At 35.6% G+C, this 72,089-nt stretch overlaps 1 protein-coding gene and 1 long non-coding RNA gene across 2 annotated transcripts; both read right to left on the bottom strand.

Annotated features, from left to right (window-relative positions):
* Nucleotides 1-21,806: 21,806 nt before the first annotated feature.
* On the bottom strand, nucleotides 21,807-35,508 carry LOC135072898 (uncharacterized). Its single transcript, XM_063966924.1, has 4 exons — nucleotides 35,438-35,508; nucleotides 30,905-31,052; nucleotides 26,481-26,611; nucleotides 21,807-24,215 (listed from the first exon to the last, which is right to left on the bottom strand). The coding sequence occupies exons 1-4, from the start codon at nucleotides 35,446-35,448 to the stop codon at nucleotides 24,044-24,046; spliced, it is 462 nt and encodes a 153-aa protein (XP_063822994.1). The 5' UTR covers nucleotides 35,449-35,508; the 3' UTR covers nucleotides 21,807-24,043.
* Nucleotides 35,509-63,728: 28,220 nt separating this feature from the next.
* LOC135072437 (uncharacterized) lies at nucleotides 63,729-67,157 on the bottom strand. The gene is made up of 2 exons (XR_010257442.1): nucleotides 66,699-67,157; nucleotides 63,729-64,054 (listed from the first exon to the last, which is right to left on the bottom strand). It is a non-coding gene; the product is annotated as an uncharacterized LOC135072437 (long non-coding RNA).
* Between the last annotated feature and the right edge of the window lie 4,932 nt (nucleotides 67,158-72,089).

Here is a 72,089-nt window from a genome sequence, read left to right as displayed (position 1 = left end):
AGTCCCAAAAATCAAATCAATCAAGTTAATTTTATAGTAGCTGTATGTACATAAGTACATATATTAAATGTGCCTCAGATATTAAATTATCACATCGCTTCGTCGTTTCAGCCAAATGACGTCCACTGCTGGATTCCTTCCCCGAGGTTTTCCATAGTGAACGGTCCTGCGCTGCCCGCATCCAGGTTCTTCCCGCGACCTTTACCAGATTGTCGGTCCATCTAGTAGGAGGCCTGCCTACGCTACGTCTTCCAGCCAGTGGTCACATCGCTTGTTCCTAGGATAATAAGTAATAGACCAGGATTGAGATACGTCACTCTTAGTACCTCCGAATTAATAACGTAGATGTATTTTAATACAATAATAATTTGTTAAAATACGTCTCTACTACCTATAGTCGACATTGCTTTGCCAGTAATATTCTTTTTAAAGGGGCACTTTTTTCAACAGCGTACTTATCTGCCCTTAGAAACGTTTGCAAAGGAAACTTAACGATCTATAAATGTTAACCTATATTTATTATTTCAATCGGAAACCTTGAGAAATTTCCGATAATTTAAAATAATGTCGGCATTGGTGGCGGAATCTACCTAAGAGCTGAGTGGAATTCTTCCCGGAGAATTTCATTAAATTCCGCGCTCTTATTATGGGTGCCAGCCTCGGTCGGGTCGCACTTTATTAAGAAATCATATGAATGTCGATGGAAACGGCTAGACGTGACGATACGCCTTATTGATTGTCTCCAACAAGCCAGAATAATAAATAAGCAATATAGAAAATTACTCATCTTGGAATAAGTTGATTGGGAGATAAAGGCTCTGGTTATCATCATCGGATACGAGTTTAGAGCTGGGTAGATAGGTACTTTATTATTTGGCGTTTTCGTACAAACCATTGTCGGTCATGACAACGGTCAACGGTCGTGGTCATGACAAGGCAATCTGTCAGAGGTACAGTTTGCGTTCTTTGCTCGTGCGGTCAGACCGCATCAATAAAAACGTATAGAGACCAACAATGTTGTTCATACATGATGCGGGCTGCGTTCACTTTGACCGCAGAACGCATATAGGTGGCAAATTGTCTCTACGTCGTCTACATAGAAATATCTACAGCGGGCGCAAGAGTGGTGTGGTGAAATCTTTGGCTCTTCTTAACATCGGTATTCTCTATGCAGTTGAAGAGACTTTTCACCTGAGCTGTTATTTCTTATCTATTTGTAATGGGCGTGGCAAAATCGGAGCGTGAGGGAAATTTTCCGTTGCCGTTATAAAAGTAACATAAAAATATACTACTTTTCCAAGTTTCTAAAGTTATTGTCAGCCAACAATAAAATTATTACTTAGCTAGTGCGTTTCCATTAATCATTTCGTTGTGATAACAAAAAGTTAGTTTGCTATCAACAAAGGTATTTATTGATAAATGACAGTAGACACATTATACATATTTACCCAATAATTCTAAAGATGATCTAGATAAAAAGTTGTCTACATTGTCCCCATTTTCTTTTAGAACCATTTTAAACAGAACTACGTCACGTGTATAGTTATTTTAGTTTAATATTATTACCTACAGTCTTATCGTAAAAAGTTAACGTAATCGAAAAACGACGTAGGTATTCCAACAAATTATCAATTTTGTAGGACTCGTCTGGTATTAATTTAATGAATTTAATTGCCCGATTCAAACCATACACCAGTTAGCTTCAATATGAAGGTTGTCTAAGTTTTAAATTTTAAAACAACAGACAGAAATTAAGTACAAACAAAGTTATTTTAGTACGAGCAAGTAACAACTTCTTAGAAATTTTAAATTAACCAGCATAATAATTGTAGTGGCTGTTGAAATATAAATAAGTACCGAATGAAAAGTCTCGATGACTTATAGCTATTCAAGGGTAGAACTAGAACTACTAGTAGTGTACTGAGAATACCCGTGGTCAACGCGTAGAGGTATACCTCTGGGCAGCACCTATAGGTGCTATCCGCACCAAGCCACCATAATAATGCATTCACTATTGTACTCAAATCTGCTATACTTGGAACTTGCACGCACAAGTGCCCTAAAAAGGGCCTATAATCTATGTACACCTGTGCATCTGCACCCTTAAGGAGAAATTGTAATTAATCTATACTTGTAATAAATCTGTAGAGAGGTCAATTCTGTACATGAAATATATTTTCAAAATAACTATTAGGGGGTGATTAGTGATCGATACTGATGCCAAAAATGCAATCAGTAAAATTTTTGTCTGTCTGTCTGTCTGTCTGTCTGTATGTTCCTTATAGAAACAAAAACTACTCGACGGATCTTAACGAAACTTGGTACAATTATTCTTCATACTCCTGGGCAGGTTATAGTATAGAACGGGAATTAGCGGGAAAATCCTTTCGTATGAAAAATCTAAACCGCTTAAGTTAGACGCTTGAAATTTGGCATGCAGGTACCTTAGTAAAATTAAAGCTTAGTTACAACAGGATATTGCAAAATTCCCACGGGAACGGGAGTTAGCGGAAAAAAACATTTGTATAAAAAAATCTAAACCGCGTAAGATAGATGAAGGGGGTAAAAAGGGATCCACGCGTACGAAGTCGCGGGCGGCCGCTAGTAAGGTATAAAAATTCTAATATAGATATGTATTTTTGTCAAGAAAAATATGTACTAAAAATATAGCTTTAATTCGTAAGATAACGTTATCCCAAAATGTATTAAGAGTCAGTTAACTTTGTTGAATCCATTCGATAAGATAAGGCATTTCGGTATAAATTGTATTTGAAAGTCACAAGTTCGGGCCATTCCATTGAATAAACTCGAGCAGACCGCATGCTGACTAACGAAAACACACTGTTGGTTTATGTTACAAATTACGATTTACTTAGGGAAAGGCCGGCGTCGGCTAATTAACTTTTGAAATCAAAGTTACTGTTGTCAAGTTTGCGGTAAATCGCCCCGGGAACGAACGAGTTATGACGAATGATAAAGGGCCTGTACCAATTTTGACTTGCCAAAAACCTTATGTATTATTATTTTGACTTCATTATAACCAGCTTTTGCTTTCCTTGGAATGAGGTCGCGTTTTTTGTAAGCTGTAGAATTAAGGCGGCTTACATGTTTTGGGTCTGTTTCGGATTTAAATCAATGGGATATATCGCTTTGGCTAAACAAAAGCACAGTAAAAGCTTCTATTTTGTGCAGTGTAAAATAATCAAATGAAATTAAATCTAAATAAAATATTTCGGTTGACAAAACGAAAACTCAGATTTCGATTTGAATGAAACACTTACTTCTGTCAAAATTAAATAACAATAATTCATCTTATAGATTAAGTTGAGAAAAATGTTTAATTTTAAAGCAACTTAATAAAACCTCATCTCATTAATCATAATGGAAATCAAGAGTTACCCCTTAAAAATCTACGCGCCAGCCACAAGAACATACTTCCTAGGTAACGTGTGTGCATTGCGTTAAAACAATTTATTACGCATAAATACCATTTCATTTGATATCAGCCTACGCAAGCCTGTGAGTGCATAAACACGTGTTGAGAATCTGCGTCTGAAGGCATTATAGAGCCGATTAGTTTTTAAGCACCGCTTATCATTATCGCGGTTTGGTACAAATTGGAGTAGCAATATTACGAATTGTTATTATACTTAATGTTAAGTACTACACATGTTTCTTAAAGGCTCCTTGCAATCAGCAGTCTTGTAATAGCTTAGTTCAGGTTCAGGGCAAGATATGTTTCCTTGAACATAATGAAAAAATATTTAAGTGTGAGTGCAGGGCGTACTCCGCCGTGTAAAAGTGGCTTCTATAGCGGCATTATTTTATACTCATTTGATAAAAACTCCATTTTATTCTATTCTATAGCATGTATTTATGCATTAAATAAATTGTTGAAAATGCCCTCACTATCTAAAGTCGGGAAAAACTTGAATTGACACTGAGAAGATTTATTCTTCTCAGTCTAATATAAAAATAATATAGGTATTTGTGTGTGAAATTCTCACAAAATTTGAGAGCCAAAACTTTAACACATTTTGTTAATGCATTTTTCCCACAAATGGCAATGCCAGATTTTGTATGGAAAGTGGCGTCTTTTTTTTTCGCGCGGCCATCGACCAAACTTTGTTTTTTGATTACAAAATAGTGTAATAAACCAAACTTACTATGGCATGTATACCTCCAACTCAGTCTGAACTGAGTTACGAGCATTAGAAGTTTGATGATTTTCATACAAGATTTGCTTTTTGTGCCCAAGTTTTGTAGGAAATTGCAGCAAAATATTGCTCTATTTTTTTATTTCGCTAATTCTGCTCCATACTGATGTCTGGAGCCTTTAATGGATGGTATTGTTTGTTTACACATACAATCTCACTATTTTGTTGCAATTTCTTACAAAACTTTGCGCGCAAAAATCAAATCTAGTATGAAAATCATCAAACTTCTAATGCTCGTAACTCAGTTCAGACTGAGTTTAGAGGTATACATGTCATAGTAAGTTTGGTTTATTACACTATTTTGTAATCAAAAAACAAAGTTTGGTCGATGGCCGCGCGAAAAAAAAAAGACGCCAATTTCCGGCATTGTCTTTTAAACATTGAAACAGACTTTAAGGTTTTCTCGGTTGTAGACAGAGAACGCCTATTTTCAACAGTGAAAACCTCACTATATTTAGTTTTCCATTTAACCAAACAGTACATTAGTTACTAGTTTGCTTTAGCCTTTAGCTGCCCAGATTTAATTCCCCTACACTGCCCGTGTGTGCAAGGCGACTGACCCTTGCGACAATAGAAATAATTTGAGTAAGCTCAGCTATAGTTTGTAGCATTTTTACACCATGACAATAAATAAAGCCAACTCCAGTTGAGCTCTTTCCGTTATCACATTGAAAAACAAAAGCCTCTGTGGTCCTGAGGCTCAATACTTCAAGGTAAGGTCCGAATACCTCTAGGAGTGGTAAAAATATTTATTCTTCAAGGTCCGTTTATTACCATTAATCCTTAATGTGACATAGTGTACAGTAAGTTGTCACTTCTTGTCTCTCGAATAGGCCTACTGCATCCATCTTCTTATGTTTGAGCCAGTGTACACAACAGGTGCGCCGGTCCTTCCAGCGCTTATAGCGCTTTATACACACAAGTGTTCAGCCGCTGAATATTTTATGCTAGATTCGAAGCAACAAGCAAGCTCGTTTTAGTTTTACAGTCCGTAAAAAATGTAATCTCAGCAATGGTTTTTTGCCAAAGTGCTCTCTAAATTCTATTTCAGTGATCTGCACGTTTTGTTTTATGAAGTACCGAGTTTATTTTACGATTATGCAGTTAGATTTTTATAGCAGCTTATTTAAATAAGCATTCTGAATAAACATTCTCGAGCGTCAGTTTTGATATCATTAAAAAAAATATGACGTGAACGTAGAGAAAAATAGAAAAAAGAGTGAAGTAAATTCTTCTGCAAAACTTCCACAGGTCATTTACTACATAATATCTCTTACAAACTTCATTAACTGTATTTAGGTAGTATCTGCCTATACCTTTACAAAGATGAACATTGAACTCAATATGTACGTAAAAGCAGCAGTGAAGTGCTCATCCATACTTCCATATCCATTCCAATATTGTAAGTACGAAAGTAACTGTTCTAAAATTGTATGCCAAGAAGGCTGAAAGTGCACGCCGTCCTAAGAAAGCTTCCTTAAATACGAAGCTTAATCAAATCGTAGTTTCAGGTCAACAGCGGCTGACCTCAAAAAAGCTCGCCCAAACACGCGCTTCAAGCGCTTTTAAGCTGCAGCCGGCGCCGCAACGTCGAGCGAGATATCTTGTCTCCAGCCCAGATCTACCCCCGCTGTATGCACAAAATCCATTCCGTTGTTTGTTGAGTTATTCGAGCTTAATGCGTATTGCACTTGGAATGGAAAGAGACGTTATTGGGTTACGATCGAACCTATTTTTTGTGGGACGAGGATTAAATGGCTGCCTTTGAATACTGTTTCACTGTGTTGGACATACGAAATGTAGAGGTAGAATTCATTGTATGCTTTGAATGGTGTTCACTCTTCATCCTACTTTCTTATCCTCTTTATCCTACTTAGTTAGTTAATGAAACATTTTGATAACTCGTTAAGTGGTAAATGATTCTTAAAAAATCCACTATCATAATATAAGTAAATATAACAATCATAATATTCTTCGAATTTGCCCAGGATTCACGTTTAGTTTAGCTGTATCTTTTCCAAGGAATGGAAATTCCTCCTCTCTATTCAACAACAACTAAGTATAACTGAATAGGCATTTATTTCCAACTAGAGCAGTTAATAACACCATTATTATGTAGAAAAGAGTGCTAGATAAAAGTATTAAAATTCTTGTGAGAAATAAAAAATATTCGTAGGTATCTAAATGTAAGTTTTAGAGTCCACTACACCAGGTTACATTATTCAATGCTAATTTTAACTTTTCTTGAAGGGACATAACAGTCAAAGTGTTTGTTGGTACAGTAGAATCTCGATTATCCGGACTTCGATTATCCGGTTATCCGATTATCCGGACTAATTCTTCACAGTTTCTAATTACCTATTTAGGGTATGGTGGTCGTACCCATAAAAACGGAAGGCACCGCCACCGTAACGCAGTATGGACTTCGTCTTAGAAAAGAAATAGATACATCCAATGGTCTAAAATTTAGTTTCTAGACTCTAAATGATCTATTGAAAACCCTGTCTATTGTAAAAAGTTAATTATTGTTTGATTTTACTTTGAAATCGATTATCCGGATTTTCGATTATCCGGAACACCCCTGGTTTTAATTGATCCGGATAATCTGGATTCTACTGTACTTACATTGTTCACAGTCCTTCTCGAACCCCCGAGCGTTGGCTTTGTGGTACGTGAACTTTCCGTCACGTGTGGCGGTGTTTTGTCCCGCAACTTTTTAACCAGAGGCTGAATAAAAAAACATTTTATAAGAATGTTTTCTTTCAATTTCCTTTGAGCATTGTATTATGAAAAGAAAGTTTTACGGTTTCTGACTTCTCGCCCTCGTACTTTTAATTTCATTGTAAAAGTAGTTACTTACCTATACATTTGTTAGACCACGAGAAAATGATGATATAAAGAACAATGCCAATGACGTCAGTGTACGTGAAACGTGTTTGTTTTTTTATTACATTTTCGATCATTGGCCAGTAAAAGTCTTGATCACTAATAAAATTAATTAGCATTGAGAACGAAAAATGAATTGCTTAACTTTTTTTAAATTACTTAAGTTTAGTTAAGAGAGCATAATAATTTTACAAAATTTGTCCACGCAATCACGCAATGGTCTATCACCAACCGGAAAAAAAGAGAGGAAGAACGGATATTACTCAAAATATTTTTTGTCGTTTTTAAAAACACATCCAAAGGAATTTCTTTTGTCTAAAAATAAATTTGTTTTAATTTTGTCTACCTATTTACTTTTTATTAACAAAAAATACCACGAATTTGCGCATAAAAATACAACTTTTTAGAATTTTATTAAAATGTTCGGGATAACTCTCAGTCATTGAACTCGTACTCTATTATCTGTGGTCAGATAATTTGGTTTCTGGGAAATAACCACCCGCCACTTTTATTCCAGTTACAGGCTTAAATTGAAACTTAAGGCTGGTTTACACGTGTTTAAGTGTTAAGTAGGTCATTAAATTTTAACTTAATTTTAAGTGATCAAATTGCTTTATACTTTTAGTAGGTAATTTAGCTCTTCAAGCTACCAGCGCGCGTCCTTTCAAAATAAACTAAGAAATAGTAGGTAACACTAAAGTGTGTTACTGTTACGACAAACTTCAGCGAGACTTCAGTGAGTTTCAAAAATATGAAACCTGACAGTTTATTTACGTCACTGTCATCCCTCCGACCAGTGCTCCACTACCGCAGGAATTTATTCAGCGATGCACTAGTTTGCAATGTCAATAACAAAAAGAAAATGAATACTAAAAAAACTGTAGTCCTTTTATGTGTTATTGTATTTTCGGAACTATAAATTTCTTCAAAACACGTTAAGAAAAATTTTATTATTCACGGTCAATCCGATCCAATCACGTTTATAAATCAGAGAGTGCCGACCAAACAAAATGTATGCATATTCTATTAGGACTGATCCCTTAATATTCATTATTTAGGAAGGAACGAAAGTTGAAGGATATTTTCAGCTTTGATTTTATACGGCTTTAAGAAATCATTTTCTTGGTTCAATCACTAACATAAAATAAATATAAGTTGGAACAAACAAAACAAATCTAATTTTCTGGTTTATTTTGACGTAAATCGTAGGTACAGTTTCACGTATATTATGTGATTGGGTCCCCGATTTCAATTTCAGGCGTATAATGAGAAAGAGGAAATTAGATTTGTTCGAAAAGGTAAGAGACATTTTAATACAAGTGTGCTAAATCGGTTAGATATTATTTAGCAAAGACAGGTTGACACAGACAGCCTAGGTTGTGCCAAACTAAGATATTGGTCGCTAAGCAGTTGGTAGGTTCGTTCGTTCGTTTCAGCCGAAAGACGTCCACTGCTGGACAAAGGCCTCCCCCAAGGATTTCCACAAAGACCAGACCTGTGCCGCTCGCATCCAGGCACCTCCCGCGACCTGCACCAGATCGTCGATCTACCTAGTTGTTATTAGTAGTTGGTAGGTAAGTAGAGTGAATAGTGTGTATTACCAACTCATGTACTTGATTACAGCTACAAAATGAGGCGTGCCGTGGATTCTACGAAGGTTATAATCGACAAACTAACACTTATATCGTGTCATTCTTTATAGCCAGTGCCAACAGAAACTGTAATTTTTTCATAAATATAGCCGCTATAATATTTTAATTTTAATAAATTGACAGTTTTTATTGACGCGGATTATACGTGTATTTCTTAATAAGTACGTTTTGATGTTATTTTTAGTAACCGGCACACGCCCGCTCCGTGACACAATTTTAATTCCAAAACAGTTTGTATAGTACTTTAAGAAGTCTGCGACTTTGTTTTAATCAGAATCAGTCGCCTACTAAATATTCAAGGCGCTTACAACACCATCCTTTATCTGTAACATGGTGGTTCTTTTTCGGCTGTATTTTAGATCTGCTTCGACTTCACTTCAGTAAACCGGGTAAGTACCCAATTTGGGCTGGCAATGCGCCTGTTCTTTGTTCTAGTAACGTAATATAACTTTTAGTATGTACCCCGTATTTTATTTCTATTTGTATGCTGCTGATATTGGCGCTCGTAGCATCTCAGACTATTGGTAGGCATTCGGCTTATGTTCTCGAATAAATATTTACTTTTTTCTCGTGTTGTTGTTTTCAACTCTAAAGCGGGTCTCACACTGAACAAAATATTCTGAAAATTGATTGTTGATCTGTTGATTATTAGGCTCAGGTCGGAATTGTAAGTCAAGCTGAAAGTAAGGATGTAAAGAAGAGCCGAATTAGTTTAAGCTCTGTTTGTAACTTAATTAGGCCTTTAAATGCCACTGAGCCCGGTTTTAGCAGTGAATAAACACAAACACTGTAATTATAGTCGACTTCACCACTTATTAAGTGTTGGAATATTTGGTTAGCATAGCCATTTTCAAACATTCCAGGTGAGCGCCACGCGGTATTAATAAATACTCCCTTTATTTCCTTCAAAGTCCACTGAAAGTAATTCCTGGCATACATTTTGAAGAATTTTAATTTCCTTTGGTAGAGGCGCTTTGCTTTCATTTCGTTACCTTAACTGTGAAGGAATTCTTAGGACGGTGGAGCGCTTGTAATCTGCTGAAATCTCCTTATGAGAATTCAGCGGGGTTACTCCGAAAAACGTTATCCGTAGATTCGAATGTCGGCATCCCTCTCACACAAAGCGAGATGCCAGCATAAGCGACGGTGACAGGTAGACGCGAAAGTACGTAAACAACGTTTCGGAGTAGTCCTGCTGTTCACATGCCATGTTCGGTCAAGATCAAAGCGATATTAACTTAAATTTTCAATTAACGAATCCTTGAAGAGCCCTCGCTGGAGCGCTACATCTATCCGTTCCGCATTCCCTTTGATATGACATTTGAGGGATATTTGCAAACTCTAGTGCTCCCATTTGTCAGGATGACGTCAAGATCTAATTAATTTTTCAATACGGGGCCGTAATGCAGCCTTACAAATACGAGGACGCTTTTGCTTGCCATTATGTATTGGAATACCAACTGTGGTTTTTGGAAGGGAAACATGCGCGCGTTTAAGACTTTCTGTGAGAAACTGAAATTAACGCGGGTGAAGTCACTGGCAAAAGCGAGTCTTGTATAACATTTTCTTTTAAAAACTCCATTACCAATTAAAGAAGGTTTTACATAATTTTTATTACAATGTCTTAGATAAAAAAAACTCTGACTTAAGTGCTTAATTAGGTTCAAACATTGAATAAAAATAACAATGTCATGTTTTACAAGTTTGCTCAGAAGATAATGAAGATATCTGAGTGTTCTTAATTAAAATACGTTTGAAAGTTAAAATATGAATACTGAAAATGCTATGAACTAGATATTTAATTTAATCTGGGAACGAAATTTAGTTCTTAATTTAAATTTATGATACGAATATCTTCGTTTTCTTGGAGTATGATTTTCTGCTTCTATCTTTTTAATAAAATCATAATCTACCCATAGTAACACTCATAAACTTAGTGAGCATTTTGGCAAGTTTCCATAATTATGTAATAATACATTGATAATCATTTTTGTTGTAAAAGTAAATAGCACCCTAATACAAGTACAAGATGTCATAGTGCTTACTTAACACGCTGTCGTCTGTTCAATTTTAGGTGACATCATTGTACCTTGGTACCTATCATCGAACATGCACGTATCATCGGATGTGGTTAACATTCATGAAGTCTAGGGTAGTTACATACATAGGTATGTAACTACAAATTGAGGTATTGTATACCATAAAAAGCCTAAATCGGATCTTTGCCATGTGCTAACCGAGATAAAATATTTGGTGGAAATATACCGATAATAGGAAACGAAAAAATACTTAATTACCTAGTTCTAAGGTGAGAAATTGTAAAAAGTATATTCTTACCTACGTATATGCGTAAGTCTGACGTACTGTCGTTGTGTAGTCTCGAGGTTTTACATAATTTTATTTATTTATTTCAAAAGCTTCACCAACAGTTAATTACTTTACTACTTACATTACTTACGATAATTATATTAAGAAGTTTTTTTTAGTTGTATATGAGAAATAATGAACATACATCCTAATGTTTGTTGAGAAAACACAAGTTCGGGCTACCAGACCCGCCCACACTTCAGTGTCTAATTTTCTAACTAAAATTATCCTCAAAATGAAAGATCATAACCTCACGTATCTTAAGTCGACGAGTTATATGATTCCTACGCGTAATATATTGTAATTTCATGTAGGCTGATATTAATATTTAATGAGTTTAGTCCCCGATATTGGGGTTGGGTAGAATTGACTCGGCCTCATAGTTTGTGATAACTGTGATGATTTCATTATCATTCATATTTATATTATATTTCTACAAAGAAATTTATAATCAGCAAAAAGTAATACCTTAATAATTATATGTATTATCAATATTTCTTCGATATATTTGCATGCTATTGTTGATGGCTGGATAGGTGATCATATTTTGTTACTTTCGACCTTCTGTACACCCTATTCAAAGACAAATAAATATTTCTATTTCTAAGAATTGATCGCCTGCAGCCTTATAGTGTTAAATAAAAAAAACAGTTTTATATCTTGTAAAAGAGTTTTTCTTTATTTCTAATAACTTAAGAAAAATCGTAAGTCGGGAAAATTAGCGTTATGAGTTTAGTTTGGGGTGCAACTTTAAAAACTTTTTTTTATTAAGTATGTTCTTTTTTGCTAAATATTTTTAATTACATTGAACTGTAATTATTATTATTAGCAAATATTTGAATACTAACTTTTGCCCGCGGCTTCACCCGCGTGAAATTTAGTTTGTCACAGATCGTCATAAATTATAGCCTATATGTTAATCTGGGTTATAAACAATAATACTGTAAAGTTTCAACAAAATCCGTTCAGTAGTTTTGCGTGAAAGAGTAACAAACATCCAGACATCCAGACATCCACACAAACTTTCGCATTTATAATATTAAGTAGGATTGATTTGATTAGATTACTTATTTTGTTATAAATAAATATGTGTACCTAACTAAAGTGATGATTATTGATTTCATGTTTATTTTATTTTATTTTGTTGTATTCAGAAAACAAACAGTGTAGCCTATAGTTTAGTTCTTACAAAAATACTTTTCTTAATAATCTGTACCAGAATTAATTTATGAAATATTATTTAAATCGCTCTATTTTTCACGATTTGGATTCCCTCTTTCAGGAATTTGAGGCTCTACGCTTTCCACCTCAATAAATTTGGGTTAATACCAATTTAAGAGCACAGTATAAAACCCGTAATTAATATTACAACTTTCATATCTTTGCATACATATTAATTAGTCTCCTGGTTCCAACAAACTTTGTTTGAGAGTTTGTAAGAGTCTTACCGACATTTCGAAGGTATATTACCATCTAAGTACTTATAAAATGACATGCCTCGTAATGCATAATAATTATTAGTCTGATCAACGAGGAGTTTCGTTGTATGGAGACTTCCGAATGATTCTTCTGCCTATGAAACTTGGCACATGGTGAAAATAGGTAATACAGACTACGGGACTATTCCCACCTCTCGTTCCCACCACTGCAACTCCTGTGTAGCCAGGATCTACAGCTTGACCGCCACAAACACCCAACCAATGAAGGTCAAGTTTGTCCCGGGGGAAAGTTAAACTGTCATTGGACCCGCAACGAAATTAATCAGAAGAACATAAGAGGAGTTCGAAATTAAGGTTCGACTTCCCTCCATTGCAAAGCGGATGACAGGTGACAAACAAAGGTTTAAAACCTTTAAGAAAAAGATTATGCACCACGGACAATAAATTAAATTAAGGGGGCCTATCTTATGAGCAATTAGCAACTACCTGCCAATAATATTTTTCACAAAATCGCTTAAAAGCACGGAAATTTTTCCTTGTCGCGACAAGATCGGTGTAATAAATTGCGGAAACAGATGTATGTTGTATTGAATTAAGCATAACATCACAAGATATGATGGGCAGACTGCTCATGACTGACATCATCAGTGGAACACTCGCAAAAAGGAGACGGAACTAGTTTGAATTCGTGAAGTTTATGTTTAAAGTTGCCATGTCCCGTGAGGAACTGCGACGAGCAATGGTCGATTTCTAACCATCGCCTAGTTAGATGTTCGCGTACATTCGGGAAGAATTTATATAAGTGACGTCCTTTGACTGACGTATCCCATCTTTTTTGCCATTCATTAAGTAAATCTTCAGACTATGATATACAACAATCCAATAACTTTTTAAGGGAAGTTAGTATTTTCACCTAAACATGATGCGTTCTCATTGCTACCCACGTAAGCCATTGACGTATAAAATTTTACACTAAGGGTGGGTTGCACCATCTTACTTTAACTTTGACAAACGTCAAAAGTCTGTCAAACTCCATACAAAAAACACCGGTTATCATGATAGTTACTGTTAAAGTCAGGTTAAACTTACTTTAGCTTTAACAAACGTCACAAATCTGTCGAACTTCATACAAAAAGCACCGGTTATTGTTATTGATTGGACATGGATTCTCATAGATTGAACAGCGTAGGAACATAGTCGTAATCACCCACAAGAAAGAAACGAATAAATTATCTGATATTGCTTTTCGCTTTAAACAGAACTTAACAACCTCTATAATAACTATCATTTCAAAAGTTTCATGTAGTAAATTTCATTATTAGTAATAAGTATATTTTGTAAAAGTCACTTAAAAATATTACTTACATCGGCATATATTCAACCCCATTCCGCATATTTTATGCATGTAAAGCGTGCGAACCGCAAACCGCACCTGATTCCCTTACGAAGCCTAGGCTTTTACGTCAGTGAATGATATTCTGTTACATTCAGTTGTACAGACAAAGGCACGTCAGAATATACAAGACATACGTTTTGTGGCAAAATCATCATCATCATCATTTCAGCCATAGGACGTCCACTGCTGAACATAGGCCTCCCCCAATGCTTTCCACGTTGATCGATTGGTAGCGGCCTGCGTCCAGCGCTTCCCTGCTACCTTTACGATGTCGTCGGTCCACCTTGTAGGTGGACGTCTTATGCTGCGTTTTCCGGTACGCGGCCTCCATTCCCATAGGCCGTCAGTTCTGCGTACTATGTGCCCTGCCCATTGCCACTTCAACTTGCTAATCCGTCGGGCTATGTCAGCGACTTTAGTTCGTTTACGGATTTCCTTATTTCTGATTCGATCTCGCAAAGAAACACCAAGCATAGCCCTCTCCATAGCACGCTGTGCAACTTTGAGCTTCTGTATAAGGCCTATAGTGAGAGGCCACGTTTTCGAGCCATAAGTTATGACTGGTAACACACATTGGTTGTAGACTTTCGTCTTCAGGCACTGAGGTATTTTGGACGAAAAGATGTTCCGTAGTTTCCCGAACGCTGCCCAGCCGAGTTGGATTCGACGATTGACCTCCTTCTCAAAATTGGACCTACCTAGCTGGATCGTTTGTCCGAGGCATGTATGTTGCAAAATAGCATTATTGAAACTTACATAAAGTGTCACAGTTTAGAATGATGTGTAGACAACAGTGAATAGTCTTTGAAATCGCGTATCGGTTTGATAGTTTATAACTTTTTCAAACTACAGGAGCATCTTTTTATTAGCATAATTATTTTCATGTTCATTTACATTGTTAAACGATTTTTTTTGTCTCCAGCTGAAATTACCAAAGCTGAAATTACAAATTAATGTATATTTTAGAGAGTGCTGGTAGTTAGAATCACATTTATAAAGAAAGGCAAAGACATTTATAACGAAGGTCTTGGCGAAAAGAGTGTTGCCTAAATTGGAAAACGTATTAAATAATAATATGATTTTTACATGACAATATCAACCACGTTTCAGTAAAGTACCTATGTTTATCAAATTCAAAAGGCATGCGAAAACCACGACTTAACTGGGCCTTGAATTTGTATTCAGCAGCCGATTAATTGGGTAGGACCAACTTTGTGGAAACCAACAAGTGATAATACTGATAATACTGGATTACTAATGTTTGGCCAAAAAACGTTTCCCAAATTATCACATCGCAAACAACGTTTCGCAAATTTTCATTTGGCAAATTCTCACTTGGCAAAACAACTTATTGCAAAAAAAAAAAGTCAAAATTTCTTTATTTGTTTAGACTAATAAATAGTTCTTACAAATCGTCATTTTGCTCTTAAGGAGCCTCTACATGTCTCATAATCTTTTTACCCTACCAGCGCTTCGAGACCAACATTTGGCAAGTGCTGCAAACTTTTAATTCGCAAATGTCGTTTTTGGCATATTATTGTTTAGCGTGGAGATTATGGCAAAACCCTCCACCATAGTGGAGGAGGCTAGTCCAGCAGTGGACTGTAAAGGGCTGTTGATGTTGATGATTGTTTAGCAAATTATTGTTTAACAAAGTATGTTTTGCCAAATGTTTCATTTGGCAAAAATATTTCACGATAAACTATTTACAAAACAATTTGATTGGTGCATTGAATGGAATAAAAATTAGTTTGTGGTTATTATTTTGTTTAGTGGGATTAATTTTCATATTTCAATATTTTACAAATGATTAATTAACAATAGAGGTGATTCTAGCGCTCGGCGGCCGCTGCCGCGGCACGCTTCGCTCGCTTTCGCGCGTTAAGGGTCACTGTTCTAACCTAACCTAACCTACATTTTCTGCAATACCTACTTTCTGCAATCATACTATTTTCTGCAATCTCTTTGTTTTACACAAAATTCTTGTGAAACCACGATCATGTGCCATATGATTTGATTTGTGGGTAACGGTGGGTAAGTATGTGAAGTGTCAATTTGACCAAACAAAAATATGGGATATAATATTTGGCGAAATAAAACATTTGCTATATAAACATTTGCCAAGTAAAATATTGCCAAATGATAATTTGACCAAATGAATTAGTTGCCAAAAGTACAGTTGCTAAAAGTTCATTTGGAAAATGAAACTTTGGCGATAAGTTGTTTGCGAAGTGAAATTTGGCGAAAAGTAATTTGGCCAAACGGAAGGATACCGATAATACTGCGTATGGTGTAAGACAAACTACGTTTTCTTCTTAATTATCTCCTAATCTTTTCAAATTTTCCGAAAACTGGTACAGTTGCTAGAATAAACTCATAGGCTGGGTTACACCATCTTACTTCAACTTTAACGAGCGTCAAAAATCTGTCACACTCCATACAAAAGGCACCGGTTACCGTAATAGTTACGGTTAATGTTAGGTGGTGCAACTCAGCCATAATCTCATAGATCACGTTACCATACTAATATTTAATTCCACCTAAATTGAAATTAAACTCTATTGTTTTGGTTATGCGCTGAATATCATGTGGCTCAAAATTGGAATTTTCTAACAATATTTTGAAGTTAATAAAGCTGGCACAATAGCTTCTGACATGTCGACATTCGAGATGAATTCATGAATATGAGGGCGTATTTAAATTTATTATTATAACATTCTCGATTCACAAGTTTCACGATCTTCAAATTAATAAACTTTTATTTGGTTAAGTTATGCCCATTTTCACCATCAATCCCTAATTTTACCCCCTTTTTAAGTGACCCCTATAGTAACACTTTATACCTTTTTAGTATCATGGTGTAGGTATCTACCTATGTAATGTAATTTGTAAATTACGAGTGTGTGACACAGATTTTTTTCTTCGTTTCTTTCTTTCTCTATTTTTATGCTGTTCATTAAATTTGTGAAAAAAAATCGTTTTTTCTTCTTGAGGTACAGAACCCTAAAAAACTGCTCTTACTCGACAAAATGGAGTCTGAAGCTTGGAATAGACCGGCTCGTGGAGGCGCCTTAACCCGAGAGAAGGCCTTGTAATTACGTTATAAAATAATAATGCAGTTATGCTTTTTGTAACAGGCAAATTTTCTGCTACAGAGTTAATAATAAGTTTGATGAAAAAATATTTTCGTAATAACCTTGCTTATGATTTATGCCCAGACTGTGCCGACGTCAAAAACCTTTTTGTTTAGATACTAAAATATTGAGGTAGGTATATTTTATTAAAGGCAAACAATGCTTTTAAATTTGAGATGTCCAATTAAGGCAGTAGCCACACAAGTTATAAAGCTCAATGTGTTTTTAAAAGGAAATGCAGCACAAATTGACGAGGTATTTATTTCCCTTCATTAATTCTGTTTTCCGACAGATAAATGCTATGCTATGTAATCAATTTTTTAATAATATCTTTCTTTTCCATTCTTTTATTGAAATTTAATTCTTTAAGTGACTCTATAAATTAGGCAAAGCGAATTTAACCGTAGAACAGAGCATTCATGTGCTGAAAACTGAATAAAACATGAAAATGAAACCTTATTGGATTATTTAAAAAAAATATACGACTGATATAATTTTGTTTCATACCCAATTAACGTACTAAAGTACAGAAATAGAAATATCTGCGAGGTAATTCTTTCTTGCCTACTTGCCACCATAAATACGGTATTGTTTATTGCTTATTCAGGATTTCCTGAGCAAGAAAGCGAAATTCGCGGCTCTGTCGCTACATTTGACAAGGATAAATGATCTTTGCTTACACCCTATCAGCGTTTTTGGAATATAAAAATTGAAGATCAGTTTCTTGAGGTAAGCGAAGATTGCTTTTACGTTTGTCAGGACAGACCCTTAAGTGAGAGATAGTTTTATGAACAAAATAGGCTCGTTATCTTTTATGAAGTGAAATATGTTGTAATAAAGTCGAGCCTTGAGTTTTGTTATTCAAGCCATTATTGAATTTACGCTTGTGTACACATTTTCCGCTTCTACAAACAAAATAATAACCTTAACGGTGTCTGGGTTTTGGCTGTATTAGGCTAAGTATGTAGATGTAACGTTTTTTGAAAACATTATTATGTAGGTTTTATTATTACTTAGGCTTAGTTTTTTGGCTTTCAGCTGTTCTTTTTATGAAAACAAACACAACAATGAATCTTAGCAAGGTTTCGCCATTACTTTAGTGTATTTTTGGTGGGATATTTAACCATTAGAGCACACTTTGACTATTAGTTATCTACGGATCACAAAACTGGTAAAATAACGGATTTATTTGTCTATTGTTACTCTTTACAACAATAATTGCTTTTTGTATCTTTGATTATTGTATATCAGATGAATGTTATAAAAATTAAATTAAAAAATTAAACAAACAACAACCAAAATACATGATTAAGTCCCGTTAATATTACATAATTTCATACCACATTCAGAACCGTTCAAAAGTTACTAATCAATTGATTAAAAATGCATTTTAACTGGCGGTCATTATGAGCGGGACGCTTAAATATGAACGAAGAGGTAAAAATGTAATTTTCAATGTTCATTAACTCGCTACAAACCATTTTATGGATGGAGCACACAAATTGATAGTCAATTTTATTATTAGATTCAGTGTCTAGTCTAAAAATAAATGTTATTAACGATATTGAAAGCAAAAAGCGAAATATCTACTAACCATAAATTGCTAATTTATTTTATAAGTACTCAAGAAATTCTTCGTCACTCTGTAAAGAGTTTGCCTTGGATTGAGTTCGATTAAAGGATGATGGGCATATTGGGCGTTAAACCAACAGAAACAAAAAGTATACTAAATTAAAGCTTAATACTAGTACTTCATTTCATAGTATGACAACAATCCTGAAATACGCGGGGATACGGAGATAGAGGTCGTTGAATATGCAAAGTTTCCATAGTATTTCACATCACATTAGGGTAATAAAAATAGTATTAGGTCAATTAGATTGCTTTTATCGATCATATTGAGAGTCTTACTATCGATTCTATCGATTTAGTAAGTATGTATACCGAATAAATCATAATCGATTATTCGATTGCAATAATCGATTATATTGCTGAAAATAAAGAATTGAATTAAGTAACAATCAAATGATAGTAATGATGGTAATCAATAAAATCGATTAACCGAATTGTTAATCGATAAATCGTTATTTGGCAATATCGATTAATAATCGATCCGTGATCGATTATGCGAAAACACTACAACTTAACTGGTAGAAACCCATTGAAACATGACTGTGTTCATGTCATTTCTCTAAATGGTACCTAGGTATGGTCCTACGCTTATAATGTAGAACATGATTTAAATATACCATTTGTTGGCCCCACTCCTGAACTGTTGGACATAATAATGGATAAATAACTTAATGTATTTAAAATGTAAGTAGATAAGTATATTAATTAATAATATTTTTGATTTGCGCAATAAAGCACCTATTACTATTTCACATTATGTCAATTTCCAAGCAAACCCGGGAGTTTTTGGTAGTTATTTATATGACAATATATTTCTGATATTAAGTCCTAACAAATAATAGTAGTTACATTTCTGTTGGTTTTACGCCCAGATTCCATAGAAAAGTGCCCATCATCCTTTCAAAATATTCTTTAGCATGATAATAATTGATCATTTGTCTCAAGGCTATCTGTTCGTATGTTTTTGTAATTAAAACCATATCGGAGTACTTATTTATATTTTATAAGTATTATATTTGAATAAAGGCATAGACTTACTAATATTTTCTCGAAACAATTTCAAACAATAGTTTAATTACGGCGGTTCGGATTATCTTAAGACAAAGTAGAGTAACTAATTACGGAAAATTGCAAAATACGAGCTTCATTGTAAGAATTTCAGACTTCTAACGTTATCTGCTCGGTTTCAGTTTAACTAGATTAATATTGCAAAGCATTTAAAGGTTACACAGGTTGTTTAAAAATTTTAACTCATTAGATTTTTCTCATATTTGGGAAATGTACTATGTATCATGAGTAGAGTCTTATAAGGATGCCAATGATTTAAATTTTACCTATAGCTATGTGTGTGGAGTTGATCATAGCCTTATAGTCGCAGTCTAGTGGATCGCAGTCTTCATTTATCATCGAGTCGGTCAATATTTTTAATTTTATTTGCATAGATAGAAACCAGATGGAGCTTTATTTCAGTGCTATCCAATCAGTGGTTTGTGTTGCTGGTTTGTCAGTCAGTAAGAGCCAAAGCACACGATGCGTTGCGGCGCCGCACCGCCAAGATTTCGCAGTTTCGCGCGACTCGGAGCCGCACCGCTCGTGTGCCCGCCACAGATATTTTCTGTGATGAAGATTAGGGATGTTGCGGATCCACTTTTTTCCACATCCGCGGATGCGGATGCGGATGCGAATGTCAAAATCAATGCGAATATTCCGCATATGCGGATGCGGATGCGAATATTCGCAACATCCCTAATGAAGATGAAGCGAAACTTCTCCGGTGTCGCACCGCTGCCGCAACGCATCGTGTGCTTTGGCTCTAACGGTTTTAAGAATAAAACAGATTTCGTGGAGTCGTACCGGTTGACGTCAACTAGGTCTCTTCCATGGATTCCTATTAGATCAGGTCTATAGGTACTTAAGCTCTTATTGCTACCAAAATTCCTTCATTATCGTTCTCTTCACGTTAATATCTCTTTGTTCAATCCACCCTTTCATGTGATACGGATCGGGTGCGTTCCAAGAGTTGTGAATCGTATTCTAATTCCATATCCGTACTGCGGAAAGGTTTTAATTAGTCCATGTGGTAAATCGCATTTATGTGAGGTGAAAATATATTTACCTAGAATTATTATTTCACGGATATCCTCGTCTTTTTCTTTAATCTCTTCGAAGAAAATATTTGATAGGCAGTAAATGTTTACGGAAACGTTTCTCAAAAAAATCACAAAACTCCGAGAATTATTCCCAGTTCCCCAAATCTCTTTATTTGATGAACAAAATCCTTAACACCGCTGAATGGATGTGATGTTATGCAGCCATGTTAACGTTGCTTGAAATAAGTCGTAAGGAGTTCCACAGCAAAATATATGCTGTCGTTACAGCCGTTACATCCAAGAAACAGTCGCGGGAAAAAATAAAAACGGTGATTCATAACTTCTTTCGTCCATTACAGCTATGGAGACTTGCGCGGGTGTTTTTTTCAATCAATTTCGATGGCCCACTTTATATTCAAATGGTTATTGAGTGTGGTGAACTTTCGGCTGAGGAATCGATTTGAAAGATAGGACATGGACGTGAATGGAACGGGTAGTGTTTCGTTGCAGAATGAGTTGATGCTGCCCCGATTTGACACGAGGACTCGTGTTTGCCGGAAAAATAAGAACAGGAAAATGTTTTGCGGTGCAGCGATTTACGGGATGGCAAAAGGTTGTTCCGTTTTGTTGAATCACTTTATGATGTATTTGCAATTATTATTTTGTATGGTCTCCATAGGTCGACTTTGATTTATTATTACTATCGAAGCAAAAAGTTTTGTCTTTTGTACCTACCTATGTAATTTATTAGTAGCTTTTATATTAGAATATTAGCTGTGTGTGACTATTTTGTATCGAGGCAGAATTTATAGGACAGTTTTATGACAACTGTATTTTTAAGTCTCCCCAATGGTAGTATGCTATATTACACGTATTATGATCCCTATATTATTCGGTAGGTAGTAAATGATAAATTGCAGATATCACTTTCATTGAAGTAGGTAGGCAAGTATTTCATGATACGGTTCGGTAGAGGTACAATTAAAAAATAAGTAAAGGATTAAACAATTATTTATTTAAGAATTATTTGGGAACATAACATTAGACTAGAATAACTGGCACCATTGTTTTAGGTAACTCTCAAACCGACCCTTTACATAAAAGGCTCATCTCTACTACTAAGTTGTAGGTAAATTTTGTATTAATTATTGTGTTAAGTTGTTAAGTTACCGAAAACAAAAGTGGAATGTCAAAACAAAACTCATTTAACAAGGTTAACAAAATTAAATGTTATTTATTAATAATATTTAAAAAATCACAAACCGTAATCAGTCTCCTTGAGAAGACCTATTGAAATGAAGCAATAATACCAATATTAGAATGAAGAATATTTAACTGCCTGAAAAGAGCTATTGGAGCTATATTAAATTCGCACAAATGAAATTCGCTGAAATGTAGTTTCAATAGTAACATGACGCACCAATGAACGCGTTCACTATAATAGTAAAGTTAGAAATCTAAATTGTAGGCACAAATTAACAACATATTCATTTACACATACATTCTCAGCAACGCTAACTTAATTAGAAGAGAAATCAAATATCAAATCAAGACACTTTATTGTGTTTCTTATTTGTGAAATCTCTACAATTTCGTGCTTGGTATACATTTTAACAAACGGCCCATTTGGGACAAGTATAGACCTTAGAAATAACAAATTTGGTATCATTTTAATACGTAATTTTAGTTACTAAATAACAATTCTCGAACGGTAACATTAAAAATGTATTAAAAATAATATATTATTATGCCACATAAGTCCGGTTTCCACTAAAGCTAAGAAAAGAGGAGAATGTGTTTTGAATAAACGAACTGATTTCATTATTTCCACATCACTTCGCCGCTCAGCATCGGTTAAAAGAACCTGATTGGTTATTCAAAACAAACATCTCTCGTCTCCTCTCCGCTCCGCTATGATGGAAACGGGGCCTCATAAAATAAAAACGTAAAGGATTTGTCACGCTGGATACGATCTGCGGGCTGCGGTCAGGTCAAAGTGAACGCAGCCCGCATCATCATCATCATCATCTCAGCCATAGGACGTCCACTGCTGAGCATAGACCTCGCCCAATGATTTCCACAATGGCCGGTTGGTGGCGGCCTGCATCCAGCGCCTTCCCGCTACTTTTATGAGGCATCGGTCCACCTTGTGGGTGGACGTCCTCCGTCGCGACGTCCGGTCACCAAGCCCCCGATAATAATCCAACCTTGCACGATCTATAAACATACCTACAATCCTACATGTCGTATTGATGCAGCCTGACCTTGCGGCACGAGGAAAGAACGCAAACCGCGCCGATGACAGATTGCCTTTTCACGATCACTGACAGACTGTATTACCCAGACCGCAGACCGTTGCCCTGACCGACAATTATGTTGTTCATATACATAATGCGGACTGCGTTCACTTTGACCGCAGAACGTACCCAGTGTGGCAAATCCTTTAACATCAAAGGAATTATTAGGATTTTTCTAAATAAGCTTGTGTTACGAGTGGGCTCACCACAATAGTCGAGCGGCGGTGGGATTCGAACCCGCGTTCCTCGTATCTCGAGTCGGCCACACCGACCCCTTCACCGTTCGGCTATCGTGGTTATAATTATAAATTATTGCTAAAACTGAATGCTACCTGCTCATACTTTCAGTTATTCTTGTTTTGTTTACATTTAAAGGGTTATTGTTTGTTTGCCTTCGCTTTGCACAAGAAAAAGATAAACAATGAACCTAACCAATCAAATAACATATCTCTAACGTTCGCTTACAATAACAAAAATAGAGAGGCTCTACGTATACATATAAGTAACTGGACATGGAAAATATAAAGTTATGTAATATTAATGTACCTAAATAAATTTCAGCCACAGGACGAAGGAAGGCATATGGTTCAGAGTTCCAAATGAGCAGATAAATGAAAATATTCTTTGTGTATTTAAGTACTTGAAGATATTTTTTTAAACACTCATTTCGTCTTCGATATCTAGATTTATGACCACATAACAAGTGCGTAAGTAACTAGTAAGTTAATTTTTTTTATAGAATATTGCATTAAATATTTACAGAAATATGTCACAGGTAGGTAGAATAAACAAGCGACGTGACGGACATTTAATAAATATTGCAACTAGCAAATGTTATTAAAATGTATCAATTTGATTAAGATTTATGTCAGTCACGTCAATATTTCGATTCTTCTCAACTACTTTTACACTCAAGATTTCAACAAAAACCTATCAGTCTTTCTGATGGAGTAAATAATCGATTAGTTGGAATAGCAGGGAATAGTCAAACGGGCAATACGGGTATTCGTTCCTGCAGTGTCCCGGATTTTGGTGCTTGACACCGTAGTTGTACGCCTGGATGAACACGTCGCGGGATGTCCTGTCGACTTCTTTCGGGTTCAAGCTGGAATAAAAAGACGTTTTAAAAACATTGAAGTAGTATAAAGTAGCTCGATACCTACGACATCCTTATGCACTGGATTTGGTCATGGGTTAGCTTGAGTGAATTTTGGCTTATCATAGAAAGTAACGAGTTAAGTATCACGCACAAGTCCTTCCAAATATTATTGGCATAGAAATGAATTTTACCATACGTAATTGCTAACATGAAAATTTCGTCCCTTAAAAATAACAATAAATGTACAGACATAAAAATGGGTAGGCTGATGTGCTATCGCTTTTACCTAAGAACGAACATAGTGGCATGTTACGTAGTTAAAATAGGTACAATTTGTGCTTATATTATGTTGACTGTATCTACTTCTCCAAAAAACATAGCGTAACAGACCCACAGAGTTTCATTCGCATTACAATATTATTATGGATTGCCTGCAAACTGGTAAAATTATGTAATGCACTAGCTAGGTATGCATACGTAATGCGTCACCAGGGCTCAGAATACAGAATTCTGAGCACCAGGGTAACAAAACTGTGTACATTTCTCCGATGAGAGTGACTAAAAGGACAGATTTTTAATCAGAAATCATCAACTGCCGTATCATAACTACATTAAACATACTCGTAAAAATAAATCCCACCAAAAACATTCTGTAAAAAATTAGCCAAGTCTCGATGGAGCTGCCTGTTTATCTCTAAAAAGTAATGAAATCTAGACAAAGTCGTGCCAAGTCTATGGTTCCTTACTGCGATTTCTTTATTATTATAGTTAATGTTGTGTGACTTGGATGGATTTTGGATTTTAAGTATGTGATTATAGCTTACTAGATGACAAAAATTTCTGCGTTCTGGTCTTATCCAGAGGTTCTCAAATAGAGGCCTGAAAATGCGGCGAAATGGTTCCAGTAAAGGATGGTAGGGCAGTGTTTGCTTCGCGCTCGACTTGGCGGGGGCACTGCCGTGCCCCCAGATCAGTTACCGAGTGATTTTCATGACTCTACACACCAAGCCCGCCGACAGCCGTGGGTTTGGTGTCGACGGCTTTTTTTTTTGACAACTGGTAGGTACTTTCTATTACATTGACAATATTATGTCAAAAGTCAACGACTCATGTTGGCGCGTTGGCGAGTTTGGTGTGTAAACAGCATTATACCTTGGTTCGACAACTACCATTTTATAAGGAGCCCGAACCCACACGAGTGTGTCCTTAATTTGTTTAAGCAATGTTAACGGTTCATCAATCAATCTACCGAACGAGATCTTAACAAAGACAACTGGGTAGAAACGAAGGTTCGAGCGGCCCTTGTCCGGTAATGTGTGGATCGTCCTTAATTAAACCCCTCATAAATCATTGATTACATGATTTTTACATCAAGGCAAGGGCCCTGCTTAACAATTCTGAATTTAATTTTATTCCGAGCAAAGCTTAAAATTAATTGAAGTATTTCCAAAAATTGTGTCACTGGACATCGTAATTAAAAATTAAACATTTAAGATGAAATATTAATGAAGACGAAAAGGAAAATTATTAAATGTGCCAAGGTTGCTTCGAGAAAATCTGTAAAATCAAAATTACAACCATTATCTGAGCATCAATAGGGTTCCTTTAAAACACAGCAGAAACAAAAATCTAAAATCATGAAAGAAGAGCGGCTTTACGAGAAAGTGTGCTAAAAATATTATTTTATTGAAGCCATTGAAGAATAAACTTTAAAGTAAAAATACGTTTTTCAGTTTTTAGAAAAATATTAAAATGACACGATAATTTTATTTTCGCCGACTGTAAAAAATATTTTCTGTCCGTTCATATCCTCGGATTAAACGATGATTACGACTAAATATGATTGATTGAAATGAATGACGGATTCATTACTTTCAATTAACTTTCCATTTTTAATTAGTTATCCAGCAGAATTTTCCGAAGTCAATGTCAGAGGAAAAAAGTATTTTGAAGTAACAATTTCATTACTATAACATGACAGGTAGGAAATTATGATTTTTTTAAATAATATTAAAACCGGTTTTCTTGTTTAACTACCTAAAGTCTAAGGCACAGATATCATGCTAAAGTATATTCTACCTATGTTTCTTTAATTAGGGATTATGTATGTTTTAGACACATATGGTAAAAATATCTACCTATTTTCTCTATGAATAGTTTTTTTTAAACAAGACAAGGCAGGTATTTGACCGCAATTGCACCTGGTGTTAAGTGAGATGGAGTCTAGGATGGTACATAACTGCCCTACATAATGCATAGTACAAGACTTACGTCAGCATATACACAAAGCCGTGTTGCAGTTCGGTGTGTTTGTTGCTCGTGGCTCCCAGCTCGCAGTACAGATACCGAGCGCATTGTATGGGGTCATGGTGCAGAATCATTCGCCATCGCACGTGGGGGCTCTAAAAACAAGAAAAAATCATTTTTACATTTTTATGCATAACAACGCAGGTATTTGACCACAATCGCACCTGATATTAAGTGGGATGCAGTCTAGGATGATATATAATATTATCTGCCCTGTAAGTGCCTATTTCTACTCTCGCCTTGAAAAGGCCCGGATTCGATGCCTGATGCTGTCTTCAGGAAAGACAGCATCAGGCATCGAATTCCAGTCCCTAGCTGTTCGCATTAAAAAAGAGTCATCGAAACGCTTAGTGCGAGCTGGTGGAATGTCAACAATATAGGGATGGTATGGTAAAATTCGATGTAACGTTTGTCGCACTCACGTAGGTAACCCGGGTACGCTAACCTGCGTCTGGTTCCCCGATAATGGAAGGAGGATGGAAGATGAATTATTTCCAAAACAAAAGGCCTATACACACTAAACATTTTTGAACACAACTACATAAGAACCCTACAGCTTGATGCGCTAGTATCTGTACAGTCATAGTTCACGACACTCAAAGTGGTTGATAACGCAACCTTATTCCAATTATGACAAAGACGTAGCGAACTTATTGGCTAGGTACTTTGGATGTCATAAACTATTTGACACTGACTTTACAGCTCTACTCTTTCAGTAGCCGTCTCTCGATAACATTTTGGTTCAATTGGACTACAAAATCATAATGAAATTCAAAATGGCCTGTTAGTATACAAGCCATGGAAGTTTTTAATTGATGCTCACAGCTGAAAATGAAAATACAAGCCTAACTGTAGTTGGTTCAATTTTCAATGTTTAGGGAGCTACTGTATTCTAAAACTTATTATTTATAGATTCACTTATTTTAATGTCTTATTTTTAAACAAGTAGTCGTTGATTTAGAATGCCTACGCAGTTTTGTTTCCTATCGTGACCTATGTATCACGGAAAATAGTTATTTTTAAACTCAGAGAAATTGAGCAATAATATTTTGTTTACTTTTTTTGTTACCGAGTTTTAAAAATTACTTTAATGATCTCGACTAAATTTAGGTCATAGTGGTTTACCGGGCAAAATGTTTTCTTGGAAAAATAATTAGTTTTCTTCCTGTTTCAAGAAAATTGACCTGTACCATAATGATTGGTAATTTTGCTATTAAGATCATTTTCTCAAAAGAATGAAGCTCGGTTGTCAAGGTTTTTGAAAAATGTTATTTAGAGAAGAATTTTGTTACATTTTTATTAAGGCAAAGATTTATTTATGTCGGTGTTTAGCTTTAATATGCCGAAATATAATTGAAATTGTTCAAGCAGGAAAGACAACGAAAATATACTATATATATTATCTCTGTAAATACAATACGCGTAGGATTGTGAATATTATGCTTTATCATACACTTTTCTTAAGTGACATGTGTTGCTTTTGCTTAGAGAATATTCCTTTATTTATAAGATAAAGCATTTATTAGATAACATGGAAGTGATGCAGCGGGTTATTACGAGTATTATGTGGTTAGGTACATACAATCTAATGTGGGAATCAAATTGGAATTGTTTTCTCTTATTGTACGAATAACCAGAAAATAACGATGAAATAAAACACCGAATAGTTTGAAGTGATTGTTATATTTTTGCAGCGCGTTTTAATTGATCAACGTGTACGTTGTTAGAGATAGTTTTTAATTAATTACAGGTAACCCAGCTTACATAGTATCAAGTTAACTGAATAAAAAAAAAAGTTTTTATTATTTTTTGCATAGGAAATTACATATGGTCACTACACTTAAGATTTTAAATTTTCGCGTTCCATTTCTTATTATTTTAGGCACTACACTTCATAAATTGAAAAGAAAATCATCGTTAGGAAAAATATGTAGACAACTTTTAGACGAGTATTATGTGAAGGGGATGAGAGAAGATTCATCTCTATCGTTACACTAACTTAACAATGTCGGAATAAGTAACACAATACAAAAACAAAAGACATAACTGTACAATAACCCAAAGCATGTACAGGCAGCGTCAAATAGTTCGTCACACCCAAAGTGGCCAAAAAGTTGACAACGCAAACTTATTCTAATTGTAACAAAAACGTGTTGCAAACTTATTGGCTAATACTTTGGGTGTCAGGAACTATTTGACGCTGACTGTACATACCTTACATGGAATATTGCTAAGCAGCTGCCATAATACTTACACCCGTATTCACAAACATTACTTTGAGGCCTCATAGTGCGCGTGGACGCACAGGGTCCCAAAAACCTATTCATAGACGATACTTCAGTGGTGACAAGCACTATGTGTCCCTTAGAATGAACGCAAAGCTAAGGTAGCCAGGGAGCTGTATTACGCAACGCATAGTGTCTATTTACGTCAAAATTTTTAGGTTATTCTCGTTTTTGAGGTTTGTTTGCTTTATTTATGGTTGTTTTCGATTAATATCATCTTACAATAAATAAACAGTAGTGAAGACTAATTTGATAATTATATCAATGAGCAAAGTGGAATAAGTACCAGAAAAGTGATACGGGATTCCCAAAATCCCTTTGATTATTACAATTCAAACGAATTTAGTTTAGGTTTTCCAAAGATGGGGTACTTTTCATATAAAAGAAAACTTGAGGATATTAACTGCGAGAGGCCTACCAGTGCCTATGTATCAGCAGGCAAATAAAACATAAAATTATTTATGAAGTTTTATTTTCATCAATTTTCAATGTCTAATTTAAATTAATGTATTTGTAAATCATTAATCTTTTTTTCATGTTCTAACTATCTAACAAATTATTTTCTCTTGCTATCATTTTTTTTTCTCTTTGTAGCCCCAACTCGTGCAAAGCCTGGTCTTGTTGTATATTCAAAGTGGTGCGTTTGATTCTTGTTTCTGTCTTAATCTTAATTCTTGCTAGTACTAATCTTAATTTCTTGCTACCTGAAAAGCAAATTATGAATTTAACTTCTATGAGTATACTCTGCTTAGTTATTCGTCATAAATCTACCTATTATATTTTATAAACATTACTTACTAGTGGGTGTTGAGAACGTTTGATTGATTTCTGAAAAAGTTCTATATTCTTTGGGTCTTTAAATTATTCCAGCAGCTTTTCAGTTGATGTGTGAGCCTTTGTGAAACATAAAATATGGTTGAGGATTGTAAGCCACTGTTAGATTTTCCCAGGCTTGCTTCTTCAACTCGATATTTTAGAGATGATAATAATATGATTGTCTTCAATAATAGGTCGTTCTCTTATTATAGCTACAATCAGCTCTCTTTCGAAAGAAGAAAACGGCAGCTTTTTTGATCTGAAAAATAATGATTTTCACTATTTTTATTTTTATTGTTGATTGAAAATAAACAATGAAATCGAAGTATTCATACTAACCTGAGGTGGAATTGTGTAAAGCAATCGTTATCATTTGACAGTTCATAACGTACGATTATTCTGTCAAACGCTTTGTTTAACTGACTTTATCGTACGTTATGAACTGTCAAATGATTACGATTGCTTTACACAATTCCACCTCTGATAGTTGTAGTCTAATTCATATTTATTAAATTCACAAATCCACAAAATATTATCACATAAAACCGTTGCACCGTTTGAATGACAGGAATGTCAGTTAGCGGAGTGAAGTGCGTAACATAAGCGAACCAATCACAGAGCTCTATTCAACATTCTGATTTTGCATAGTCAAGGGTCGTTTAAGTATTGTTTATGAATTGAAAGGCTTGCCATACGGAACGCATTGAGAAATGTCACATTTCGCATAGCGTTGCTGCTTCACATAGGTAAGTATCGTTTGTGAATACGGGTGTTAGACTGAGTTGCATCAACTTACTCTCACCGTAACTTTAACAATAACCGGAGCTTTTGTATGGAGTTTGACAGATTTTTGACGTTTGTTCAAGTCAAAGTATGATGGTGCAACTCTGCCTTAGTATACACTAGAGTAGTAGAGTAGCCAGTATTTTATAGTTACAGAACAGTAACCGCCTCTGTGGTCTAGTGGTAAGTCCACCTGCTTCAGACGCAGAGGTCCCGGGTTCGATTCCCAGTGGGGGCAGATTTTTCTGTTCGGTTTGGCTGGTGGTAGGGCTTGTTCTAAGTCCGCCTGGCTAGCTAACCACCATCTTACCTAAGTCTGTCGCCATAAAAACAATGTTAACAGCATTGTTGTGTTCCGGCAGTTAGAGGTAAGATAGCCAGTTCCTCCGTGGTTGAAGATTCCGGGTGAAGCTCGCTTCCACCTTCGGCTTGATCGTCACTTACCATCAGGTGAGATACAGGCCAAGATCTTCCTCGTTGTTGATAAAAAAAAAACATACTTACCCAATCGCTGATCGACTCGTTCATAGAGTTGGTGTCCCTTTTGAACAGCATGCGCAAGAGTCTCGGCGCTGTCAGAGCTTGGTAGTCCTTGACCAGCAGGTGGAGGCAGTACAGGACCCCAACCAGAAGTGCCAATAGAATAAGCAGTCTGGAAATGAAAACATATAGGACAGGTTATTTTGAACTGGGATATTTCTCTTTAAATTATTGTTGATAAGTGTCAACAACTCGGTTAGCCGATTGCTGAACTCATCGAGTAAGAAGAGCAGTCGTGTTGGAAAACCTGAGAAAGTTGTAGTAACTATAATAGGTAGGTATAATAAGTAAGTACGTAATAAAATTATGATAACGTTTTTGATGATTAACGTGCCTAATTGATTCATGCATTTTTAACGTCCGCTTTTTAGATAAAAAGCGGAGCGGATTAACGTCATTAACAGATGTTAATGACGTTATTTTGAGTATTAACTGACTTATACATTTTTATTATTAACAGCTTGCTCAGTGCCTATCACAAAACAATAATTTACTTTGTGTTCCACATACAATGCTTTGATCACAGTATATTAATTTAAACTATTTACCAGGTTGCACAGGTTGTGGGCTAATTTTGACCTTATTGGCTTAGTTACTGCAGTTTCTATAGGTAGGTACACATTATTAACGAACTGTGTGTTTCCTGGTAAATACGAGCAATATTATTTCGCGGTAACTGAAGTTTCTACGAGCGGTAATTCTACTATTGTGATTGATCCAATTTATCATTTAATTTGTATAGCTCGGTTTCAAATAAAAATGATGAGAAAAAATTGTAGCATTAATATTTAAACGGGCAACTTATGTTTGCACTGTAGCAGACGAGGCGAAGAAAATTGGCAAGACTTGGAGCGAAATCAAATGCGAAGCTCAAGACCGAACGCAATGGAGGACTGTTGTGGACGCCCTCTGCCCCATCTAGGGTACCTACCTACACAAAGAACCTTAATAATTCTTATCATAAGGCCGACAAACATAGACAATACTTATAAACCTGCTGTCCAAGGGTAATGGTAAGACATAATAACAAGTACCTAATAAATTTTGACCTGTGTGATAGGTTTCTTTGAAACCTACTTCAGATACCAATCTCTCACTTACAAGTGATAGGAACTATTCTAAAGCCCGTATTCACAAACGATGCTTACTTAAGCAAGTGTCGAATAGAGCTCTGTGATTGGTTCATGTGTCACCCTATGCATCCACGCGCACTGTGAGACCTCATAGTAATGTTTGTGAATATGGGCGTAAGACTACTAGCATAAGACCCTTGTATTTAAGTAGGTACGCATGTTTCTTATTTTATGAATAGAGATATAAACAATTATTTATTATTTTAAAAATGCTTCAAAGGATGAAGGTTCTAAGGTATATTTCTATTTTGTCTGACAGTTTATCAATAAAGAAATGTTTCAGATTGTATTACATTTTCAATTTATTTGGCATGAAAGGAATTTTAATAAAAATGGAAACATATAAACAACAAAATTGATTACGTGTAACGAGTTTCAAATCCCAGTCTCTTGATACATAATACTCGTAAATTTCAATCAATGCAATAACACAGTTTACAAACATTCCAGATATTAATAATGCTCGTAATAAACAGTATAATTTGAATCTTAAATCATATAATTTTTGTATTTTATTAAATAGTTATTTTCACGTGTAGCTGCATTTCGACCAAAATTTATTGCTTGAAAACTAAATCATAAGGTACGGAAGACGGCATACAACAGTTACTTAAATTGAGTTACCAATATTACTATCATCATCATTTCAGTCAAAGTACGTCCAATACTTGACAAAGACCTCAATAGGGCATTATGCACTTCCCAAACATTTCTTTACTGTGATGTCCTTTAATCAAAAACTACCTAGCATACCTACCAGTTGTAGTCTATATTATACTAAGATTATAAACAGGAGAGATTTGAATCAAGCTCATCACTGAGGCATCTGATGTACAAGTTCTAATTGGTGCTAAGTATTGTGCAATGATTAACGCTCGTATTCTCAAACAATGCTTGCTTATGTGAAGCAGCAAATCGAACGCACAACATTGAAGCTCTGCAATTGGTTCGTATGTCAACCTGTGCGTCCACGCGCACTGGGCGACCTCACAGTAATGTTTCTGAAAACGGGCGTAAGTATTGTGCAATGATTATTATGACAGTCTAATGCGCAGTTGACTGTACTAAGAATCTTTACAAATTAAATCTATACTTACAGTTTATTCTAAAAACAATTAATGGATGACCCTGCAACTACCGATAGGCCTCGTCATGATCTCTCTAATATCAAATTTGGATCATAGTAAAATATTAGTTTTCAAGATATTTTTTATTTTTAGTTAATATTACGATAGATTTTTAAAGTTATGTAGATTATAATAGTTGCTATTGTAATATTCGTACCTTTCATTGATAAGTACATTACGTAGTTAATTAATACAGTCAATACAGTTAATACAATATCGATTAGCTGACGACTACATCGTAAGCAGGCGATAATTAAACAAGATTGATGGTAATCGGTAATTGATATGAGATTGAAAGCCAAAATGACATAAAGGGAATTACCTAATAATCCTAAAATAATATTATAGATTAACCGCCTCTGTGGTCTAGTGGTAAGACCACCTGCTTACAAATTGGGCAGATTTTACTGTTCGGTTTGGTTGGTGGTAGAGCTTGTTCTACGTCCGCCTGGCTAGCTACCACCATCTTACCTAAGTCTGTCGCCATAACAACAATGTTAACAGCATTGTTATGTTCTGGCAGTTAGAGGATAGATAAGTAGCCAGTTCCTCCGTGGTTGAGGATTCCGGGTGAAGCTCGCTTCCATCTTCGGCTTGATCATCATTTACCATCAGATGAGATACAGGCCAAGAGCTTCCTCGTCATGGATAAAAAAAAAGATGCGAAAGTAAATCTGTTTGTGTGATATTAGAGATTGTTATGGACCCAGGGAAAATCATAGGCTTTTGTTTATCCTGAAACCTATCCTGTTTATTAAACATGCACATTGCACATACACGCGGAATAAAGTACTTATTTGACAATCTGCATCTCACGTGGGTGAAAGCTCAGGCAATAGCTAGAAATATTAATACCTAAGGCTTTCTTCAATCTTCAATCCCAGCTACGGGTTCGAGTCCCAGCAGGGACGAACTTCAGAGTGTCGAAAACAATCGTCGAGTATACGTAGACGTTTGAAGTAGAATTGTGATTCATCATCATCATTTCAGCCATAGGACGTCCACTGCTGAATATAGGCCTCCCCTAATGCTCTCCACGTTGATCGATTGGTAGCAGCGTCGACATCGTAAAGGTAGCAGGGAAGCACTGGACGCAGGCCGCTACCAATCGATCAACGTAGAATTATGATTATGTATAAATATTAAGGATCTTTTTATCAATTTAAATATCACATTGGACGCTAGAGTAGGTTTTTTGCAAGTACACGGAAAAGTTATAAAAGATGAACATGAAAAAAATGAAGAAGATACAACATTATCAATCTTGATAGGCTATCATCTGTACAATCGCCTGCGCAATAAACTACACATGTTCATTGAAAAATCGCACTTATGTCAATTACACAACGTGCCAAATACCTTAGCTTGAAGCGCCGTCAGCTACTTCGTTTGGGGCAGGTACCTAATTAGTGTTTATTGGAACAATTTTAAAGAAAGTAAATTGCAGTAAGAATTATTTGATAATGCGAGTAATTAATACTTGAGAAAGTATATTTATTGGCAAAGAAAACTTACGATTAGCCGCAAACTGTTTTTAACCGACTTCTTCATAAATATCTTTGTCATAATTCAAAGTTTTCATCAGCAACTTATCTAATACACGTTAGTAGATGTATTACCTACAAGTTTTCTAGAAGAAATCACTTTCAGTTATAAGACCACTCACATTATACAGTGCCTAATTATTGTACGTATTCTCGTTATGACGTGAAAATAGCCAATTTTCATCGAAGTGATTAATGAATTAGCATTTAAGTAAGTAAGTACAAACACAATCACTGAATTATTCATAATGTAGTGGAATGTAGCGAAACCTATTATGAAATTAAACTTACATGATTTGATGATCGTGTGTAAATATGTCACTTCTAGCACAGAATAAATAATAGTAGTACCTACTTCTAGGTAATATGAGGGGCTATTTTAAACAATTTTATGAGTTAGATACCTGTTCGAATGCAGTGATAAAATCTCTCAAATAAAAACTACGAGTATGTCACTAATTGAATTAAAAAAATATATGAATTCACTGCAAAAACATTCTTATAACGAACGTCATCAATAAAGTGTTCATTAATCAAATAATTTGAATTCCAAGGCGCAAATACGAGAGATCCGAAATCCAAATACTTACGTTTGGAAATCCTAGTTCCACCATCTACATAACATTATTTACGTTTCACTGCCTCATATTCAGAGAACTAATTAATTTCTAATAAATATGTATGTTGACTCACCTAACCCCCATTTGAACCGCGAATTATTATAAAATTCACACACAACCCGCACGCTGCGCGAGGGAACTAAATTCGAAATTAGCGGTTTTCTGCAGTACATTTCCTTGCATTGCTTTGGCTATAAACCGGTGGAATCAAGGAGACTGACTGTTGCTTTCCGGTTGTACTGTAAAGGGTATTACTCTAATTGGAGCAGTTGTAAGCCGTTCGTGGTCGAGGAAAGTGGTCTTGGAACCGGGTTTGTTGTTTATTTCCTCTTAAGATTAAGGATGTAGAGTTCAGTACTATCTCGACTGTATCTTGGTAATTGTTTTGCGCTGTATTAAGACGGTTATGTAACATCTAGGTTTTGTGACATATTTTTCTGAATTTTGTGCTGCGATGAGTCATGTTATTACTAGAATTGAGGTATTATTCCAATTCTAAAGTAATATTGTATTACATTTTAATGCATTTTTACGATATGTAGAGACATCATGCTTCATTATTAACTTTCCATTTGCTATTTTTGTAACTTTCTGAAAAAATAATATAAATAAATTTCTGCACGCTACTTATGAAAACAACAAGCACAAGAATGCCGTTTACATTAAATTGACAAAAATTAAAAATAAATCTTGTTTATGACTCGAATGTTAAAAAATCTAAAATATTTTAAGAATTTGAGACTGCAAAAAGTTGGTTAATAAAACAAAGTAAGACGGCAAAAAAGTACCACCTGTCTTTTCATTTCCAAGAACCCTTCAAATAATAACGTACCTACCATGATACCGAGAAAAAACTTCAAAGGCTTAACAAGTTCAAATATTTCGTGCTCTTTGTTTCCTTCAATCCACTCAACTGAAAGCAAAAAAAGAACATTCGGCAACAGAAGAGTTTCCAGACCCAATAATGAAAAAGCCAATATCGACCCTAAACATTTTCACCTATATTTATGATTTGGATCTGGTCTACATTGTTCGGAAACAAAAACACGGACTCTGATTAGATACCTAGTTAACTAGTTTGTGGCCGCGGCTTCGCATGAATTTCGGTCTTTTTTAATTTTTGGTAAACTCCAGATCCTCTTTTATTTACGTACTTTTTTTAAGGACCTATGTATTTGTAGAAATGCCCACTACAATCATCAGCTTAGCGGGATTGGAAAAAATTAACATATTCTGAAAAAAAAGCCTATAATTTATTATTTTCATATTACAAACATACCTACACTTCTATGTAATTTAACGTATTTATAGAAACTAGTAGATACAAAGGTGACTTTTTGAGGTTTATTTTAGTTCTCGAATATTAAATCCCACCAAAAACATTCTGTAAAAAACTAGCCAAGTCTCGATGGAGCTGCTTGTTTATCTCTAAAAAGTAATGAAATCTAGACAAAGTCGTGCCAAGTCTATGGTTCTTTACTGCGATTTCTTTATTATTATAGTTAATGTTGTGTGACTTGACCGTTGAAGGGTACAAAACCAGGTGCTCCATGACACCATTGCACCAATCTGTTGCCAGAACCGCTACCCATTGACGATGGAAAATTGCCACTTGGAAAACGTTGATTTAATAACCAGTCAATTATTGTAGGCTTAATAAAGCTGCGTATTTCAATAATACTTATGCATGATTATTGACTATCTTAATAAAGATTGTTCAACGGCCAAGTCACACAACATTAACGAATAATAAAGAAATCGCAGTAAAGAACCATAGACTTGGCACGACTTTGTCTAGATTTCATTACTTTTTAGAGATAAACAAGCAGCTCCATCGAGACTTGGCTAGTTTTTTACAGAATGTTTTTGGTGGGATTTCACTTCTTTTTGTAGAATGTGGCATAATTATTTAACGTCGTCGTCCTTTAATATTATCGACATTTTTTTTACGATATTAAACACAGTGACCTTTAAAATGGACAACGAATCAGAATCGTTTTAATAATAACTTAACCTTAGCGAACCTCACGATATAATAAACGAAATCAACCAAATTCAAATTACACAACATTCAACTTAATCGACGGGGGGGTCTAGAAAGGAAAAAAAATCTGGACACCGCGGTGCAGAAAATCGACGCTCAAAGTGCTAGCGCCATCTAGCGGTGAGCGGTACAGGCGAACACCACGGTGCCGGTGTGGCGCTAGTAGTATTGATTATGAATGTGGTGTTACTCCAGATCTTCGATTTTCCTAGTTTTTATAGTTTTCCCTTTATGTTGCTATTAAACCCTAACTCTGTACCAAAGGACATCATCCACGTTTCATATATTTTTGGTCCAAAATCAAAAGTGCCGGCCAACAAAAAAAAGTGCTGTATTCTGACAGAATACGTCTGCCTTAGCATTTGTTACTATGGCACCAAAGCCGTAGCTCCACTGTGCGTCGAGTATTTGAGATCTAAAAGTCATCGACTATTCATACATTTTCTGTTCAAAATCAAAAGTGTCGGCCAATAAAAAAAAAAGTGCTGTATTCAGACGGAATACGTCCGCCTTAGGATTTGTTACTATGGCACCAAAGCTGTAGCACCACTATGCGTCGAGTATTTGAGATCTAAAATTCATCGACGATTCATACATTTTTTGTTCAAAATCAAAAGTGCCGGCCAACAATAAAAAGTGCTGTCTTCTGACAGAATACGTCCGCCTTAGCATTTGTTACTATGGCACCAAAGCTGTAGCACCACTGTGCGTCGAGTATTTGAGATCTAAAATTCATCGACGATTCATACATTTTTTGTTCAAAATCAAAAATGTCGGCCAATAAAAAAAAAGTGCTGTATTCTGACAGAATACGTCCGCCTTAGCATTTGTTACTATTACACCAAAGCTGTAGCACCACTGTGCGTCGTAGTATTTGAGATCAAAGTCAGTCGTTTCATATATTTTTAGAACTCAAATACTACGATGCACAGTGGTGCTACAGCTTTGGTGCCATAGTAATAAATGCTAAGGCGGACGTATTCTATCAGAATACAGCACTTTTATTTTTTGGCCGGCACTTTTGATTTTGGACCAAAATGGATGATGTCCTTTCAGCTCTCTGAGTTTATGGGAAGTACTAGTTCTATTTTGATGATCATCAGTGAGTGAGTGAGTGAGTGAGTGTCATAAATGCGAAACTTTGCTTTCGCTTAACTTCGGAACTAAATGACCCACAGACTTGAAATTTTGGATTTTAAGTATGTGATTATAGCTTACTAGACGACGAAAATTTCTGCGTTCTGGTCTTATCCAGAGGTTCTCAAATAGGGGCCCGAAAATGCGGCGAAATGGTTCCAGTAAAGGATGGTACGGCAGTGTTTGCTTCGCGCTCGACTTGGCGGGGGCACTGCCGTGCCCCCAGATTAACCAGTCGATTAAGAATATTTTTTAATTCCTGTCCAAAATAACGATCTATTTTTTCCACGGAAAACATTAAAAAGATCATTATGTAAGTACCCATTTAGGTGTTACAAGTTTGCTTACCTTTGGTACTGATAAGCTGAGATTTTTACTAAAGATTTAAGTAAAACACTTTTCCTGGATGAAAAAAATAGTTCCTTGTAGACTTCTATAACCACTATTTTAACATTGAGTGTAAACTAGCTTATTAGCTGGTGAAAGTACTTGATAAAACACAGTAATTTCTCGTTGTGTTTAACTTCCACTGCCAAGAGCTTAAGATAATGTTATGTCATCATAATAATCCCTACTCTGCTGGATTTTGCATTTTCGGAGAAATTCAATTTTTTTGCTTCAGGAATGTTTATTTTTCCTGAAAAGACAGGAATCAATCAAAAGAGTGAGACAATGTGAAAATATTTCTTCGTATTCTCCTACTCGTCGTATTATAAAAAAAATGTGTTCTAAAAAGTCTTGAGAGGTCAACAAAAATGGGGGTTGGACAACGCGTTCTTTTATTTTTTCAAGTACGGAAAAATTGTAAACAATTATTATTTGACCACAATGCAGTATTTCAACGCGTAGGTAGATACTCATATGAAACCCACACTCTTACTTACTTCGTGAATTATTGAGAAGCCTGATTAATAATCATACCATATAATATTTCGCAGGAAATTAAAGTTTGTTATTTCATGTGTGGAAACTCGAGAAAATTTCGGGAAAATCTCGCTAATCGATTTTCCTCTTCCGTATGCTAATTTTCTTGAAATTGTGTAACATTATACACGCGCAAACAGAACTGTAATAACTAATAAGCAAATGTTCGCAATATTATATTTGCAAAACGTACCTAATATGTTATGTATTGATAATCATAAATTAACAATATAAAATTGATTATTTAAACACTTAACTTGATCGATCTTAACTTGATAGCCTTTACGGGCGGTAATTAGTAGTGTATGGTATTGTGTAATTAATTTAATTTAGAGAAGTATATGTATACTAGCGGCCGCCCGCGACTTCGTATGCGTGGATCCCGTTGTACCCCTTAGGGGTGGAGTTTCGTAAAATCTTTTCTTAGCGGATGCCTACGTCATAACATCTACCTGCATGCCTTTCAGCCCGATCCGTCCAGTGGTTTGGGCTGTGCGTTGATAGATCACTATGTCAGCCAGTCACCTTTGAGTATAATATATACCTATTTAGATTTTACCGACAACATAATGTGACACCAAGAGCACTCATGATATATTTTATTAACAGTTAATTATTTATTCTCTCTTTTAGTTCATACTTACATTCGTGGACAGACGACCATATAAAAGTCGTAAAAGTAGTAGGAAGATACTAGTTGCAAGCCGCTACAACCGGCCAATCTGGAAATCATTCCTGGAAATAATTAGGGGAGGCCTATGTTCAGCAGTGATCGTCTTATGGCTGAAACGATGATGAGTTCGTAGATTATGAGACAGAGTTTGTAAATGGTTGTTTTTTTATTCCGTACTCACAATTTAGCTGTTATAATCCACATAATCCGCATCATCGTTCGTTCGTTTCAGTACGAATTTTTTTTTTAATTTGAATTGAGAACGTAATAAAAATGATAAAAAGTAACTTGTTCATGTAAACTTAATCTGGGTCGCAGTTACTACTTACTTTCAGGCAATGTCCCAGTAACTGTCCCAAAAGAAAACGTGATTGTTGTGCAATTCTAGTTTGCATTTAGGGTAATAAACTGGACTTTGTTCACGATCTCGTGTTACGTCACTTTATAGCCTTGTTGCGCGGTGTATGCCGGAGACATTATGTAAGGACGAAGTTCAATGATCTTTTACCAACAATGGGATAGTCAGCAAAATGAGTATGTTCCATTTGTAAAATTCCAGTTCATGAAGAGATGAATGCTAGTGATTGCTTCTGTGTTCGCGGAATACCTACTTAGGCTGAGGTACCACCTCAGGGTACCACCTAACTTTAGCCGTGACTGTAACCAAAACCGGTGTGTTTTGTATGACGTTTGACAGCTTTTTGACATTTGTTAAAGTCAAAGTAAGAGGGTGCATCCCAGCCTTAGCGCTCCTGCACACGACGCCGCCACCGCGCCGCCGCCGCGCCGTCGCCGCGCCGTCGCTGCGCCCCTACACTGTTCATACGCACCGAGTAAAGCCCGCCGCCGCCGCGCCATCAAAGCATAATTTCGCGGCGGCGCCGCGACAGCGGGCTTCACGCGGCGCGTACCTATAAACAGTGCAAAGGCGCGGCGGCGGCGGCGTCGTGTGCAGGAGCGCTTAGAATATGCATGCAAATGCAGTTTTTTGGAATGAACTCTACTTTCAGTTACTTTTTAGGAGATGATGCATTTAGATTATACAATTCTAGAATTCCTGTACACGTCGAGATGAAAGCTAGTGTTTTGCTTCTGTGTTAGCGGAATAGAATGTCGCAAAAACGTTGTGTTATACAGGGTGCAGTTTTTTGGTATGAGCTACTTTTATTTACTGTTTGGATAGTCAAAACTAATTGTCACGAGAAGAGTACTAAATTAATTTGATGAACGTTACAATTAATACATTGCTATGCATAATTTATCGGAATTCAGCCAGCCGAAACCGCGAGCACAAGCAAGCAATAAAATAAATGTAGCTCTTGACATTAGCTGGAAAATCAATTACTTACAGTTGAATGTTAGGAGGTAATTGCCGTACCTTAATGGTTGGAGCGGTGATCAATTAGACGGAAGCGCTCCTGATATTTTACCGTCAATATTTACTAAGCTTTTGTGCAATGTCAATATTACAATATCTTTATTTGACGTAAACATAATAAATGTCGTTACTAGCTTTTCCCTTCGGCTTCGTCCGCGTAGATTTATAATATGGCATACCTAATATTTAATATTAGGCTTCAACCACACCAACGCGTGGAGATCGCCAACGTAGGCCAATGACAGGACGCGCGACCAATGAAAGGTCGAATGCACGCGTTGGTGTGGTTGAACCTTTAATCTGATGGTGTACAAAAAGTATAGTGTAAGGTTTCAACAAAATTAGTCGGTAATTTTTGCGTGGAAGAGTAACAAACATTTATCCAGCTACAAATTTCCATCCAACCTCAAAATTTCACATTTATAATGTTATTAGGATAGGATTACCAGAACCCAGTTTTCTTGCTGACCTTTCTGCGAATTTACTTATACGTTAAATGTTAACAATGCCTTTTCCAAGCTCATTCATCACACACGGATGATAAATGGGCCGAGATGAATAATTTGGGAATTCATAGTTACACTCGAACGCGAGAGGGTTATACTTATACAGATAACCGCATAGACTTATACACTTTTGTGGAAAAATAGTACCTATTACAAAGGGTTAAGATGCCATTGTTATCTTGACATGCCGTCGACTGTACCTACCTATGCGGGGATGTGATCCATCAGGTTCGTGAATCGTTCGGTTTCTTATTTTTATGTAAATAACAACAAATGCTTTTCATATTATTTTCTTTTTGTTAAAGATCTTTTTTGTGGCACAAATATTTTGAAAAGCATAAAGTAATATGGAAAAAATTTAAAGAAAGAATAATAATAAAAATTTGTAGATATTCATGAAAGGCGGTGTAAATATTATTGTGTGTGTTTCGGATGTTTCCGGGAACCTGTTGACCCAGATCGAATCCCAGATTCCACGTTATTATTTTTAACTTTGTGTTACTGTTACCATGTCGCGGTAATTATCTTATTATTACTTACATCTCCACACGCATGAGCAGACATTCATCATCATCATCATCATTTCAGCCACAGGACGTCCACTGCTGAACATAGGCCTCCCCCAATGACTTCCACATCGCACGGTTGGTAGCGGCCTGCATCCAGCGCCTTCCCGCTACCTTTATCAGGTCATCGGTCCACCTTGTGGGTGGACGTCCCACGCTGCGTTTTCCGGTACGTTCGGCTGGGCAGCGTTCGGGAAACTACGCAACATCTTTTCGTCCAAAATACCCCAGTGCCTGAAGACGAAAGTCTACAACCAATGTGTGTTACCTGTGATGACTTATGGCTCGGAAACGTGGCCCCTCACTATAGGCCTTATACAGAAGCTCAAAGTTGCACAGCGTGCTATGGAGAGGGCTATGCTCGGTGTTTCTTTACGAGATCGAATCAGAAATGAGGAGATCCGTAAACGAACTAAAGTCGCTGACATAGCCCGACGGATCAGCAAGCTGAAGTGGCAGTGGGCTGGGCACATAGTACGCAGAACTGAGCAGACATTCACTTAGATTAAATTGATCAAACGATCTGACTGTGATATCAATTGAAAATTAGTCAATTTAACTCAATGCCTGAGCAGTTAATTAATTATCTTAGTACTAATAATCCAATAAAGCATCCATATTCAAACCCTGTATTTGCCATTTAACCTGTTGTCCTAAGTGAGCTACGGAACGCGACATCAAGCGACGCGACGCGACTAACTGCGATGTCATGACGCAACTACGTAAACTACCACTAACTATAAGTTATACAGGGTGATTTTGTAATCAGTATGCAAATTTTAGGAGCATCTCAGAATCAGTATCTTAATCCATTTACGTAAAGAAAAATAAATTATTTTCATTTTTTCATCTGCAACGCGCGTTTTCAAAATTGGCACACGTGGATGTTCCGTTCATAGAAAAATATGTGCACATAGTTAACTGCAAAGCTTACTATGCATAATGGCAAAATAAGCCTTAATCTTTAAAAATTAAGATTAGATTTTCAATATTTTTTTTTGCGAAAAATACCACTTTAAAAATAATTAACATAAAGTTGTGGTGTTAAAATGTTCCATAGAGCTTATTAAAAACTTTGGATACTCATTACAAAATTACCCTGTGCTTATTAAACTACAATACATGATATTTTAGCATCGGCTCGCGTCGCATCGCATCGCATCGAGTTTGTCGTTCACATCAAGACAACAGGTGAGGTATTCGCTCCAGTGGAGCTACGACCTTATACATGAGACAGGTTGGTAATATCCTAAGAGGATTAGGTAAGGCATTAGGTTCAAAGGTTGCCATCTTCTGACGTATTCGCAACAAGACTAGTTATGTTATAATGTTAGCATTAGTACAGGTTCACTATTTATAACTATCCGGTTAGCGGGACCCGCCGTGATGCGGGGCGTCGTATGAAAAGGCAGTTGCACCATCTTACTTTAACTTTGACAAACGTTCTGACGTTTGTCAAAGACAGACGTCAAAGTTTGACGTTTGACAGATTTCTGAATCTGTCAAACTCCATACAAAAAACACCGGTTATGGTCACAGTTACCGTTAAAATTAGGTGGTGCAACCCACCCATAAAAGGGTATACTCGTACCTACTTACTCACGTACGACTCTACCGTTTTTGATTTTCAAAATATCTGCCACGTGTACATTTCCGTAAACAAAAAAAACGCCTCCTCTCTTATATTTTAATTTGCAGCGCCCAACAGTCTCCAAAATGATCAGTATGAACACACTGTAACATCGACATTACTATTATGGAAGCAATAAACTTATAGAGTATTGAGTATTTTTGCAATGAAAAAAGAACTAACTTATAACTGATCAAATCAAAAATATTTATTCAGTTTAAACCACAAGTGGCACTTATGACCAAATTGGTTCTATATTATGAATAGAAAATACCTACCAATAAAAAAAATACGAAAAACTAGGATTAGGGAGGTAACAGACTAGCTATATTAATAAGGCAGCATAGTTAACATATTGTGCAATCTCGGTGTTTCCGTTCAGTGGTCTAATGCCCGTTTTCACCATCAATCCCTTATTTTTAAGTGACTCCTATGAAAACAAAATTCCTGTTATGTGTTACCTTCAGTGTGTTCCGGCCTTTATTTTAACTGTTCACGCCACTGATGCCCTCTATCTCAATAAAAAGGCTTCACTCCTGCAAATGGTTTGAATAGTTCAGTAACCATGGAAACCTTTTACAGTGCCCTCTAACGAAAAGCCACGATAGCTCTAGCTACCACCACAAGTGGTTGCTTTTCCAGACATTTCCCGCTCACCGTCAAATGTTTTTCTTCCATTTGGATAGATGGCGGTACTCGTTCTGAATGTGAGAATAATTCGCAACTTTGTTGAGGGACGGATGAAAGAAAGTTACTTTTTCATGCAAAAACCACCTAAAGGATTTTGATGAAACTTAATGTAGGTACAGTTTTACAGTTTACACTAGAATATTATAATAATATAATAGGTTATTTAGAACGATAAGTGTCACAATAAGTTGATATTTTTGTGACAAACTGAATTTCACGCGGATAAAGCTGCGGGAAACAGCTAGTTTGGTGATGAACCATATTTCTTTCAGGACATGATAATTTAACTCAATTAACGTTTATTCCATAACTAAATAAGGTATTACTGTATTATTTCTGGCACAAAAACATATTTTTAAATGAACCTTGTGAGATTTGTAAAGTAGAACAAAGCCTTTATACATCCAGTCTAGGTCTATTAATGACCTTTTGTGACCTTTCGTGCTAACTCGTGACATATTTATCACTCGATTACCTGATATCTGTTTTAAAATACTTCAAAGAAGTGGAACACGGTTCACTGGCTAAAGAACAAGGCTGATCAACCGTGATTTACTAAGGTGACTATAATAAACTAAGGAATAACAAAGTGCTTTCATTTTAAAATGTAGACTTATTCAATAAAGGGTGTTATCGCAGTGTAGAAGTTGTGTTAGGTACTTAAATAATCTACTTAATACATTTTTTCTTCTCGTGAAAATAGAGTCGAAAACGTATCCGACTTAACATTTCTATTAAAATTTCATTAACACACCTACAATAATTGGAGATTGACAGCTGATCGCCTTCCCTTCTATGCTTGTGAGAAACCGGTTTCGATTAATGGAGCAGAAAAAACAGGATAAAGGCAAAAGTTTCAAATCGTGCGCTTTCAGTTTTAAATAAATGAACCCCAAAAATTCGCGAAAAAGCAGGCAGGTATTTGTTTTGAGGAAAATGACTAATGGTGGACAGATCAGGGCTTTAATTTTGCGAACCTATCTCCTACATTACGTAAAAGAGTTTGTAGAGCTGTTTAAAATATCAATTTTATCCTCATTTGTAACCAATTTCATCCAGTTAATGTTTATAATTTGTTATTTTGCATTTTAAAAGAGCTTATTGTCAATCCTGTATTGAAAGAATTGGTAAATAAATAAGTAAATGCCGAGTAAAATAGCAAGAGTCATTCAAGTTCTCTACATTAATTGAAATTAAAATTCGTTTGCGCCACGAGGTGTGATCTTATTTACATTGAACTAACGCAAATTTTGTTGACACAACGCCCTTTTTCTGAATTTAACGTTAAATAAATCACATTTTATTACAAACGTCGACTATTGCTAACGCAAAAATGCCGCTAAGCGGGTTCAAGGGTTTTTATTTCCCTCATAAATCATATTAATTGTTTTCTGTGGAACGAACCCGAAAGGGTTCGAATTTGTGTAAGTGGTGCTATGTCGGCCAAGTCTTTGTTGCCGGCATGACTTATTTCTAGAATTTAATTAGTGAAATTAATTTTTCTCGTTTAAGGTGACGTGCCTCGTAATATTGCACAAACAACGTTGCGTTTAGTGCGTATTTTTCAAGACCTTTTAATTAGGGTCAAGACGGCTGTAAGTAAACATAAGATATTATTGTGTTTTGTCACTATTATGCTGGGAGTGCTTAATGTTTGTTTAATTAATGTAGTAGGGTACCTGTTATTACGGGAATTAATGAAAATGCATCTGAAATCTTTTAAAATCAATTAGAACACAAACTTTGAACAAATGCCGCTGTACCTACAGAAAACGAAGCCTTACCTACAATGGCCCAACTTTACAAACTGGAGAATAATAAGACTTTCTTAACAAGTACTTAGTTTAGGAGTACTTACTTAGTTTCTAAGTACTTGACCTAAATGGGGCGATCGATCCCTTTTAGTTTTTGAGTTAGCGAAGATAGTAGGTAAGTGTATAAATGTCTCAGAAGATAAGTCAGATAGATAGATAAGATAAGTAAAAGTTAAACTTACTTTATGGCACCTGTGAAATAAGGCAATACGGCAATATGGCATTAAAATTTTGTTTGAAGAATGCTATTATTCGGAACCATTTTCCTAATATTGTTAAATGCTTATAGAACGATGTGGTCTAAAATTTTGTAGCTATTTTGGTGCTTCAATCGATAAAGAAACTTAGTGACGTAACTACTGAGTCCACTATCCCAAAATTCGATTAACATAAATATCAATTTGGGATACCAAACGAAGGTACAGCGCTATCGCCTATCAACAAGCCAGGCGGGATAAACAACACAGATTTTCGGCACCTAATAAATGGGTGGTCTATCTAACACAAAGCTGTGACGGAGGGATGGCCGGAAATGACGCAAATAACGCAAATCCCACTTTACTACGGAACCCAGACGATATCGCCGTGTCCGTTATTGATATTCCACTTACATCCGCGTATCAAAAGGGTTTCAATTTTATTTGCGACTAAGACCCACATAAAGTCACGGTCGAGTCACGCTTGACGCAGCGCTGACTCGGTGGAAATTGAGGTATCACTAGGTTACGCACACGTGGGCCCCTATTTTATTGGGTCACTATGACCCGAGTTTACTTACAAGGAAAGTGTCGATAGGTACTCTAACTAAAATACGTACCTACCTAAAGTCTAAAAAAACTTGCTTCTTGCATCTGTAAATGTAATTAGTGTTGTTGTAGATGGGTCTCTTACGCACGTATTCACAAACGATGCATGCTTACTGCTTATGTGAAGCAGCAAATTGAACTCACAGCGTTGAATAGAGCTCTGTGATTGGTTCATGTGTCACCCTGTGCACCCACGCGCACTGTGAGATCTCGTAGTAATGTTTGTGAATACGGGCGTTAGAAAATTAACTGTCTTCAAACAACAAAATTGATCCATAATTTATTTAAATCAGATTCAAAATCCATTTTGTGAAAACTTAAAAAGAAAATATGTCGAAAATTGTTTGTATAACGCGTTACATAGGTATATCGTTGTCACCCTATGCCGTAGTTTTTTCTGTACGTTGCTGACTCCAACTTTATGACTCCTAAGAGGTCTGGTATTCCTGTCACACAATTTAACAATAATCATTCCTCTTTTTCTATCGTCGGGTTGTAACTACTGAAGTCATAGACCCTCAGACTGTCAGACTTTAAGGCGTCTGAATGTCCTAATATAACTGAGCTTCAACTGAAAGTGCTCTAACTAACAAATAGTTATAAGTATTTATTTTCTAACAAATAATTCGAGTAAAGTGTGCAAGGTTGTAACTAAAAGAAATGATTCTTAAATTTCCGGTAATTGACCACAAGATCTTTCCTATTAAGACGGATGGAATGAAATTCGTTGAATGTTTAGGTAGATTAGTAGTTAAAAAGTACCTAGTATAGCAGATTGCTCGAATCTTTGTCAATGATTGCTCGAGTAGTTGGCATTGACAGCTCCAGTTAGTTTGTGTTATTCGACTCAAACTAACCATGTACGAGTATAGCATCCCTTAATTTTGAAACAATAGGTACACTCATACGCAGAAGGATCTGCATTCAAATCGCTTGATAGTACATTCGATAACACATTGCATTTTCCTTGAAATATAAGTTGTAGTAGACAAAGTTACAAACGCGATAGTTTTAATTCAGAAGTCGACTCGCTACGGCACTTTTTTGTATGTAATTCGCTCCATGTAGTGATTTAAGAATTTCTATCACGAACATCAGGTACCTACTAAGTTTGGAGGAGCAGAAGGTCCTGATGGTGTGTTTACTTTGGTGTACAGTCGTCCGTGTATTTAATAGCTAAACTCTATTTCGTACACCGAAGCAGAAAAATATTTATGAAAGATATCTTACTAATCTTACTAATATTATAAATGCGAAAGTTTGGATGTCTGGATGTTTGTTACTTTTCACGCAAAAACTACTGAATGGATTTTGATGAAACTTTACTGGCTATAATTTATGACGATCTGTGAGAAACTAAATTTCACGGGGGTGAAGCCGCGGGCAAAAGCTAGTAAAATCAATAAATACATCAGCCACCGTCAGCGGTGCATTGAAACAGAAATGTGCACCATGTATCTTGGTTTATACTTGCACCCTCCTCACTTGTTCAGTGATGCGAGGAATGCTACTGAAGCTACCCTTTTCGGATCTACTTCAGGTCCTCTCCGATCAAATTGCAACTGAATTTAACGCCCCGCTGGGCCGTGCGGTTTAATTACCTCGCGTGCAATCACACCGGGCCAATGGCCGATTTAACTTTCATTTAATTCGTGATCAGTTGTTGAAGTTCAGCGAATTCGCAGAATAGGAAGTTAAATGTTAGGTTTGTTGCAAGTCATGTTGCTACCGATCGTAGTCATGAAGTTGACATTTGTTTTTTTGCCTATTGTTATTACGTACCTACTTTCAGTCTAAGTCAAAGCTTTTATTCAGTATGTAGGCTCTCTCCAGGACGCTTATACATGTAGCAAATATAGCTTTGTTTTCTTTGGTTAGCGCTACAAAGAAGTGGCGGAAGAAAGTCATTCATATGTAACAAAAATAAGTCAGTAATCAGTAGATACTTATTGTATATTGAACAGTATAGAGAAACATATTTTTCGTTGATTTTGGACTCTATTTTCAAGGCGATAAAGTTTGAAATATTGCCAAAAAGTTATGTATTATCAGGTAAAAGCTGAGCCAATATATTACAATTTTCGACAGTGAGTAGTGTTTCCTGTTCCTAGTTATGTTTTCCTACTTGAGCGAAAGCTTAGCTTATGCAAAGTTTTTTCTTATTGAATTTCAGATAAGGCACTTGCATCATCTCTGCGCCTTGCTTGAGAGTCAACGTTTAATACAGAGATGTGGAGTATGTCAAATAATCCACAATAAACATTTTTTAATTATGGTCACCCAGGGCGAAAGCTATATTTTATTTACAATTTCTATTTTAGACCTTTTGGAAAGAAAATGTGAAGTTTAACATACAAAGGCGTTTTAATTATTGCAATTTAGCGAGGAAATGCAAATAGCCTTGCTTCCACGCTTGACGGCTCATACACCCTTTTATTTTTGAGTAGATTTTTAATTTCGTCGAGTGAAACATGAAATTAAATCATTACTCACTATCTATATCGAAATTTTTAATAGTACTTATTTATTTATAAATATGTAGTATCAAGACATTTCTATCTGTAATGTGGTAGAGTTCTCGTATATTTTGTGGTAGAGTTCCCCCTAGTAATTTTGTCCCTAGGCTTCGTAGGTTCAAAGAGTTTCTAGTTCATTATCTTGGATGACACGTAACAGTGGACCATGAATGTGAGTAGTCAAGCATAATAATATGGTTAATTCGGTTAATAGATAGAGTCGCTTTGATTAAAACTTAATGCAAGGCTATAAACGACATTTTCGAATAACCAGAACAAGTATCATCTCTACAAGATCCTGAGTTGCATGAATATACACTGGCGATCACAAAAATCGGCCCACCTATGTTTTACAGGAAAACTCGTTTCTACTGACACAATCATGGTGCCCCAACAATATTGGTGTTATTTGAAAGTCCAATAAATATCCTTAAAGAAAAACACATTTAATTTCTTAATAAACGATTAACATAAACGCGATATACAATAAATGTGACTTGAAAAAAGACCTCACCTCACTTTGAGCTCACCTCTGGGATCAATAAGACCAATTTTTATGGTTATAAAACCAAATAATGATCTCACGTGTCCTCTTTAACAGATGGATGGCGATTAATCCCAACTTAACAGTTTTATAGCCATAAAAGTTGGCTCAAGCGTAACTACCTATTTTTTGAAGAAGTGACTGGATTCTTCTACAGACACATTTTTGGGGTAAAAACCTTTCCTTTAATGAAAAGAAGTTTAGAACTAGGCTTTTAAATGGTGCCAATATTGGTGGGAAGTGGGAATGCATACGTTTGAGAAGTGCTTGTCGCGGGAGGGTCGATTTTTGTGATGACCAGTGTATTATAAGTAAAACTCTGTCTTCACAGACGGACATAACGACGGTCTTGCTTGAATATCAAATAGCTACGTCAAATTTTTGATATCGGGGGTGCCACTTTAGGTGTTAAATGTCACCTATCTAGCAAATTCCCAATTTTCCGATTCTGTCTAATTCTTCCGATTAGAAACATAATATTATTTAGGACCTTCTTTAGTTCTAACTCTGGACATCTTTACACGTTACAAGGGTTGCTACTATTTTTCACTCTCATCTCATATTTCGCCACTTGTCGTTCGATTATAAAGATGTAACAGTGAAGACAGTTCTTTACAATTAATGCATTCTAGACTTACTATAAATGAGATTTGCTGGAATTAGTGCTTTAGTTAAGTACCTTATGAAAGCTGGAACCAATTAATTAATACTCAAACTTTAATCATTTTTTAAGTGTTACGGATGAAATTCAATCACAAGTTTTATAACATTTAAGACTATCGGAATAAAATGGGTTTTAATAGAATAAAAACCTCAAGTAAAGCCAAGTTAAAGCTTTGGAGTAACCTAGAGCTTTTATGTGCACTCACAAATTCGAATTTGCTGGTCGTAACCAGATCGCTTGGATCGTAAACGAATGTTGCCAGTTACAGTGAAAATGAATGAGGTTTTAAAAAAACTCTATAACTTGTAAGTAGTGTTAGAAATATAATTAATTAGTTTAGAAGTTTAATAGGAAAACTTTTGAAACTATAAGAGTAGAGAACGTGCTTTCTCATTTCAATTCCTGAAAGCTAACAATCGGTCGTGTCAGTCCTTTAAATCATGTAAATCAAAGACTACCTGGAAACTTTTTATTCATAAATAGCAATATTAATTAGGAATAGAGAAATACGGGTCTCAATACGTGATTTTTTATACGAGTTACATAGTACACACGGCTTGACGTTTCGGCTGCTATGCTGCAGCCGTGGTCACTAGCAGACTGGTGGCTCGCGGCGTCGTCCATTCGTCTTTATATAAAAACCCTCATATAAAGAGACCCATGTTTCTCTATTTTAGTTGAAATGGAACGCAAAAGTTTAAATTATTAAGTAACTAGCTTTCCGCCCGCGGCTTCGCCCGCGTGGAATTTTGTCTGTCACAGAAAAACTTTATCGCGCGCGTCCCTGTTTCAAAAACCGGGATAAAAACTATCCTATGTTCTTTCCCGGGACTCAAACTATCTCTATGCCAAATTTCATCAAAATCGGTTGCGAGGTTTAAGCGGGAAAGCGTAACAGACAGACAGACAGACAGAGTTACTTTCGCATTTATAATATTAGTTGGGATTATTAGTACCTTCTTTGGATTCCAGAAATAACTCTTCTGTTCTTTACAGTTATCTTTCCTCAATGTGAAGGCAAGTACATCAGACTATTTGTTTTTTGTATAATCGGCCTTATCAAAACTAAATAAGATCCTACAGTGTTAACCTTAACGTGCTGTTGTCTGGACCACTTTCTCAAGTTGATAGGAAGTCCAAAACGTAATACAAACTCTAAATAGAATCCAGCGACCTTAATCGCATCGTTTATCGCTCGACTCAGCCTTTGAGCAGGTTTCGAGGCACAAAGTGACGTCACTGTATAGATATCTTTACGGCTATGATAATGGGGTGGTACTGGTGAAGTACAGTCGACAGCACATCACTTGTTGCAAAAATGCCTGTATTACAAAGACATAAGACGCGACTTGTTTAGTTCGTACCTTGTGTGGAGCAAATAGCGGAATATGTTAGATTTTACTGACACACGGCACTAAGGTATAACGGGCAATAGAGTAAGAGGGTTTGCGTTGGTAGGTACTGAAAACCTATATTAACCAGAAAAATATTAAACTGAGTGAGATGTCGAGCGCAAGTTACGTTACGTTTTTATGCTCTACATCTACTGCATTAATTTCATAGCATAGAATAGATCTAAGCGAAATCTGATTCATCTTCATCTAAATTCATTTACAATGGACCTTGCAAACATGCTTATGTTTTCGTTTTGTCCTATTAGACTCTTACATTTTTGTTCTAAAATATTAGCAACTATTATAATTAAAAGATGCCACATAATAGTACTTGCTGCCATTTAGTTGATCACGTTTACTTTCGAAACCAATTTAAAAAGGTACCTAACACCAATTGTTTTTTGATGAAACCGCGCTTTTATTGTTGTTCCCTCATTAATTTGTGTCGTAAACACGGCAAATGATTGTTTTACCTCCAGGAGTAGGGTCTCAGGTGTTTTCGGAATTCAGCCGAGTGGATTGGACGGTTTCGTTTAGAATTATGACGGAGAACTTGATTTATTGTTACAGTTTGACCAGCGGTGTAAATAAACATACATTTTTATTAATTGATTGACGACCACCTGACTTGGTGGGTTGTTAAACCAGCCACGGCAGCGGATTTGAATCCTAAAGGGGCAAGTAATAGATAGTTAAAAGAACTGAGGTCAGAACTTTAGGGCCACAGAAGCCTAACATGGTTCAATTTGGTCAAGGATCATGCCACCTGAAGCTCTTAGATAGGTACTTCATTGTTACATTAATTGATTTTACGTAACTCTAGTCTAAATCGGGATTTTGAACCTATAATCTCTGAGTGGAAATAGTCTCTCTACACTGGCCCAAGGAAGCGTTAGTTAATCACTGGATAACCTTTGTTCCTTTAATACACATCCATGCGCAACTGGGTTGTTCACAAGTTATTTATACCTTAAAGTACTCAAGTATTCTCTGAAATAGAATCTTAACTAGCCCTGCTCAACGATAGTGTTCAAATAACAAAACAACTGCAAGTCCACTTAACTCCGTATTTAGTTTCTGATAGTTGATCCAGTTTGCGTTGGATCACTGAATAAGCCTGTATATTTAGCTACTAAGTTTGGCTTCTAAAAGCCGAAAACTGAACATCGGTTATTAATCCGGGGGCCTGAACTATTATCGGAGTCTTAAAAGCCATCTGTGGCCGGATCCTTGCAAAAGGATCTTGGGGATAAAATATTCTTAATTGACCAAACAGGGGTATTAAAGTTTTAAGATAGATTACAAGAATGACATTAAAAAGAAAATGACTCTTGTTTGAAGCTGATGGCCCGACTGGTTGAGGAGGCCAGCGGGCTTAGTGTGAGTTTACATCAAACGTCTTTCCTAGTGACTGCATAAAAAAGTAAAATTAAATGTATGACGGATTGTACTGTACAGCGCCCATAGCGGAAACTCTCAAGAATTATAATTTTGCATACATTTTAAACGCGCTCGCTAGTGACACTAAGCCCTCTGGTGTTCGCATATTTTTCCCTTAGTCGATTTTTATGGCATCCACGTCTTTATGCTAGTCACCAGCGATTTCCAGCTTCACTGGGCTTAAGTGAGTGAAGAATCTACGGGAAAAGCGGGGGCGTCATATTTAATGCTGCCAGAACAACACGGATATAGGCCAGAAGACGTAGTGTGTGTGGGCAAGACTCCCATTAGGTAGACGAACATTCTGGTGAAGGTCGCGGGAAGTAGGTAACTGGTTACGGGCAGTGTAGGACAGGTCGTTGTGCAAATCTTAGGGGTAGGCTTTGTCTAGTAAATTTCATTAGGCCGAAACGAACGCTAAAATGCACGGTGTTAATGTTATCTGTCTTTATTTGTTACAGACATGGTCAGGTTCTATTGGCATGCTATACATTTAAGTTCTCCAGCTGGCGTAGCCCAGGTGTGCGAGCGAGGCGATCCCCCGTGGAATTCCGACTTCGCCCTGATTTACGCATTCCGCTCCCGGTAGATATAAATAAAATTATATGCACCTGTTTTAGTGGTATGCTTTATGAGTAAAATAATGAAACAAGGCTTTGCCTGGAAGCGTTCCTTTTGTTAGAAGCATGAAAATCCGTATCTCTCAGAATTTTGACTTTATTACTTAAACAAGAAATGAAATGAGTTCCATTTAGTACGCAGAAATAATTATTTACTTAGAGGTAGTAAAGTAACACTAAGTTGCTTGCCCCTTAATGATATTATATTATTTATTTAGCTAGTGAGTGATCTAAGGCTGGGTTGCACTAGCTTACTTAAACTTTGACAAACGTCAAAAATCTGTCAAACTCCATACAAAAACACCGGTTATCGTTATAGTTACGGTCAAAGTTAAGCGTGCAACTCAGTCTAAGTGTTGTCTTTTCTCTCAAGGCTTTGAAACAAACATGAAAATGCAAAACATTGAATTGATAAATGGCTAAGTTGAACAAAACCCATCACAATTGGTAAAATTGCAAATATCTCATTCGCGATTACTCTGTAGTATAAATTACATATACCTAGTTGGTGAATGTCCTATTTTTATCAAATTCATAATTTTTGTTTGTTAGTACCTACTCAAAACATTACAAAGTAACACAATCAAGAACAGGCCCACTTCTTAACTACTCACAAAAGGCCTAGTTGGTCACAGGTGCACAATAAATAGAGGTTATATTAGAAGCAACAAATGGTCGAGGTACATCTCCGAGGATCAATCTGTCCAACAGATCCATGGTTTTAACGCTGGCCTGACCCGTGTCGGGCAGCGGATTTACTTGCCACAGACCTTGTCGAAACGTAATAAATTATCTGGAGTGTTCTTATTGAATCAGTGGTTTAGTGTGGTTTAGATTTCGGTTGCGGTAGAGTCAACCAAATTGTCACATTGTTATTTCTTAGGTAGAATTTAATTAGAGAATAACTATAAGTTTGATTGTAAAAAAAATGCTTTTGAGGGTAATTGGATGGATCGTTTTAAACGTATGACACTAACACTAGTATTCACAAACATTGCTATGAGGTCTCACAGTGCCCGTGGACGCACAGGGTCCCAAAAACCTGTTTCATAGACAATACTTTTATCTTGGAACCATTTCATCCTAGTAATCTCCTAATTCCAGGACCAAAACTTAGCTTATCTTTCTCGTAATATTACGTAATGGTTAAACGACACAAACTGTATGAAAAGGCAAGTAAGTAAAAAGTCACTAGCCGTTTCGTTCTCAAGCGAATGATGAAACAACTTACAACTTATATTACGTAACTAGCTGTGCCCGCGACTTTGTACGCGTGAAAACCCGTTTTCGCAAAATTTTTCACTGTTGCTCTGCTCCTATTGATCGTAGCCTGATGTTGTATAGATAGCCTTCCTCGATAAATGGACTTTCTAACACTCAAATAATTTTTCAAATCGGACTAATAGTTCCGGAGATTAGCGCGTTCAAGTAAACAAACAAACAAACAAACTCTTCAGCTTTATAATATTAGTACTTATACATATAATACGAGTAGACATAGAATCTCATCTCAAGTTAAACTTTCCACTCTGGTGGTGTCAGACTTTATCAGTACTTATAATTATTTACACAGGGCTTCCTGAGGTTTTATGACAATATTATGGTTTTTTGATGCTGTTAGATAAACAAGTTCACATAATTATAGTCTGAACTTGAGCAGTAAAGTTAAAAGCAAAGGTGACTGACTGACTGACTGACTCCACTCCAATCCACGCGTACGAAGTCGCGGGCGGCCGCTAGTAAACAATAAAATAACTTATTGACCAAATAGAGTGTAAGCCTTTCCTTCTATACAGGGTGTCCCAAAAGCAATGGATAACCCTGTAACCATCGATAGGTCTCGCCATGGTCTCCTTAACGTCCAATTTTGACCCCAGTAAAAATATCACCGTTTTCAAGATTTTTAAGTTTTTGTGCATTTTTAGAAAATTGCCACCTGCGATTACTTTTTCTCATGCCATTTCTACAAATGAGGATACTTTTCAATCTAGTTTTTTTTCCTTATCACAAGGGATAGTTGGGCTATCAAAAGAAAAGATTAAAGTTCAACAAACTAGTTTAAAAGTATGAAAATTTTAAGAAATTGCAGAGAAGAAGGAAAAAATTATTCATTGTCTTGCACTTTTGATCAGCCGTCGTGTAAAAAAAATGTAGGAAGACCATCGTGCCCATTACCTTAAAAACTTCCTTGGTTAATTAAGATTCTAAAAAGGTATCACAAGCCTATGTATTCGGTATTATTTTTATCTTATGGCTACTTGAATAGCAACTAGTATGAAAACTGCAAAAATGAGTTTTTCTCGTAATAGTTAAACTAGGACTGCATAGTGGCATTAAATACAAATGGATAATTTTTAGCGTAGGAATTTTAATAAAGTAACATTTTATCATCATCATCATCATCATTTCAGCCATAGGACGTCCACTGCTGAACATAGGCCTGTACCCCAATGATTTCATAATGACCGCTTGGTAGCTGCCTGCATCCAGCACCTTCCTGCTTACCTTTATGAGGTCGTCGGTCCACTTTGCAGGTGGACGTCGTACGATGCGCTTTCCGGTACGTAGCCTCCACTTTAACCCTGCTGCCTCAGTTCTGCAAACTACTGTGCCCTGCACATTGCCACTTCAGCTTACTGATCCGTCGAGCTATGTCAGCGACTTTAGCTCGTTTACGGATCTCCTAATTTCTGATACGGTTTCGTGAAGAAACCCGAGCATAGCCCCTTCCATAGCACGCTGTTCAAAAAATCCACGTTTCCGAGCCGTGTATTATCACGGGTATCTGTCTATAGGCACATTTATAAAGTTTAAAACAAAAATTAAGTAATCACAAAAACGCAGAACGGACGACCAATGGGGCAACAGGGTTCAAGTGGAAGCTACGTACCGGAAAGCGCATCGTAGGACCTCCACTTACAAAGTGGACCGACGACCTCATAAAGGTAAGCAGGAAGGTGCTGGGTGCAGGCCGCTACTACGCGGTCATTATGAAAATCATTGAGGTACAGGCCTATGTTAAGCAGTGGACGTCCTATGGCTGAAATGATGATGATGATGATGATGATAAAATGTTGCTTTATTAAAATTCCTACGCTAAAAATTATCCATTTGTATTTAATGCCACTATGCAGTCCTAGTTTAACTATTACGAGAAAAACTCATTTTTGCAGTTTTCATACTAGTTGCTATTCAAGTAGCCAAAAGATAAAAATTAATACAGAATACATAGGCTTGTGATACCTTTTTAGAATCTCAATTAACCAAGGAAGTTTTTAAGGTAATGGGCACGATGGTCTTCCTACATTTTTTTTACACGACGGGTGATCAAAAGTGCAAGACAATGAATTAATTTTTCCTTCTTCTCTGCAATTTCTTAAAATTTTCATACTTTTAAACTAGTTTGTTGAACTTTAATCTTTTCTTTTGATAGCCCAACTATCCCTTGTGATAAGGAAAAAAACTAAATTGAAAAGTATCCTCATTTGTTGAAATGGCATGAGAAAAAGTAATCGCAGGTGGCAATTTTCTAAAAATGCACAAAAACTTAAAAATCTTGAAAACGGTGATATTTTTACTGGGGTCAAAATTGGACGTTAGGGAGACCATGGCGAGGCCTATAGATGGTTACAGGGTTATCCATTGTTTTTGGGACACCCTGTATAAAATGAAGATCAAATGTCTGGACTTCTAAGCCCTGCAATTTTTGAGCTAGAATGAGTCGTACTGCTATTTTGTAGAAATAAAGCCACAGGTAGGTAAATAATTCAGTTGCAGCAATCATGCGTGACATTTGACATTTCACGAATCCTATAAAAGAGTCCAAAAACTTTTCGGGTCAAGCTGAAAACCTAAACAAAAGAATAACGGGGGCTATAAAACTATCGACTCTTCATTCCGAGGCGAGAACTGACTAATTGTAGACGAACCGCGCAGTTAAAAGCGAACTCGAAGTCAGCTTTACTGCGATGGCTGCAATAAAATGTGTTTCGGTAACATCGTTTTCACATCAGCTGGGGGTGGGAGCGAACAAATGCCTTTTCTCGGCACTTATTCAGTGTTATCGCTGTTACTCGCGAATTGATTCCAGTACGAGTACGTTTTGGTTTTACACTTACTTAATGTTATATGTGTGCTTATCATGAGTTTACGTTAAGTGCACTCGCTAGCGAGTACACATACGTCAAAAAATCTATGAAGATTTTATTTCTTGAAAGTAGCCGCTAGTGGCGCTATAATGTCGTTTTTTACGCATTCGCTAGCGAGCACACCTAACGTAAAGTCATGGTACCTAAGCACACTGGTTAACAATGAGTCTATAAGGCTGAGTTGCACCACCTAGCTTTGACCGTAACTATAACGATAAACGGTGTTTTTTTATATGGAGTTTGACAGATTTTTGACGTTTGTCAAAGTTAAAATAAGATGGTGCATGCAACGCAGCCTAAGTAATTACCAAATATCACAAGAAAATGCGACAGATTTTTGCACAATGGATAACTTTTCCATATTTTATACTATGCTAAGGATTGGGATTACTTGCTAACATAATTGTCATCATAATCATTATAATTCAGCTAGTAACTACGTTCCAGATAGTTCAGTTCGAAACGGCATTTGTCCAGTAGCTTCCTACAAGTACTTATTATAACTCATCTGTCCTCCCACGCTGCACTTGTTTGTATGTGTCTATCAGTCTAGAACCATGCTACCCTATTAGTTCTATGTATCTACGTCACTTTTCTAGAATTGATATAAGACCTAGCTCCTAAGGCCTAAATGACATTGTTTCTCATTCGATAACAAACCACGGAAATGAAAACAACAACAGACATCTAAAGCAGAGTCCGATGACGATAATTATAGCACCAATTAATTAAAATCCCAATAATACTGGCCAAAGGAAAGGCTTAAGAAAAATTCAATCAACGCATAAAGTATTAATAACCAAAATTACGTTTCAAAAAAATTCCGGGAGTCGGCAAGGTTTGTTTTCAAAGGCTTAAGAGAGTAGAGACGCTAATAACTTAATGGCCTGTTCGTAATTAACCCCAGGGCCTTATTCTTTTCTAATTAAAACAACTGCCGATGACTTTGCGGTTCTTTTGCGCTTGCAGACTTCAATTAAACTTTCAACTAAGTTGAGTGTAGCTTTAGTTTAGGTATACGAGCTGCATTTAGATGTGAAACTAGTTATAGTTGGGAAAGGCTTTTACAGTCGCATTTATTTTCACTACACGTTAATTATAAGACAACAATGTAGGTCTGTAACCACATAAAGAAGTACGAGTACTTTTCACTAAATGACTGTTCTGGCGATTTAATTTTGCTTCTTTTCGTTCAGTATCATTGTTATTGTTGTCCCTACGTAAGAAATCAATAAATAGATGTATTTGTTTCGTGTAGGTATGAAAAAAAAATTAGATTAAGAAATCTTTCAAGCGTCTTTTAGAAGATAACTTTAGGTTTTGCTAAAGTGGTTTCGACGTGTGCACTATGCACTAATGCAAATTAGGTTGGGTTTTATTAGTGAATTCATTTCGTGTTAAACGTCTCTCCTAAGATGCAGGAATACTTTAATTTCAAGCTCCAGTGGAATGAAGAATCTCGTGCGTCAATAAATTCAGGTGGCAGCCAAGTAGGTCAGCGTTTCGGCCCTCGTGCATCGCGTCGCATTCATCTCATGGTTCGTGGCCATGCATTTTACGGATATTTGTTACGTAGTTTTACTATAAACAAAAGTATTTACAACGATTATGAAAGTTATATTTTCCTCTTTATGCCATTGCAAATTGAAAGAAAAAAGTATGCTTAAGGAGTAGGCGCACACCGTTGATTTTTAGTTGGCCGATTGTTGTGGCCGATTTTAATTTGTATGAAGAATCGGCCAAATCGAATCGGCGTAGTGTGCGCACTCCCATACATGCTCATACTGATCAACTGCCCGACTAAACTATCGGCCGACGAAAAATCAACGGTGTGCGCCTACTCTAAAGTATTACAGAGCACTTAAAGCAGATGGTATTGTAGATAATATTGCCAAGCCTAAAGATCTGTCCAATGTAGAGAAAGGGTAGCTTAATGAAATAGTGGGAATAATCAGGAATTATCTTAAAACTTGACTTGATCTACTACTGTACATTAAATGTAGAATGGACAGCCTTATCAGCTATCGCCATTATTATGTTGGATTAAAAAGTTTCTTAGGTCAATCACGCTACAGATACATAATTACAACTCCATTACAACTCTTAAACATTTGAGTATTCTAATTTAAATGCCGAGTTTTAAATGCATCAATTAATATCGAAATATACTCAACATCAAATAAATCGCACCTTCCGCGACGCGAACTATAAAGATTTTCTTCTGGCACAATCATGGTGCCCCAACAAAATTGGTGTGATTTTAAAGCCCAATATATCTTTAATGAAAAACAAATTTAATTTCTTAAGGTTAGACCAGACCAACGCGTGCAGCCGGCGTGCACGATGGCGATGGCGATGGCGACCAGACAGCGTGTATGAATTTGTAGCGATGAGTTCACATCAACGCGTCCTGTCATTGGTCGCGGCGATCTATGCAGCGTCTGCACGCAGCGATCAGCGATCATCGCGACATATTTTGTCACTGTGACGTTTCTGTTTTTTAAAATCGATGTAATAAATAGTAAGTAGGATCTGTTAAAAAGTTTTTACACAATTAAAAATGAATTATTCATAACATACCACTAGTCTGACCTACTTGAATAATAAAAAAGGTTTTAGAATAAAGTATCCCATCAAAAACAATACTTGTCAAAAAAACCAAGTCTCGCAACTCAGTTGTTCTACGGTAAAAAGTTGTGAGATCCATGTAATACCAAGTCCAGGCCAGGAAATCATTAACGTTTTACATAAATATATTGACTTGGCCATCGCATGAAAACACGTGTAAATTAAATTATTTAGTGCGATGGCCAAGTCAATATATTTATGTAAAACGTTAATGATTTCCTGGCCTGGACTTGGTTGAACAACTGAGTTGCGAGACTTGGTTTTTTTGACAAGTATTGTTTTTGATGGGATCTCATTTCTTTTTGTATTTTGTAGACAGCAGTTATGTATCTAGAAAACTGGACCGAAATTGAAAAATTTTACTCGACTTGGCGGTTGCACTACCGTGCCCCCAAATCTCATTTCTTTTTGTATTTTGTAGACAGCAGTTATGTATCTAGAAAACTGGACCGAAATTGAAAAATTTTACTCGACTTGGCGGTTGCACTACCGTGCCCCCAAATATTTTAGTTTTTCCTTGATTCATACACCAAACACTACTTATATTCCAAATTTGAAGCTTCTAGGTCTGCTAGAAGTGCCTTAGAATTTTGATGATCGGTGAGTCAGTGAGTCAGTGAGTCAGTGAGTGACAAAATTAAGTAACTTTGACCCGTTATAATTCTTAAACTACTGGTTCAAATTGAATGAAATTTTAAATATACCGTGTCTTTACAATGCCTGCATAGCTAATGAAAATTCAGCCTTCTAGTTTTATCCACAACGAAGTTACAGGCGGTCGAAAATGGCCTGAATTGCTTCGAGAAAAGGATGGTACGGCCGTGCCGCTTTTTTGCTCGACTTGGTGGGGGCACTGCCGTGCCCCCAGATCAATATTAGGGTGGTCCTTATTTTTCGACTTTTGAATTATTCCCGGGGCACTTCCTCATTCGATTAAATACCTCTAAATATGAAATTAGCTTTTTTTGTTTTTTTTTTTTGGTTAAGATTTAGAGGTCGCTACCAGCTGTCAAAATATTTACAAAAAGCTTTGAAGATCTTAAATCATGGTTTCATAAATGTTTTATTTAAGTGTTTATATCACATTTTACGTGCAAATGAACATCGCATAGATAGGATAGACAATCGCTTCTTGTCCCCTTCTCCCCTCAACCCCTCTTCTGTACCGACCATGGTACCGACGCGTCGAGATACTAACAAGTCAACTCTTATATCTTAAAAATAATTGATTCAAATATGTACATTGTACATAATATCTTAGTTCATAGCAACAACAATAATTTTGTAATATTTTTATTTGGCTTTGGCTAAAAATAAATGAATCTAACAAATACAGATTTTGTGTTTTTACTTAAAATTCAAACCTTGGTAGCGACCCCCAAAAAAAAAAAAAAAAAAAAAAAAAAAAAAAAAAAAAAAAAAAAAAAAAAAAAAAAAAAAAATTTTTTTCGTAGGAATAAGGACCACCCTAATCAATATCAGAATTTATTTTTATGTATTAAAAAAAATATTCTAGTTTTCTCGAGAACCTGCTTCTTCAACTTCATAAATAAAATTGGGATATTATCTGCAGAACAAAATAATTAAGAATGTACATGTCTGCAGCTTTCTCAAAAGCCCTAGAGCAATTCTAAGTATGCCATAAATAAAAACCTAATTAAAGTCATCAAACGTCTCAGTCATTACTTTAGTGCCACTAGAAATACCTAGTTGACCAAAACTGATGTCTTTTTGTATTTTTGGGTTATTATTAAAGACAAAAAAGATATTTGGACTATTATGTACTCTGTGGTTTGGGTGCCCTAATGTAATTCCTTTGCCTTAAAAAAAGTAAATGTCAAGATGACTGTTGCACCAAAAATGGTTTTTTTTGGCGGGAAGCTCTCGAGGCGGGAGGTTCAACTTTTTCTTTGCGAGTTTAATAAAATTTAATTAAATAGTTAATCTAACAGTAAATTAGCGGCTGTAGTGGCGAGATGAGTTCTGACAGTGGGGGTAAAGACCCCAAGCATAATACTAAGAAGAGAAAAGTAGATGAAGTACAAGATGATGAGTCTATACATGCACCATACTACAAGAAGAACCATATACGTTGTTATCCTGATAATTCTCCAGGTTGTATATTTCCTGTATACATACAAAGCACAAATGACACTGTAAAATTTGGAAACAAGGACCCTATCTACTTAAATAGCATTTTTAGTCGGTACAACAAGGGAGTCAAAGAAATAAAACGAGTCAATGCAATGCGGTATGCTGTAATTTTTGACAATGCAAAGAATGCTAATGCGTTACTGTTTAACTCAACATTCTTGTCTTCTCATGACATCAAAGCCTTCATCCCTGCGGCAACATCAGAATGCATAGGAGTTATACGATACATTCCCACAGATCTTAGCTGCAAACATCTATTTGACAAACTTCTCAGTTCACAGGAGATCCTGGCAGTCAGAAGGTTCACGAAGCGCACTCCTGAAGGTATCATCCCATTGCAAACGGTATCTCTGACCTTTGCAGGTAATGTACTCCCCGAGCATGTTAACTATGGTCTAAGCATCGTACCTGTAACTGAATACATTAAGCCTGTAATGCAGTGTTATAAATGTATGGCATTTGGTCATACTACTAAATTTTGTAAAAGGAACATCGTATGCTCCATATCGATACCTCTGGGCTCAAAGGTCGTAAAGGACAAAGTACGACTTTTCAGGAGAAGCAAAAAACGTTTTTTTATTTTTTTATTCGACGATAACTTTTTTGTTTTTTGAGCTATTAAATTATGACTTATGAAGAAAGTGCTTAGAATTCACTGCATTTTCCGAAGAAGTATTGAAAAACTGGACTAGAGCTGTATTTACTGAGATAGATTTCCTTTACGCCCTCAAAATTACAATAAAAAGACCTTTACACCCCTCAAATATTCGTCCTAGGCAAGTTACTCAGGACGTAAGTCTATTTTTATTTCACAAAACTACAAAACTAAGGTAATAAATGACAATTTACATAGTTTTGTAGGTTTTCATGGGTCGTAACGGGACACCCAGGTAAGGTATTATGAAAGGGTAAATTGATGATTTAGCTTAAATATTTAATATTTTATGGTATTTCATATGTAATATACCATTTCTTCACATATTTTTAATGAATTATGGTCTTTTAAATGAAATAAAATGATTTTGCGTAGCTTCATAATTTAATGCATACAATTTATGAAACTATTTAAGTAGAAGTTTTGATATTTTCGAACTAGAAGAAACTATTTCCGATATAAAAGCTAATTTAGAAAATAAATATTATGATGCTTTTAAATAAAACTTCATAAATGTCTACTTTATAGGAAAAACCGAAACCAATTTAATTTTATTTATTTATTTAATCATTACTATTGTTTCGAAAAACTACAAATAGCGGATTTAATTCCATAGGGCAGTCTGTCTACCAGTTGACCTGATGATAATGCAGATAGAATAGAATTATTAAGGACAAACGAAAACCAAACTATATTAATTATTTATTATATTATTTAATAAGAATTTAGAATAATTATTATTCTAAATTCTAAATAAATTAAACATTATTAATTCATAGTAGCTTAAAATTATGTCATTGTACTTAGGTAAGTAAGATTACAAGTAGGAAGATTTTCATTCCAGTAAAGTACATCCACTTACTTTACTCCTACATAATACTGTTTTTAAAAGCTAATATTTTTAATATTAAAATATAACTTCGAAAAAAACTGCATTCACGCTTTTTAGTAGATTAAGTCTCAACATTATATTTTCCCATGTTGTGTAAATATTTTTCCTACTATTAGTTATTCTTTATTAGCTGATCCAAATAAAAAATGAAAAATGAAAAAACATTTATTCAGTATCTTTTAAGTTAACATAATTGTTGCAAGTGGCTGGGGTCTCCTTTTAAGTATAATACCTGTGTTAGGAGAGAGAGGGAATAACTTTAGAAACTATACTAATTTATTATAATTGTAACAGTCAAAACTCAAAAGTGGTTTTGACCAAGGGCGTTAGTCAAAATTACTAGGAAATCATTAAAAATAATTGTAAAGTGTAAATTTGTGTGATTTGTGCATACAAAATAATGACACCTAAGGTACTACAGTAAGGTGACTTTTTGTCATAATATTTTTAACAAATCTAGCTTTTTTATTTTTTCAATTTTTATGCTGACTATCCTAACTTAATTAGGTAATACGTTATTTTGTGGCATGTTTTTATTTTCTTAAATCATCTTTTAATAATTATCTTATACCTGACAAATACCTAGTTTCTTCAAATATGAGAAATAATAAAAAGCAACATTATTTTACCCGATGTGGGTAGATGTCATCATTTTATATGTACAAACCACATAAATGTTACACTTTAAAATAGTTTTATTATATATTTTTGATGATTTTTTAGGTTCTTTCATTTGTTCCAAACGCACATACTTAAATACTATAAGAAACGTCTATAAAATTTACCTTCACAGTTATTTTAATATCCTCACTGTGTAGATTTTTAAAATATTTGTTTAGATATAATCTAAGGGCGTAAAGGACAAATTATTCAGACTTGGGTATGAAAATGTAAGGTTGTATAGGACAATAGATATACTACATGTACATTATACGCCCAAAAATTTGTGTTTACTTGTTCTTTACTACCATGGTAACTGTACTAAAAAATCAAATGGTATTTACATCCCAATTTTCACGATGAATTCTGTTTAGCTTATCAAATATGATGGGTCGTAAAGGCACTTTTTTTGGGAATTTCGGCAAACTAAATATACAGATCGATGGAGAATTAAATTCTGAGTAAAACTGTATAAATAACTCATTTTCGGTATTTTGTCCTTTACGACCTTTGAGCCCAGAGGTATCGATATGTTCACAACCTCACTCATATAAAGAATGTACTAACGCAAACAAACCTCTATGTGTCAATTGTAAAGGCGAGCATATTGCTGTGGCAAGGATTTGTCCAGTTAAACAACAGAAAATTGAAGAAAACAAATATAAAATAATGAACAAAACTACTTTGGGTTCTTTCTTCCCAACTCTAAACAAATCTTTTGCCAAAGCAGTAGGTTCCCGACCTCAACAACAAAATGTTAAAGACACTAAAGAAATTAGAAATAAAAACTTGTTGACTGATGTTATCAATAATGATCTAATTATTAAAGCTATTGTTGATACTTTATTAACTTTTTGTGACAAAGAAAACAGCTTGCCAATTAATTCATCTAATATCAAAGAAATGTTTTTAAAGAAAGTTTCTCAAAATGGATAATAAGTCTTTAGTTATTGTTCAACACAATATTCAGAGTCTTAAGCCTAAGACTCCCTTCGTAAGTGAGCTTTTAATTACACTTAATATTGATATTTTAATTCTCAATGAAACTTGGTTAAAATCATCAGATTCAGTAAAATTTAGAGGTTATAAAATATTTAGAAATGACAGTGACACTGGTTACGGTGGTGTTGCCATTATTTGTAAAAACTCTCTTATAACATCAGAAATTGTTACAGCAAGTATTGATAGACTCCAAACATTAGCCATTAGTGTAAAAGTAAATCGTAATAGCCCAATAACAGTTTTGGGTGCGTATTGTCCTCCACGTCCTGGTCGTTTTCCAGTAAATAATTTAAAAAATATTATTAGTTCTTTACCTTCTCCAGTTCTAGTAATGGGCGACTTCAATGCCCATCATACAGCATTTGGGTCCTCTACAAACAAGCCAAGAGGTATTCAGATTTATGATATGCTTGATGAAATTAATTTGTGTATATTAAACGATGGTCAGCCTACCACGCTAAGTCGTCCCAATCAATCGGCATCAGCTATTGACATTGCATTCGTATCTCCTTCATTAGCAGCTTCAGCAGAGTGGTCGGTTTATACAGAGGATACCCTAGGTAGCTATCATTTTCCTACTTTAGTTAACTTAAATTATGATTGTGAAATATATCAAGATTCCTGTAGTTTTGAAAAGTTTATTTACAAAAAAGCTAACTGGTTAGGCTATACAATCAAGTCTAGAACGATTTTTAATCATCTTCTTGATTATCCAGACCCGCTCTTTGCTTATGCAGAATTTTGCGATTTATTAAATACTTTGAGAAAAGATTTTATACCGTTACACACTTATGATAGCAATAATAGACGCAAAGTTTATAAGCCCATGCCATGGTGGAATGAAACTTGTTCCAACGCAGTTAAGGAAACTAAATTAGCTCTTCATATGTATAGACGCCATCCATCAATAGAAAATTATATTATTTATAAAAAACTTGAAGCATCTAAAAGATTGATTATTAAAGAACAAAAGATAATCAGTTGGAAAAAATTGTGTTCTAGCTTTGATCGTTGTACACCAATCAGCAAAATATGGAAGTTCATTAAAGTTTTTAATAGAAAAGCTTCAAAGCCTGATAGCAAAGATGAAGAATTTTTACAAGATTTTATTGATAGAATAGCTCCTAATCATGATTCTGTAGATACTGACCACCTCAACAATTTATTTGCATTTAATGATTTTAATATTCATTTAAATTCACTTTTTTCTGAAACAGAGTTTAATTTTTCTTTGAATTCTAAAAAAGACACTTCTCCAGGACTTGACGATATTCCGTATATTTTGATTAAACGCTTAGACCCTTCAGCTAAATTAATTTTGCTTAATATTTTCAACAATTTGTGGTCTGCTGGCTTAATACCAAAGCCATGGAAAACTATCGCTGTAGTTCCTATTCTCAAACCGGATAAGGATCCTAAATATGCTGATTCTTACAGACCTATTTCTTTATCTTCTTGTGTAGGGAAAATTTTTGAAAATATGATAAAGACTAGATTAGAACTTTTTGTCGAATCTAGATTGATTATTCCTCACGATCAATTTGGGTTTCGTAAAGGCCGTTCTACATTAGATAGTCTTGTAAAGTTCACAGGTGATATTCAAGAATCTTTTTGTGATCACAGCTATTTATTAAGTACCTTCTTAGATGTGAGTGGAGCGTTTGATAACGTCAATCTTTTAACCCTTGTTGAGATTCTACATAGCTTTAATATCCCAGGTAAAGTGTGCAAATGGATTTTTGATTTTTTTTATTCGCGTACCGTTTATTTAAAGTTCAACAATGTCCTTCATGGTCCAAAATTAGTTTATAAAGGGGTTCCTCAGGGGGCCACCTTATCACCCTTGATTTACTTGCTGTACACATCTCAAATACATAGGTTTATTTCAGTTCCTAGATTATCGGTTTTGCAATATGCAGATGATATTGTGTTGTACACTACTAATAGAAATTTATCACTTGCCGAATTTACTATTAATGAAGCTTTACGTCAATTATATTTGTATTATAATATTAAGTTGAAACTAGATGTAAATCCCACTAAAAGCTCGGCCATGATATTCACTAAGAAAAATGATTCTCAGTCTCGTGACCATGTAAATATTGTATATAATTCTGTAAATATTCAATTAGTGGAAGAAAAGAGATTTTTAGGTATTATTTTTGACTCTCAATTAATTTTTCATTCTCATGTGCTTAAAATTGTAGATAAAATGCAAAAAACTGTAAATATCATGAGACATTTAGCAAGTGTTACGTGGGGAATGGATCCAAAAATTTTAAATATGGTCTTTAAGGCAATAGTTAGATCTCATTATGACTATGGACTTATTGTTTATGGGAGATATCTAAGTATTTTTTTGTATCGTAAACTAGAAGTCATTCAAAACAAGGGATTAAGAATTATAACTGGAGCCTTTTGTTCAACTCCAATAAATTCCTTAGAAATAGAGTCCGGGATTCCACCAATCTTAGTTAGACTTAGATATTTAACAGAAAAGTTTTATGTTAAGATTTTAAGTAATAAAATGTACTTTAATTTGTATGACAACAATTGTCTTTTGCAATGTGAGCATTTAAACGAACTAAAAGAAATTTGTAAATGCATAGACCATAGGGTAAATTGGGATCTAAGTACATTAGAAATTCAGACTAAGATACCAATGGTTTGCTTGAAGAAAGTTAATAACAACTATGAGTTTGTCCAATTTGTAAATAGCGAAAAGGTTCGGCATCGGAAGATATACACAGACGGTTCTAAAACTGAGGAAAACACTAAAGCAGCGTATTATGATTCAAGAGTTAAGTTTGGGAGATGTTTTACACTTGATAAGAACGCATCAATTTTCACAGCGGAAGCCTATGCAATATATACTGCATTGCAATATATTGGAGGAATAAGAGATGAGAATACTTTCTTGATTGTTACCGACTCCTTGAGTGTCCTCACTTGTCTTCAAAACACTCATATTCATTACAAGACCAACATCTACATAACGAAAATAAGGGAAATAATATTGAATAATGATTCCAAGCAAATAGAGTTTATGTGGGTCCCCTCGCATTCTGGGATTACTGGCAATGAAATAGTGGACAGATTGATGAAGATAGAAAGTCCATATAGTGGCGATTCACGGTATCCAGCGCCCCCTGTACCCATCTCAGACTATGACTCCATCTTGAAAACTCGTATGTTCGATAATTGGCACGAAGAGTGGAATATCACTAAATTAATCAAAGGAAAATGGTATGGACAAATACAACAGAAACTTCCAAGAAAACCATGGTACTTCAAGTCGCAAAGTTCTACCTCAAGAAGTTTCATCACTACAATGAATCGCTTACGACTTGGACACGCAAAATTTCCAACCCACCTTAAACGGATTAAAATGGTCACTACAGATAAATGTGAATTTTGCCAGACAGATGCGGCAGACTTAGACCATCTTATTCTTCAGTGCCCAGCCTTTAATTTGGAAAGGCTTCTGCTAGTGGATGGCTTACTGAAGATCTATCAAGAAGATGAAAATATTCCCCGCCTCTTGCCATCCATACTAGCGAATGAAAAGACGTACCCACATATTTACCAGTACATTATAAATACACATATAAATTTATGAAGACATTTCAACTAAGATACAGAAGAACAGAAATCCATTGAAAACACTCGGAAAGTACTCATGAATGAAAATACAAAGAAAGAAATATCTCACTAAAGAATTGGCCGTAAGGATACTATCCGAAGCCGTTAAATCTGTTTAAAAAAAAAAAAAAATGCACCAAAAATGAAAATGAAAATTGATTTTGATAGATGTTGTGTTGAGTTCTGTGTAGTTTTGTGCGATTTAACGATAATAACGACAATGGTAAAAGGTAATGTAGGCAAATTTTTTCCCTCAAGGAAAAAGATGAATTGGTTATAATCTTACTTGCCCACAAGGATACTGTACGAGCACGTCAGCATCGACCGCGACCATGGACCTATAAAAAAAGGCGGACGAAACTCGTGCTACAACAAAACTGTGACGCAAAATTTTGGCGTTTGTCTATTGTGTGAGTGAATTTAGGGATGCCATGTTAGCCAAAACATTTTACACATTTATTTTAAGAAAAACATAGATCGGCAGATGTTACTTGGAAATGTAGACAGAATTATTCCGTGCCATTTTAAAAGGATGAAAGGCGTTGAGGTAGGCGCGAAAGGATGATGGGCACTTTTCTATGGAATCTGGGCGTAAAACCAACAGAAATGTAACTACTATTATTTGTTAGTACTTAATATCAGAAATATATTTTCATATAAATAACTACCAAAAACTCCCGGGTTTGCTTGGAAATTGACATAATGTGTAATAGTAATAGGTGCTTTATTGCGCAAACAAAAAATATTATTAATTAATATACTTATCTACTTACATTTTAAATACATTAAGTTATTTAACCCTTATTATGTCCAACAGTTCAGGAGTGGGGCCAACAAATGGTATATTTAAACCATGTTCTACATTATAAGTGTAGGACCATACCTAGGTACCATTTAGAGAAATGACATGAACACAGTCATGTTTCAATGGGATTTCTACCAGTTAAGTTGTAGTGTTGTCGCATAATCGATCACGGATCGATTAATTATCAATCGATATATATTGCCAAATAACGATTTATCGATTAACAATTCGATTAATCGATTTTATTGATTACCATCATTACTATCATTTGATTGTTAATACAATTCCTTATTTTCAGCAATATAATCGATTGTTGCAATCGAATAATCGATTATGATTTATTCGGTATACATACTTACTAAATCGATAGAATCGATAGTAAGATATGATACAATACTCTCAATATGATCGATAAAAGCAATCTAATTGACCTAATACTATTTTTATTACCCTAATGTGATGTGAAATACTATGGAAACTTTGCATATTCAACGACCTCTATCTCCGTATCCCCGCGTATTTCAGGATTGTTGTCTTAATATGAAATGAAGTACTAGTATTAAGCTTTAATTTAGTATACTTTTTGTTTCTGTTGGTTTAACGCCCAATATGCCCATCATCCTTTTCAATGTTCAAATTTTCTTACATTGTTTGCAAGTCAGTGTGTCAGGGTATGTACATAATGTTGATCAAAAATGATTCACGCAGTTACAAATTACGAATCTTGTGTACATTATAATCATAATCATATGCATCATCAATATATTATTATTATCTCTGATAGATTTTTTTT

This window comes from Ostrinia nubilalis, chromosome 6 (genome assembly GCF_963855985.1).
Source record: "Ostrinia nubilalis chromosome 6, ilOstNubi1.1, whole genome shotgun sequence".
Taxonomy (NCBI): domain Eukaryota; kingdom Metazoa; phylum Arthropoda; class Insecta; order Lepidoptera; family Crambidae; genus Ostrinia; species Ostrinia nubilalis.
This window is presented reverse-complemented; position numbering and strand designations above follow the sequence as displayed.

Excerpts from the sequence above, each read along its gene's own strand:
- LOC135072898 (XM_063966924.1), bottom strand. Across the intron at positions 26,612-30,904 it reads ACGAGTCGATCAGCGATTGG|AGCCCCCACGTGCGATGGCG; the intron begins GTAAGTATGTTT and ends TCTTGTTTTTAG. Across the intron at positions 24,216-26,480 it reads GGCTTTGTGTATATGCTGAC|CTTGAACCCGAAAGAAGTCG; the intron begins GTAAGTCTTGTA and ends TTTTTATTCCAG.